At 38.5% G+C, this 71,433-nt stretch overlaps 12 protein-coding genes across 12 annotated transcripts in view; 6 read left to right on the forward strand and 6 right to left on the reverse strand.

The window, feature by feature from the left end:
• AK88_00892 (uncharacterized protein) overlaps window positions 1–840 on the reverse strand; it is a gene marked incomplete at both ends in the record, with an annotated part of 1,449 nt that extends 609 nt beyond the window's left edge. Inside the window, one exon of the mRNA XM_012478536.1 lies at window positions 1–840. This exon is cut by the window's left edge and continues 609 nt beyond it. Within this exon, the coding sequence (XP_012333959.1) occupies window positions 1–840 (840 nt within the window).
• A 1,823-nt stretch (window positions 841–2,663) lies between these two features.
• On the forward strand, window positions 2,664–4,298 carry AK88_00893 (uncharacterized protein; the record flags this gene model as incomplete). The annotated part of the gene is made up of 1 exon (XM_012478537.1): window positions 2,664–4,298. One exon carries the CDS (start codon window positions 2,664–2,666, stop codon window positions 4,296–4,298), a length of 1,635 nt encoding a protein of 544 aa, XP_012333960.1.
• A 918-nt stretch (window positions 4,299–5,216) lies between these two features.
• AK88_00894 (uncharacterized protein) lies at window positions 5,217–6,898 on the reverse strand (the record flags this gene model as incomplete). Its single annotated transcript, XM_012478538.1, has 7 exons — window positions 5,217–5,267; window positions 5,551–5,634; window positions 5,740–5,808; window positions 5,955–6,068; window positions 6,268–6,382; window positions 6,616–6,707; window positions 6,836–6,898. The coding sequence occupies 7 exons, from the start codon at window positions 6,896–6,898 to the stop codon at window positions 5,217–5,219; spliced, it is 588 nt and encodes a 195-aa protein (XP_012333961.1).
• Window positions 6,899–8,019: 1,121 nt separating this feature from the next.
• AK88_00895 (uncharacterized protein) lies at window positions 8,020–13,233 on the forward strand (the record flags this gene model as incomplete). The annotated part of the gene is made up of 2 exons (XM_012478539.1): window positions 8,020–10,445; window positions 10,575–13,233. The coding sequence occupies 2 exons, from the start codon at window positions 8,020–8,022 to the stop codon at window positions 13,231–13,233; spliced, it is 5,085 nt and encodes a 1,694-aa protein (XP_012333962.1).
• A 1,262-nt stretch (window positions 13,234–14,495) lies between these two features.
• Window positions 14,496–21,713, reverse strand: AK88_00896 (uncharacterized protein; the record flags this gene model as incomplete). Its single annotated transcript, XM_012478540.1, has 1 exon — window positions 14,496–21,713. The coding sequence occupies one exon, from the start codon at window positions 21,711–21,713 to the stop codon at window positions 14,496–14,498; it is 7,218 nt and encodes a 2,405-aa protein (XP_012333963.1).
• A 3,852-nt stretch (window positions 21,714–25,565) lies between these two features.
• AK88_00897 (uncharacterized protein) lies at window positions 25,566–28,571 on the forward strand (the record flags this gene model as incomplete). Its single annotated transcript, XM_012478541.1, has 1 exon — window positions 25,566–28,571. One exon carries the CDS (start codon window positions 25,566–25,568, stop codon window positions 28,569–28,571), a length of 3,006 nt encoding a protein of 1,001 aa, XP_012333964.1.
• Window positions 28,572–29,655: 1,084 nt separating this feature from the next.
• Window positions 29,656–34,023, reverse strand: AK88_00898 (uncharacterized protein; the record flags this gene model as incomplete). Its single annotated transcript, XM_012478542.1, has 3 exons — window positions 29,656–29,712; window positions 29,819–29,887; window positions 30,082–34,023. 3 exons carry the CDS (start codon window positions 34,021–34,023, stop codon window positions 29,656–29,658), a joined length of 4,068 nt encoding a protein of 1,355 aa, XP_012333965.1.
• A 3,466-nt stretch (window positions 34,024–37,489) lies between these two features.
• On the forward strand, window positions 37,490–40,050 carry AK88_00899 (uncharacterized protein; the record flags this gene model as incomplete). Its single annotated transcript, XM_012478543.1, has 12 exons — window positions 37,490–37,592; window positions 37,796–37,865; window positions 37,998–38,118; window positions 38,261–38,330; window positions 38,495–38,544; window positions 38,692–38,790; window positions 38,919–38,979; window positions 39,131–39,219; window positions 39,347–39,418; window positions 39,580–39,632; window positions 39,738–39,797; window positions 39,942–40,050. 12 exons carry the CDS (start codon window positions 37,490–37,492, stop codon window positions 40,048–40,050), a joined length of 957 nt encoding a protein of 318 aa, XP_012333966.1.
• Window positions 40,051–40,169: 119 nt separating this feature from the next.
• Window positions 40,170–43,690, reverse strand: AK88_00900 (uncharacterized protein; the record flags this gene model as incomplete). The annotated part of the gene is made up of 2 exons (XM_012478544.1): window positions 40,170–40,636; window positions 40,792–43,690. 2 exons carry the CDS (start codon window positions 43,688–43,690, stop codon window positions 40,170–40,172), a joined length of 3,366 nt encoding a protein of 1,121 aa, XP_012333967.1.
• A 1,749-nt stretch (window positions 43,691–45,439) lies between these two features.
• Window positions 45,440–46,153, reverse strand: AK88_00901 (uncharacterized protein; the record flags this gene model as incomplete). Its single annotated transcript, XM_012478545.1, has 1 exon — window positions 45,440–46,153. The coding sequence occupies one exon, from the start codon at window positions 46,151–46,153 to the stop codon at window positions 45,440–45,442; it is 714 nt and encodes a 237-aa protein (XP_012333968.1).
• Window positions 46,154–47,652: 1,499 nt separating this feature from the next.
• On the forward strand, window positions 47,653–53,807 carry AK88_00902 (uncharacterized protein; the record flags this gene model as incomplete). The annotated part of the gene is made up of 9 exons (XM_012478546.1): window positions 47,653–47,795; window positions 49,291–49,391; window positions 49,594–49,683; window positions 49,853–49,956; window positions 50,465–51,422; window positions 51,579–51,641; window positions 51,988–52,044; window positions 52,251–53,030; window positions 53,170–53,807. The coding sequence occupies 9 exons, from the start codon at window positions 47,653–47,655 to the stop codon at window positions 53,805–53,807; spliced, it is 2,934 nt and encodes a 977-aa protein (XP_012333969.1).
• Window positions 53,808–55,568: 1,761 nt separating this feature from the next.
• The window catches only part of AK88_00903 (uncharacterized protein), a gene marked incomplete at both ends in the record, with an annotated part of 17,322 nt that continues 1,457 nt past the window's right edge, over window positions 55,569–71,433 (forward strand). The window contains one exon of the mRNA XM_012478547.1: window positions 55,569–71,433. This exon is cut by the window's right edge and continues 1,457 nt beyond it. Coding sequence (XP_012333970.1) covers window positions 55,569–71,433 — 15,865 coding nt within the window.

The raw sequence follows: 71,433 nt of genomic DNA on the forward strand, positions 1-71,433 counted from the left end.
GAAGAAGTAGTCGCTCAGTGCGTTCATCGCGGCAGTTCCGTTGGTGGTGGCAATCCCGTTTGTCATGGCCTTTGCGTTTGTCAAGTCTCCCCCCGGCAGGTGAGCACAACTCGACGCATGCATATTGGACATGTAATTTGTCCTGTATCTATCGCACACATCGCACTGTTCGCTTTTTTCATCGTAGCACAGGAACAGTACGTTGTTCTGATGATCCCTTGTATTGTACACAATTGTATTTTCCCCCAGCAATTTCATGATTTTTATTTTGTCAAAGTGAGTACACCCCTCCGCAAGGCATTCTGCGAAAGTGAGGCCATCGGAATGCAGCTCCCCTTTCCCCTTATTTTTACCTTTCTCTTTGCTCTTCCCTTGCGCGTCTTTGTTAAGCTCATACGTTGGCAGCAGCTGTTCAGATGATATGGCCTTTCTTTCCGGATTATAGTGCGACAGGGGGTTGCTTGAAGATTCATCCCCATTTTGACAACCCGCATAACCATTACGTAAATTTAATTGTGTTCTCTCTATACCTTCGTGGGTGTCACTCTCATCGTTAGATTCGCTTACCTCGGACGTCTGACCGTTCGTGATGTGATCATACAACTGGTCATCTATTAAATTATTGATCTTGAGTATTTTATGTGTAACATTTTTATTGCATATGCGAGAAGACAAGTGGATAATAATGTCATCGTCAATTTCGAGTTCGAAGTCGTTAAATGAGTGTTTCCTTTTGCTTGCTTCTTTTTCCTTTGATGAGCATGTGCCATTGCTTAGGTCCTTCTTTTTGTTGGGGGAGCTGTGCATCAGCTTGCATTCCTCTCCGTTCGTCGTGCTCATTTTGTTTGGGTGTCTTCTGTTTTATTGAGGTTTGTCTTAGGTGTATATCTGAACGGTGGTCCTATGCAATACTTCTACGCCGCTTCCCCCGGCAGGTTTAATAGTTGAGCGCTTTTTGCCGATCACTGCAGCACACGTATTTGAGTCTTCAAAACGGACTTATGTCATCGTCACGCTAATTCAGGAGGGGAACCTGCATTCCTTTCTTGCATATATTGTTCATCCACAATTTTAGTAGTTTTTCTTGAATTTACAAAATTGTGAGTTTTGCTTTATTTTTATTTTATTTATTTATTTATTTATTTTTTCGAAATTAATTTGGAGCAAATGGGACTCCATGTGTGCAGGGGTATGCATACTTAGGATCGATTATTTATGCTGGCCACATGAGCTAGCATCGAAGGTGGATCATTAGGAGAGTCATTTAAACACGTTCCATGTAGAGGAAGTGGAAGAAGGATGTTTCCCTTTTTTGTAAATTTTTGGTGACAGTCTAAAATGACGTGAATAGGGGACCCTACAAAAAAAAAAAAAGAAGCTAACAATGAAGACATGCAGATGTAAGCTCTGAATTTTCTAAATCTCTGATGAGCCTTAAAAGGAGATGAACTGTGATATCTGCGTTGGGGCAGGAAGTAGGTAATCATCTCTACGTGTACATAATGGATTTTCGAAATTGAGTCTAACTCACTTTAACGGTTCATCGGAACGGTTTCAAAGAAAGGTCATGAGCGATATATGACTGGTTTTGGGAGGACGACAATGTGATGAAAAAATTAATATTTGTGAAGGTTTCCAGTTCTGCTTTAAGAAGCATTATGCTGGTGATATGTACACGTGTATGGCAAGGTTTGCCATGGGAAAAAAATATACATATATATATACCTTAAAATTATTTAGCGTGAATGTTTATATAACTTGTACGATGCGGCAAACATATTTAGGTTCCCGTGAGGCACTTTAAATGAGGCTCGCGCAAAAAGGGAAGAGAGGGACGTGTACCAGCTTTTTAAAGATTGTTTTAATTTCAGCATAGGAGAAATGATTAGGGGGCAGGGAAAATGCAACAGTCATATGGAACGATTTTTTTTTTTTTTTTTCTTTACTGTTATAAGACGCAGTTGTGAGGGTGCTCATCGGTTTGACCTTTTTCTGTGGGCGAAGGGAACGTGAAATTTCCTACAGTGCATGTGCTTGCCAAATGGGAAAAGGAATGACTTAGGGTGAGCGCGCTCCTTTTTGTTCAAATGTACATATGAGATTCTATGTACATAAACGTATACATGTCTTTGCAAACATATGACTGAAATGTTTTACGATTAGGGAACATTTGCTCCCATTCTTTGCAAGTCAAGCTCTAGATGTTCATTGCTACGTGAGGGGACTTGCTTGAGTCAACGCGGCCTCCGCTGCTTTCACACAGAAGTAGGAACAAAATAGATCGCTCTTAAAATGCTGCAAACTTTACATACACTCGTTGTGAAAGTGCCACCGTGTGAAGTGATCGTCCGAGAACAACGCTATGCGGGTGTATAAACGTGGCGTCGCTGATGAAGGGAATTCCTCACAAACATGATTCGTGCGTCATCACCCCCATGACGACATCCCTGCGTTCATGTTGTGCATGTGTATTTAGGAGGAACCATAGATGCGGCGCAAATTAGTGAGATTCATTTTGCAAATTGGCGCTGCATTATTGTATCATGTTTGATGTTCACCCATAGGTTTTCTTTTTTCTTTTTTTTTTCTTTTTTTGTTTGTTGACCCCTTTTTTTTTCCTGTACTCCACAACCGCTGCGACCCACTTGCGCACTCATACAATTATGAATTTGAAAATTCTGCCCCTGTTTATATTCCCATTTCTTCCACGTAATGAGGCAAAAAGGACAGAAAATGAAAAATTCTTTTTGAGTAAGAAGCAGGGGTTGTTATTTCCCCCCCAAAGTGTGTACAGGTCAGCGCAAAGGGGAAAACACGGACGCTACCTCTTTATAGGGAATAATAACAAGGAGAGCAGTGGTCCCCAAAATGTAAAAAAAAATGCACCCACAACTATTTGCACGTTAAAAAATGATGGTTCTCACGTGAAGGAGCAATTAGGTGGTGTAAGGAACCGGATAATTAATTTTTTCAGGAGAGAAAAAACCATGATCGATAAGATAAAAGATTTAAATGAGCAAGAGAGTCTTTGGTTTGTCACTGGGTATGCCAAAAATCTTTTTAGTGAAAATTCTTATTATCACATTATGGGTTTCGAGCACATAAAAGAGGTGGACTTGAAGACACTGACTCGTTTGAATATGGTTCCCCCTTTGGACAATTTGCTGCCTGGTGATGGTGCGCGGAAGGACAAATATGTGGTGTCCGCCGCCTACAGAGTGGACAAGCGCGTGGTGCTTTACAAAAATGGGCAGTCTTCGCCTACGGGGGGCACAGAGGACGCAACGGCCTCGTCCAGTGCTCCGCCCAACTCCATGTCGAGAAGCACTTCTGGAAGCTCCGGAAGAATTCCCACCGCCGATCCCTGCATGCACCAGAACTACATCCTCAGCTCTTACTCCTATTTCATATTCTACGTGTACGATAAAGAAGAGAAAAAATTTTACATATGCACAAGGGACATGAACGATGAGTGTTCCCTGTACGAAATGGACAATGTAGACACAGAAGACCTGCACCATTTTCTGTACAATTACACCTCAAGCAAAAAGGACCTAAAAAATTTGGACGTCGTCTCTTTGATTAAGAAGAACAGGACGGCTAAACGTGCAACAGAAGACTTGTCCACCGAGGAACTTTTAAATGTGCACAATTATACAAATAAATTTAATTCGTATTTGAAAAGGTTATTCAACGTGTGCTACAACTCAGACATCCTCTTGGAAAATAGAATGAACAGAAAATATGAACAGCCACACATTACCTTCATTTTTGGAAACATCAATTTTTTATTTAAAAATAAAACCTACATGGAATATTTAAAAAATTTTTTTCTTAAAAATGATCAAAAGAAAAGTCTGCTCGAACTTATATTTAAGGATAACAAGGGGTACAAGTTTTACGTCCAGAATGACGTCACAGATAGATCATCATACGTTCTGAGGTGCACCAAAATTAACAGGAAAAAATTCGACATGGTGTGCCAAAAATTGCGTACAATTTTTGAATATAAAAATTGTAATGCAAAGGGGAAGGAACAGGACGAAGTGGAGGATCCTTTTTTTGTTTACGCGAAAATTTTATTTGATAGTTATGCGAATGATTTGGCTAATAATGAAAGAAACAAAAATTTCCGTGGACACGAAAATTACGCCCACAGGAGTATTTACGTAAACATCGGCTCAAACGATTATTTTGTAAGCGGAGAAGACATCCCATTTAGCACCGCTGAAGAAGGTTTGTTATTCACCTTGACAAAGAATTTTGTGGACAGCTTAGTTTCCTGTATACATGTGTGACCCCTTGTTTTGTATGTGGCGCAGGCGTAGCACTGCGCCTAGTTGGTCCTCTTGCGCACGCTGTGCGTAAGCTTCGCCGCACTTTTAACCTCCACCTAGCGTTAATCCCAATTTGTGTTTTTCCTTATTCTTTTTTTCCCCATTTTTGGAAAAATATTTCCTGTTTTCCCTAGTTTGTCTAACACTTTATTATAGTACACTGTACTGTCATAAATTACGTTTTCTTTTTGTCCTCTCTTTTTTTTTTTTTTTTTTTTTTTCCCCCGTTTTTTTTTTTTTTTTTTTTTTTTTTTTGTGTACAATATGAATTGCGCATTCAGAATGTGTTTATGATTTACTCCCTTTTGAGGCCAAAAACAAAATATCATATTTGGAAGTGTGCGAGTTTTTTTTTTTTTTTTTTTTTTTCCTCAGGTCAGGCAAAAAAAAAAAAAAAAAAAAAAAAAAAAAAAAATGGCTGTATACTTTTCCTCGCACGGGTGTCCCCTTTTACGTATGAATAAAACAAAATTGTAGAGAAAAATTTAAGGCTACAATGTTAATAGACCCATAGTGGGTATATAAATTTTGTGTGTGCTATTTACACTAAACCAAATGTTGTCGAATGGAGGTAGAGTTACTTGGAGGTATATAAAAGTGTGCACACCTACGTTAACATGTAATCTATGATGTTGTTGGGCATACTTTTTTCCCTTTCGCGGAACAAAAACAAATGTGGGAGAGGACCACGGGGTTTGGGTCTGCTAAGTGTTCTTAAAAAATAAAAATTATATTAAGGAGGCGCAGTGGCACATACAAATATAAATAGATATACGTTCGTACTTTATTACAAATGTGTGTCTATGTGAACGCGGGAGGGGAATGTATAGGACATGACCAAAATGAACCTCCCTTATAATTTTTTTTTTTTCCCTTTTGTCATTTTAAATTTTTTATCCGTTCGCTCATGTTAGAAATTTCTTCCAAATGCTGCAAAAAATACAATAAAATAAGGGGGGGCGGGGGGAATTTAACATCCTTTTTTGTATACTCAACACCACTGATGGCCTATAGGCACTGGATTAATTAGGGATGCACAACACATGACACCATTATATGCGAAAAAAATTTCTTTAAAGATCTTTCTATGTCTTCACATATGTGTACATAACGCTCTACAGTTCTGTGTGTGCGTGTACATGATGCATTGCCTTGTGCTTATTTATGTCCCTTTTGCTTTTCCTTTTACAAATGACAAAAAATGCTGTTTTACCTTATTAATTGAATTTACGGGGCCAAGCTGTCCATCTAGCGTTATTGCATGCTCATCTGCTATTTTGGAGATCAATTCGTCAACCTGTGTGCACAAAAGCGGGAAAGAAAAACAAAAAAAAAATGTATAACATAACGAACTAGTGAAGCGATTTGCTTTCCTTCGCATATATGAATGGTCCTTTTTTACCTCCTCCGTGGGGGCGTTGATCGTAGAGGACGTCTGAACGGTATCGTTTATGAGGTCCGAGCTGATGCTCTGCGGGGGGGAACAAGCAGTGATGGTTTATATATATAAATGAACAAGTACATTTTTGGAGAATTCTCACGGAGCTATGCGCATTTGGACTTATAAATGCACTAAGGTGCTAAAGTGTCTCCCTTGCCTAATCCTGCACAACGTACAATTTCGTCAAAGATGTTTTCTAGTTTCATCACGTCATTCCCAATTTTGATGGCATTGGTCTCAGTGCTTATCTTCTGTATCAGCGGAATCATCATGCTTACGTCTTTAACTAGCTGCAAAGGATGGATGAGAGCGACGTGCACACACACACGTGTATGCATATATATATTCACATGTATGTGAATGTTGATATGCGCATATGTGCCATTATGATGGCTTATCCATCTCTGCCCATGTTTGGACGGGTGGTTTATATCCCACGGGGGCATCGTTCTGTTCGCCCGCTTCTCCTAACATCAACTACAAACTAACCGACGCTGACCTGTGAGCCCCCTCGAGCCTTGATACAAGGATATCCAATTTGTTACTCAAATTGAGGTAGTTAATTTTTTCGTTTTTTTTTCTTATGCATTTTTCTGCATAGAGCCTGTCGGCATGGGGGAAAGTGGAGACACGGTGGGTTAAGGCAGAGAAGGGTACAATGGAAGGCAACTCACAAGAAAAAGAAAAGTGTTTAAAAGAAAATAGACACACAAACAGAAACGGTGTATACTGCCATCGCAATTAGTGATTTTTCCCACTGGTGTAATTAAAAGGTTATATGCATTTATCACAACGTGTGCAAATGAATGCGGCACACCATTTCACAATGTGACCTACCTTGCTATGTCGATCTTCCCTGCCTGTATAGCCTTTTTGACATCGCCTACGAGCTTTTTCTCTTCTAATTCTGACCTGCTTGATAATTTTTCCTAAAAGGGTTGGCATTTGGGGGGGGAATGCAGTGGTGGTGATACAGTGTGGAAACAAAAAAAAAAAAGAAAAAGCGCGGTGTAGTAAGGCGCCAACTGTGTCCTGTATGTATTTTTTCTGTGTTTACTAGTTCCTTCGTTTTTAATTTCAATCGAAAGATGTGATCCTCCGTGGAAACTTGGTTACCCATCGTTTACTTTTAAAACATACAGATGGACGTGTGGGATGTGCACTTGCGGGTACCCCAATTTCAGGAATACATAAAAAAAAAGGGCAACACGGGTGGAAGTTAAATAGGAAAAGAAAACAAGCGAAGGCACTGAAAATTTGTCCAGTAGAGAGGGGCAGGGGAAAAAATAAAAGTGACAAAAGAAACATGTAAAATTTATCACCCAGGGAATTTTTTTTTTTTTTTGTTTCTTTTTACATGCAATAGTCTGTGCTAAGAAAAAGATTATGTCAACATTTAACACGTTTTAATTATGTGCATTGCCGTGGTGTATTGACAGAAATACACAACACTCGCTTAACGTGGGAGGATCATCATATGTGCCTTTATGCACGCAACACATGGGCAGAAAAAAAAAAAAATTCCGAAAAATGTACCCACTTGTATGTTTACGTGACTTGACTGCATTGCGGAAATTGTGTTCAAATGACCCTCGCACAGGAGGAAAAAATTTCACAAAGTGATATATAAAACGTTGTACTATGTTGTGGAAAGCGTTCAGGGAAAGGAATTCACCAATATCATCCATATATTGCCCCCAAAAAAAAAATAAAAAAAAATTGTAAAACCCTAGGACAGTCAAACACAAATTAGCGATTTTTAAAAGTCCTCAGAGAAAGTGACGTTTGCTGCAAAATGGAACAAAAAAAGGAATAAGCAGCATTTTAATTAAGGAAGAACAAAAAAGTAGCATTTCTATTTTTCCCTGCACTTTTCACTTTTTCCTCTTTAGTTTTTCTCCTAGGCGTGGTTTTCCTTCTATGTGCATTTGTAAGTATTGCGCCGCGTGAGCAGTGGAATGGTAAAGGCGTATTATTAAAAAAGGCGCCATTATATTTACCACTACGAGAAGGGAATAGTTTGACAAGTTGAGGAGATTACTCCTCTGTGTTGTTACCGTTGCCTTTTTTAAGGGACTTTCGCGCGCTTAACAATTGAAAGTGCACTCCAGCAGGAAGTTCCCCGAGGAAGGCAACAACACTTGACCCCACACCCCTGCGTGCTTGTACATGTATCTACATGTCAAACAAAATGGTATTACTTATACGAAACGGCGGTGTAAACGAGACAAAAAGTAGAACATGTTTTTTTTTACAAATGCTAGAAGATGTTGTTTTTACACCAAAATATATGAAAATATAAAAATTGTGAAGCGGGTTAAGTTGGAAGCGAGGGCCTCTCCTCCTGATAGATGTGGGGGTTGGAAGTTTGGGCCAACTGAGCCAGAACCGTCGTGTGCCGCGCGGCAGGAAGATACGAAAGAATGCAGTACCTCCTTGAAGGACATTAACAAGGATAAAGGTAAACAGTTTTACAAACATGTGTATCAAAAAATAAAACAGAAGAATGCTAAGTTGAGGGACTATGAGGAGGGGTTGTCAGATGATTTTATTCAGGGAGGAGAGGCAAGGGATGGTGCCCCCTTAGAGGAACACCCGCGGGAGGAAAGTGAAAAAGAAGTCCCTAAGAAAAACCATCCCCGGTTTAGTGAAACCCCACGTGAAGACAAAACAGGTGTATCGGACAAAGGGCCCCAAAGGGGAGACACAAATTTGAAAGAAAAAAAAGTAGCGGCACGATTAACCCTCCAAAGGGGCATTCAAAGTGGAAAAAGCAAAAGCATCAAGGGGAAAGAATATCTGAAGGTGAAAAATAACTATTTAAAAAGTAAGGATGTATATTTGAAGGTTAAGGATGGGCATATGAGTGGGTACATTAAAGGCGGTACGGATCGACAAGGGGAAAGTTCACCCGCAAAAAGGAGCGCACTTTTGGCACATCCTCCTCTGCGATCCAGGGGATATAAATCTAAGGGGGGAAAAAAGGAGGAAGGACCAGAAGGGAGAATGGACCATCAGTACCGAGACGGAGATTCAATGGACGGCATGCCAAACATAATAGAAGAAGGGATAGAAAGAGAAAGTGTTTGTAAGAATGACGAGGAAAATGGAAAGCATACAAATAAACAGTTGTTTTACCTCCCCTATAATGATAAAAATAAGTTACTCCAAGATTTACCAAATGGGAAAGACAATAAGGAAAACATTCCTGTTGATTCCAAATTGGAAAAGGCAAAAAATGTGAAGGGGCAATCCAAAGCAGATGTCGAAGTAGCGGAAAAAAATTACATCGATGTGGAGTATGAACAATATTGGGACAGCGAAAAGATAAACAAAGTTTTAGAGTTACAAAAAGATAAGGAGAAAAATTTTAAAAATAAATTATTCAAAGGAGTATTATGTGTATCCCCTTATGATACGAGCAAGTGTGTTGTGGTTAGTGAAGAAGATCCCTTGACTTTTTTGAAAAAGGACGTTTTTACCATTTATGGATATATCAGCCGCAACAGGGCACTGAACGAAGATGTTGTCTATGCCTATACGGCTAGAAGAAAAATTAAGCGATCTGGAGATTTAGAAAATGAAGAGGAAATTCTCGAGGCCAGTCGAGAGAGTACCATCTCGGTGAACGAAAAGGAGGAAGAAAAAAACGAACATTTTTGCAGAGTTGTTAATGTCGTTGAAAGGAGGAATGGCCCAATTGTGTGCACCTTGAATTATTTAAATATTAACAAAAGCATAAATAACACCTTTGGCAAGAAGGATGCACCACAGTTGAGAAGTGAAAAATTGTTGAGCAATCCTTCCAATGTAAAAACGCCCAACAGGGAAGGAAGTAACATGGTGTATGACAACAAGGATGAAGCATCTCCCCCCAGGATGACGGCCAAAAAAGGACATAGAGAAAACACCCCCTTGTTCGCCAAGGTACAACCTATTGACCCTAGATTACCCTGCTTCATATACGACGCGTCCAGTTCCATGTTAAACATGTTTTTGCACTATTTGAAGAGAAAGAAAATAAATTTGTACGTCCTGGTGAAATTTAAAACATGGGATACACATCAGATCAATCCATATGGAAGTATTACTACCATTTTAGGAAATGAAAAGAACTTTTTGGGAGTGATTTATTTTTTTATCCATTTTTACAAAATACATTTTCACTTTTATGAGAGGACTGATATGTCTTATTTGAGGAGCAAAATGCAGGTGAGCGACAAAGTCCTGGCAGCTTTGGCCGACCGCCATTGTGGTGCGTCAACAGGGCAGGATGGGGCAAGCGATGGAAAGGGGGAAGCAGCATCAGGGGTATTAGTAGACCGAGGAAAAGTATCTCCACCTATTCTCGAACATCAGCTCAAAATTGCCTACTTGAAAAACGTACAAGAAAATAATAAGCGTATCGAAAAGTACATGTTAAAAAGCTGCCTTAAAAATAGGGAAATTATTACCAACCTGGATATTTTTACAATAGACCCTCCGAGTGCAAAGGATCTGGATGATGCTCTGTCCATCGAATTTGTTGGCGGCGACACGAATGCTGCAAATGACTTTGAGTACAGAATAGGGGTGCACATTTCTGACGTATCTTTCTTCGTGACCCCTGACTCGTACTACGACAGGGTATCCTCCAAAGTGTGCAACACGATATACATGGACCTAATGTAAGTTGTGAAGCGGGATGTAAAACTCGTCTCGCGTGTGCTTATCATCTCAACGCTTTTCACCCCCAGTACCTTCTGTCCACCTGTTCTCCAATGCACTTTTCACTTGTTCATTCCACCACTTTGCAGGGTCATACACATGCTCCCCTCCATTTTGAGCGAAGAAATTTGTTCCCTGAACACAGAGGGAGAGAAGTTATCCTTTTCCGTCTTTTTCCGCCTGAGCAGTCGGTCGAATCCTTACGGCGTCTCGAAGGGGGAAATCAGGCAAAGTGACGAAAATGGCGAAAAGGGAGAAAATGGAAAAAAGGAAGAAAGGAGCGAAGGCGACAGAAGCGCAATGAAGGAAAAGGGCGTCGAATTTATGAAGAGTCTAATCAAGAGCAAGCGCAAACTGAACTATGATACGGTTGAGGATTTCCTGGACGAAGTGTACGCCAGCCTTCACCAGAGCAATAACAATATAAAGGAAATGGAAGAAGATATTTTAGTGAGGGGGAACCTCCCATTAAGCTGTTTCCCATTTGTTGCAAATTTTGAAGCAACGTGCAAAAGATATAATCTGAGCACCAAGTTGGGAAGCGATATTTTTCGATTATTCCTGTTGTCCAAAATGTTGAAGGAGAAGAGTGGACGGAAGAGCGTCAATTGCAAGCCGTCCTTGTTATTTTTGTTTAATGAGGCAGACACGGGAGGGTCCTGTGTGCGCGATAGAGGGGTGCCTGTCAGGGTGGAAGAACTGGAGGAGTGTTATTCGGAGGGAGGAGACAATCTTAGTGGCAACGCTAGTATCCATTTTAACGATGACGCGCTTAACGAGCGCATGGAGATCTTCTTGAAGAAGAAGAAAGTGCAAGCCTTGCTGGAAGAAATTGACGTGGAAAATATTAGCATGCAAAAAGTCGAGTACAAAGCAAAGAGTCACATGCTAATAGAAGAAATGATGATTTTAACAAATTTTTTAGTTGCTAATAAAATTAGTCAAAGTAAAAAATTGGGAATTCTAAGGATACATGAAAATACCTCCGAGGAGATAAAGAATAATCTGCTTCAAATTATTGACCATAACACGTACAGCAGAATAGACTCCATGATTGACATAAAGAAAAGCACCATTAACGATATTTTAAACATTTGCGAAAAAATTTTGGACACTAATCAACTGATGTGCATACAGTACAACATTTTGAAGCACTACAAGGAGGCCATATACATTCCTTACACAGAAGGGGACAAGAAGACGCATCACTTCGGCCTGGAACTGAGCAAATATATTCATTTCACCTCCCCCATAAGGAGATATATCGATATTATTACACACAGAATTTTAGGTACTATTTTGGAAAACGATGAGCAAGGGTTAAATTACAGCTATGAGGACTTGAAGAGAATTTGTGACCAGTGTAATGTTCAGAAAAAAAAAACAGACGAGGCTCAGATTCATTTGAAGAATGTCCTCCTTAATAGATACCTTGTATATTTGAACGAAGCCTACAAAGGAGAGAAGAGACTGGTGGGGAATGCACCCAACGCAGATGCCAATGATGCGGACAATCTCACATCGAAAGGTGTATCACAGTGTGTGCTTTACTCAGAGGAGGAAAGAACCCCCCATGATGACAATGCACAGTGCACCACCAGCTTTGAAAAAAAGAAGCACCCTGTTGATCAACCCCAGAGAAAAGAAACGAATCACCGTACACACGAAGCAAGTGAAATGGAGGAATCCGGTGAACCTATTAAGAAGTACTTCTACAGGAGAGATGGGCTTATATGTTTCCCAACAGAAGCCTACATTCAAGAATTAGTGATAACGAAAAGGGAAAAAGAGAACATTTGCCTGAATATACTATTTGAGAATTATATTGATGTGGAACAAATGGACGACCCTGGTGCGGAGTGTGAATGGAAGACAAATACGTACACGTCCTACATGTTGAGCTCCTTCAAGGGAAGTAACCCTATGAGTAGCTACTCGGTGGAAAAGAGCACTTTGATCACAGACCGCATGAAGCTCATAAATGAGGGAAGTGATGAAATTACAAGTGCCAATCACAATAGAGAAGAAAACGCCAAGTGTAAATTTAAAAAAAGCTCAATTGAAAATGGCAAATTGAAAAATGCAATTGTCTTTTATGTACCTTTGCTAGAAACTGAAAAGTCAATCAGTGACAGCTTGCTGAATCTAACTTTTGAATTTATTTCTTTATCATATGAGGAAAGTACCTATGTGTATGATTTATCGAGAGGGGTGCTGTACAGGGTGGTAGGAAATGCGAGTGGCATGAATGAGGCGAGCAGCAGTAGGGCTCTGGAGGGGGCCGCGAAAGAGGAAGAAGAGATTGAGGAGCACGCGGTGCAAAACAGAGCAACCCTGCATATTCCCAACATCCTAAAAAAAATAAACAACCCCCAATTTAGCGTCAAGTACGAAGTACTAAAACTGGATGAGAAAAAGGCCTTTCAAAAAATTTACGATGTTCTGTACATCCATGATGTTTTCTTCAATCGAGTTGAAGAAGGCAAATCGAGAGGAAGCCCCAGAGGAGGTCTGCACCAAGAGGGTTTTTCTACCGATGGACATAACAAACGAGATGTTGGTCCGATGGAGAACCCTGTTCGTTTAGGTGGAGAAAAAAGCGAAAGGAATAAAGCATCGAATGAAGATGCAAGAAGGGACTGCGTTGAAGAAGGACCTACCGAGGTGTATGAAACGATAAGCAGGTTTCAGAAGAAAGAAATTTTGATTGTCCCTGGATCGCAGGTGTGGACCTTGCGCTTGGCATGATATAGAGCATGTGTTGTGTGTTCATCTAGTTAGGGTCGGTCCATTGTTGCCACATGTCTTTTCCTCTTCACTCCTCTCATTTGAACGATGGCCCTGTAAAGTCAGAAGAAATGACCCCGCGTGGTAATACGTCGAGGAGTATTCGTACACGGTGTGTCTTTTTGCATTTCCAGCTCAGGACACGACCCTTATATGTTCCTTCATCATTGCTTCAGTTCTCTTTTTCATTTTTTCCTCCTCCCTTTTTTTAAGTGTTAAATATGTGCATCCGTTTGGCGTTAACTAATTGGAGTAAATTGTGAGCACAGAATTGCGACACCGCCAAGCCGCGAGCGTATATTTTCCCCTGCGCATTTACTTATGCCTACAATTGCGCTTCCCCACACAATTTGGGAAAGCGACAAATCGTGACGTCGCCATTTGTAACTTTTAAATCCTCCTTGCACACCCGTGTACTTCAAATGTTTGATTCACAAATTTGAAGACGTCGACTGCGAAGTTGCTTGTGCATTTTTTTTTTTCCCTCTAATTAACAATTTTGTCAACTTTGAGATTTACATTTTTGTTTCTTTTGAAGCATTTATAAGTGATTTACTTAAATAATTCAAAATGAAATATGCATATATGTGTAAAAAATAAGGTGTATGAGAGTTAGAGCACATGCACAAAAAACACCAGCATAGACACAGAGGTGGTTGAGTGGTCCTTACATGTGCACATATGTATATGCTAGTGTAAACTGTACAACTGTACAAAAAGGAATGTATTAAAGAGCATTTAAAAAAAAAAAGAAAAATGCACAATTTTCAAACTTAATAATATTTAATTTGAACCAATTGGCAGGTGCGATGGTCACCCGGTATATAGCATCAATGAAGCTACATAGAACATATTGCAAATGGGGTTTGCCAGAAAAATAAATATAAAATGAAAATAAATGAAGATGCTGGAATAATAAGAATCGCGAAACGAAGCGAATTAATGAGGTATAAATTAAATTTAATTAAACGCATATGGACCCCGCATACGACGGGATTGATTTATACGGGTGGGGACACATGGAGGGGGAGACCGAGAAAAAAAAAAAAAAAAAAAAAAAAAAAAAAACATCAAATGAACACTACATCTAACATATCATAGCATAAAATACGTGCTCGAAAAAGGCACAAGAATCAAGCACCTGAGCGCAACTGTTCATTTGAATGCCTCTACAAAGAAGAGGCGCAGCTTGCTAAGATGTCACGACATATATCACCCCCCCTCTAGCTGTTCCGAACAAACTTGTGATTCTTTTTTAGTCTCAAATCTATCTTAATAGCATAATGGTCAGACATTGTCACAAAATGAACATTCTTTATCTTCATACAAAAGGAGTAACAGCAATTGAAGTTTTTGTAATTCCTGTACGTGTGGACCATGACGGAGGGTTCGTTAAAAAGTATCTTGGCACTCTTAATATAGTAGTGCTTCAAAATTTTTAGGTCGTTATATTTTCTTAGATTGAGAGTTTCTTCGTATCGCTCCTCCGTTGCCTGGTGATCATCCTTTCTGTCCTTTCCATTGCGTGTCTCGGTGAAGATGTCATTCTGCGTGTTCCACACAGAATTGGAGCACTTCTGACTTTCGCAATTGGAACCAACTGGATCAAATGACATGTTCGATCGCTTTGTGGCTTTTCCCCGACCCATTGCAAGTTGCTCATCGTCACGCATTTTATTTATGTGTACACTTGACTGGGGCTTCACCGCACCCATCTTACATGACCCATCCTTTTCTGTTGCACTTGTGTTTCCCTTTTTTCTAACTTTCCCTTTTTCATTTGTGCTGTTCTTTCGCCCCCTGCTACCCTTTCCATTATTGTAACTGATGGGGGGAAAGAAAATATAATCGCACCTCAGTCCGTTACACCTGGAATGGGGGCCAATGACATTGAGCGGGTTTAGGGGATCCCATGTATATTCATCACTAGAAATGTTTTCTTCGCTTCTAATTTTAAAAAAGTTTTTATTTTTTATATTAAGGTTCATTTTGTTGTGCAAATGTTTCTGTTTGTGTTCTCCGCCTTCTACCCGACTGCATTCATGTGTACATTTTTTATTTTTAGAAGAAATTCGATTTGAATTGAAGCAATTGTGATCATGGAAGGGGACTCTTCCTTCACTGATATTGTCCATTGTGTGATGCCTATCCTGTTGCTCTTTTTTCCTTCTTCTAAAAATGAAATCTTTTTTTCTTTTTGGGTAATTTTCTGGACCCTCCATAGTTGGTGCCTTTCCACGATTATAATTTTTACACTTTTGCTTCCTTTCCTTTGTTGACAGCGGAGCACAGTCACACATTTTCATAAAATCCTCTGCCAGTTTTACGCTACTGAAGGATCTTGGAGGGTCCGAATTATTTTGGACAAAGGGGCATTTGTTGTGAATCCCTTGAGGTTCCCCTTTGTGTAATTTCCCCTTTAGCACAAATTTCTTTTCTTCACTTAAACTGCCCATTACATTTTTTGCACATGTACGAAATTTCTGCTTTAATTTGTTTGTCGTTTTAAATTTTAACTTTTTAATGAAATAGAAAATGTCTTTTTTCAGCGCTTTTTGAGTTCTATTATTGTGCCATTTTTTGGACAAGTGCAGGAATTTGTCGCTGTTATTTTTCCTTTTTTCATTTGTTATTTCTTTTTTTAGCGACTCGGCTACATCACTTATGGGTGAGTGATCTTCGGCTGGTGTTGCCTCTCCTTTGCAGTTGGTCACCTTCTCGGTGCACTCTCTTTCGTTCAGGGAACAAATACAATGATGATTTTTTTTGGCCTTTCGCTTGAAGTCTTCTGGAGTACGTGAGTTGCTCTCTTCTCTCTCGTGCTTCGTCTTTTGTGACTTGCCCTGCTTGCACTTCAAGGGCGTCCTCTCTTCAACCCCGCCATCATGGTGCCTCTCGTAATTCCTCAGAATGTTATAAAAGATTTTTTTTTTCATTTGTTTTATTTTTTTGGATAGCTTACTAATCTTTTTCTTCTTTTTGTTCGTATTGAAATGGGGGTTTTCTTCAGCGGGGTGTGTACTAGTGTATGGTAGGTTCTGCATCTTATCATGGCAACTGTTTTTATTTGCTCCATTCTTGCTCATATGATAAGTCACATTCCAGTCATTGTCGTCCCTTCTTGTACCCACATCACTCATGAGCGCGTCTTTCTCGTGGGTCTCTCCGCTCCCCGCTAATTCCTCTTTCAAAAAAGCACAACAAACATTTGGTGTCTTCAATTTGTCTTCACAATTTTCATCCACATGGTGCACTTTTTCCTTATGCCCATTTAACTGATTATTATGGAAAGTGATTATCCCTTTCATCGTGGAATCCTTTTCTCCGTGCATTTGAGAATGGGTCGAGGTGTCATCATCCTTCCCATTCGACATACTTATCTGGGAAGTGTCTTTAGGATGAAAGAGAGGAGTCTTCTCATCTCCACTGCATTCTTCTCGCATTTCTGGAGGTGGTACACAGTGTGTCATAATTTTGTCTTCTCGTTTTGTGCATTTTTTATCAGTCAGTTGGTTGTTTTCCGAAGTGTGAAGTTCTTTTTTTATCGTTTCTGTTGTCTTTCCCATTGTGTCTCCATTTGCGAATGCCTGTTCTGTCATGCAGTTGACCACCCGGCTGGGCTCTGCCTCGATTGGAACACTTATTTCAGTCATTTCGTGAAAGTCATTCCTTGACGCATTCGAACTTCGATCACTGAACCAGTTGGCCTCGTCCTCATCATCATACAGATCCGTATAAGAGTGGTTGCTCTCACTTGACATGTCACTGGAGAATATATTTTGGTCACTGTAATAATGGTGGTGTAAATCTGTTGTGGCCTGGTATTCCCCCTGGTCTTCCTCCATGTGGAGCATCAAATTTTCTCCATCGCTCTTGCTGCGTAGAGGGTATGTCGGGTTTACAATGGTATTGCTGATTTTGTCGTCCTTTTTGAACACATCACAGGTGGAGCAACTTTCTATATTGCTTTGTTTTTCCTTTTTCACCCCTTTAACTCCCTTATCTGCGCAGCAGTTGGGGTCATTTTGCTGCCCCATGGGGGGGTCTAAAAGGTCATCTTCTGCACTGTTCACGCGGAGGACACATTCAAACAGATGGCGGTCTCCTTCCTGATGATCTACCACATCATCTCCCTTACTACTCAGGTGGGACATTTGCCTATAATGCATTTCATCAGTGGGCATGTGTGTTTCTCCCTGTCGATCTGGAATTACATTCGGTGAGTTATCCTTGCGATTGGCACTGCTCGAATTGGAGATAATTCTACAGTAAGGAATGTTGGCACTTTGTGAAGGGCTCATATTGTAAACTGTTTCAATAAGCGTGTGCTTTTTGCCACTGGAAAGAATTCGCTTGACACAGGGCATATGCTCCTTGTGGTGACATCCTTTTGTGCGCCCTTTTCTATGATAAGGCTTTAGTCTCATGTAACTCGCGCGCAAAATATATCCTTTTCTTCTCCAGATCATTTTTGAAACTGTTTTTGCTACTTTCTTACTAGGAATGAGGAACCGTGTAGAGGGTATTGTCGTCACTACACATCTCCTGTACGCAGTGATCACATGGGGAACGGATCCGGAGTACCTTCTTTGAAGGCCGTTCCTAAATTGCATGTGTTTATATAGTGCCCTATTCATTTTGTCCATTTCGCTTGCGTGATTCTTCAAATTAGCGCACTTTAAACAAACTGATGGGTGGCATTCTACGGAGTTGTCATCCACATTCCATTTCTTCCTTTCGTTCGTGCACCCCTCATTATGATATATGCCATCATAAGATTCAACATTTTTGCAAAAGCTAGAGAGTGTTTTTCTTGAATTGGAGTAAACTATACTGTCGTTATTTTCCGAGCAGTTAAAACTGGGGAAAACACGCAAGGAACTGTTGCTACCCAGTTCATCATTTTTTGTGTCCACTTTATTATGCAAGGGTGGCCTCTCAAGGTAGATACTTTTTTGTGCATTCACCGAATGGTTAATGTATATATTATCCTTTTTGGTGATGCCGCTTATTGTATTCTGTTTATGATTATTTTTGTCCCCCTCTTGGTCATTATGACTAGTGTGATTTTGTTCTCTTCCTGCCCCTTGAACCTTTTTGGTGTCCTGTTTGGCCTCATCCGTGACCAAATTCTTGGGATTGCTTTCAACCCCGGGGAATAAATGACTGAACGAGTTGGAACTGGTGGGAGAACTTGTACGCGGCTTTTTTTTGTGTAGGTGTGGTAATGCCTTCGCTATGAGTTGTTTTGTTTTCTTCTTTTTGACATTCCTAGCATAAAGCCAAGCGTCTTTCCAACCCCTTTTAATGAAGGAGGAATAATTATTTGGACACAAATTGGGAGCAGCATTCAGATCTCCAATAATTATTGGGATGGTATTTCTTTTCTCAGCATTTCTAGCTATTTCCATAATTTGCTTAATTTCGAAATCACGAACCCGTTCGATATATTTAGATTCTGTGTCTGCGGCACCGCTAGCTAGATGCATATTGACCAAAGTTATATAACTAAAAAAAGGGACATCAATGACAACTTCTAAGAATCCTTTTGTACCGAATAAATATTCCAGGTAAGTTACGTGTTTGAATCCGTGAAAAAAGGAGTAGATAATGGGGTACTTACTAAATACGAGTAATCCGTGGTGGAGGGCAAAATATTTCTTTCTTTTGTTACGCGATTCCTTTTTGTTTCCTCCGTTTGGGTTGTTGGTGCTTGTTCTGGTTCGCTTGCCATTTTCGTAACTGTTAGATGTTTTTTTGCTTGAGCCGTTTCTGCCATCTTGGCGATTGCTCTCATCGAATTCGTCTTCCCGTGCGACAGTCACATGGCCAAATTTTTCCTTAAAGACGTCACTACAATAATTGTCCCTCGCACAGAATGGATATTTGGCCGACAGGTGGTTCTTTAAATACTCCACGTGTTTCTCATCATATACTTCCTGCAACGCTATGATGTCTGCATTGGTTTTTTTTAAAGCATAGGGAATGTGCAGCAATCGGTTGGAAATAAATGGTGGGTTCTGGTATATGCACACACCGCATATTTTGTATTCAAGCAACCCCGTGTTGAACGACATGAACGACAGATTTTTCAGCATGTTGTTCATGATTCGGAGGTCTTTTTCATCCTTTTCGTCTTTCCCGGTTTGGTCATTCCGTTGATCGCTACCTACACCATTGCCCCTGCACTTGCTGCTGATGTTGGCTTGTATGCTACCACTGCGGTCTTCTCCGGAGTTACTTTCTTCCTCATTGATGTCCTTTTTGATGTTATTTTGTTTTTCCTTGTTATTTAACCTCCCCACTTCGTTGCTCCTTCGTGCGGAAGTATGCGCAATGTTGATATTAGACCGATCCTCCCCTGCACTACTGTGACAATCTAACACGTTCTTGCCTTCCTGCACTGAGTCGACCTTGACTCCTTCACTCAGTTCTTTATTACCGCTTCCGTCTTCTGCATTTGAATCGCTCTGCATACCTGTAGCACCATTTTTAACATCATCCTCTTCCAATTTGATATCTTTTCCTTTTTTCTTCCCACATGCATCGTTTGCATCATTGTGCTCGCCCTTTTCTTCGTCACACTCTTCAGTGATAACGTCAGATGGCTCGGCCTCCCGTTCCCCCCCCTGACCACTTCCCTTACCATCCTCATCGTCTTGTTCTTCCTCTTCATCATCCTCTTCCTCCTTTTCATTATCATCCTCGTCATCCTCCTCCACTCCATCATCGTTTCTATCATTATTGTTGTTGTCATCGCTGTTGTGCCTATCCCCGTTGCTGCTACTTCTGCGGTTATCACCATTTCTGTTTCCGCTTCTCCTGCTGTGATTTTCCTCCTTGTTGCCATTATCGTTTTCGTTTTCTTTTTCGTTTTTCTCATGTTGGTAATTGCCCTCGTGGTTTCCGCACGTGCGACGGGGATTCTTCTGTTTATCCCTATTTTGGCTCATGTGCATTTTGTCTTCGCCCCTATTTGTGGAAGACGTTTCCTTAGCACTAGTTTTATCTACCAACTTTTCAACTGCTGCAGTTTTTTTTTTTTTATATGCGTTTATGTTAACCTTATGTGTTCTATCGGGGTGCTTTGGATATTCCTCCTGGAGTTCATCACATGGGTAATTAATGCTACTTTTGGTGAATCGTAATTTTGCGCCATCTCGTTTGTATCTCTCCTTCACCGTATTGGGATTATTTACACGTTCATTTTTTTCGTGATTTCCGTTTTTCTCCTGATTGTTAGTTTCTACTGAAGAGGGATCTTGGCTTCTTCCTTGACCATCCCGCAAACAACACAACTTAGAGAACAACGCGGACAGTCCGACTTCCCATGTATGTGCTATGTAGCTACATATACCATGGGCGTGTCTAGTTGTATACACATTTGCTAAAGGTAGATAACTTTCAAAAAATAAAAAAATCGAATCATTCACTTGAGCAAGAGAGGTATTCAAAAGGTAACAGAGGAAGAAGAAGATCTCTCCATCTATTAGGTAAAAAACGAGAGACTTCCTTTTATGAATAATTATTATGTGTAACATATCCCTTAATGATGGGAACTCTTTTAAGAACAAGCCTTTCCCTTTTGCTCTATGAATAAAATGACATTTATTCTGCACCATCCAATGGATATATAAATGTGGGTCGCTATTTTGTACATTTTTATAATGCGATGACATAATCTTATTTTTTAAAAATGCACTTATAACGGTTAGAGAATTTTCCAAATTTGTATCCTCGTTCCGCTTTATCCAAAAATGACGAGTGGGGTTAATTTTCTCTCGTTTGCGTATTTCTGCTTGTTGTGAACAAATAAGTCCGGAAGAATGATTTTTTTCTTGTCGAACGAGATTATACTTTTTATGGTCTCCTGTTATTTTATTCGCTCTGAGAGGGATGCATGCCCCACTGCTACAATCTTCACTGGTCAGTTTTTTTTTGTAAATGGGGGGAGGTTCATCTAAGGTGGGATGAATAATTCTGTCTTCGTCATCGTCATGGTCAAAACGTAGATTGCGTATATCTGTGGTGTTCGCAAAGTGAAGAAGCTTACAAAGACACAGTACATACGTTTTGATCCAATGGAGCAGTATGTTCCTCATGCGATTTTTTACTTCTGAGAGTGCGTGGAGGATGAGTTGACAAATCAGTCGCTCTATAAGCCAATCTAGCAGGACAAGGCGTAGTAACTGCTCTACTGATGTGTGATTTGTCTGCTCCTGTCGCAGGTGTTGTCGATTGTGCGTTTCATGAGGAGGATTGTTTTCCAATGACGTATCAAACAAGCTTTTTTGTCCCATGCCATTGTGTGGGGACAGATTAAAAAGGAAGACTTTCCCGCTGGTAGCAGCAGTGGATGTGATTTCCCCACCCCGTTTGGGATTCCCCTGGCGCGTGTAATCATACGTGCATGGCGAATGTTTTCGAACACAGACCTTCATAATTCGTGGGGGTATTTCTTTATTTTTCTCATCCCTTCTTGTGTCTACACATGTCAAGTGCTAAAATGCATGTGCGGTACATACACATGCATGCATATATTACTTCTCTCTTTGGTTCGACTATAGCTCGTTTCATTTTGTTACACTTCTCTTTATCATTTTTGTTTAACCGGCAATACAAGGCAATGCGCGTGCTATGCTGGATGGATAAGCCGCACAAACGCAGGGGATGAGCAAACACACAGAAATAAATGGACCGAAAATATACAACAAAAAAGGGGAGGGGATTTTATAATGGAAAATACGGAAAAAGTGCAAAAAAAGGGGAAGTAGAAACTCAAAAAAAAACAACAAAAAAAAAGACCCAAAATAGTCGTAAGTGTCACGTGTAAGCAAAATGGTAATGGGACATGCACTCGAAAACAAAAGGTAATAAATTAAAAAAAAGGAAAATCGCAGAAAGTTAATATTAACTCACTGCTCCCCTGCTATTGTACTGTATGTTTTTTTTTTTTTTTTTTTTCACATTTTGGTGACAAAAGAAAAAAAAAAAAAAAAAAAAAAAAAAAAAAGACCGGATTATGCTTCCATCCTATGTGTATACTTATAGGGGAAAACGTACTAAATTATTTCACTCCGTTTTGAATTCAGTTTGGAATGCATCAAGGTCTATGCGTTTTTGTTATATCTATACATGCGAAGGAACAAAATGTAGAAGGACTCAGGGGTCTAATTTGCTCATGGTGATAAACGTTCCTATTTTTGTAGCTGAAGAAAAGCATGAGAAAAAAATGGAATCCTTTTACATTACGTTTTTTTATTCTTCTCTTTCCATTTGTTCTTATATCTACACTTGCTCGTGTAGAAATTTATAACACAAGAATGTGCAAGGGCTTGGGGGCGAACAAATTAAAACCTGTTCAGGTAAATCTTGCTTAAACATATCGTCCACGTTTTTGTTAAAAGAAGTAAAATGAAGAGAAAGCGGCAATGGAATTTACGCACGCACATAAATACGTATGTATATGATAAAGGCATAGGGTACGGATGTGCGTTCATACTTGTGTGCCTCACACGAGTTCTCGCTGATGCTTCGTCAGCGAGAAAAGGTTTCATTTGTTTAATTCATTTATAGTTGGCTGTAATTACGGGAGGAATGAAAAACCCATTTTGAGTGTGCCGCGAGGGAAGTACTGTTGCGATGACATGTACGAGAATTATGTTCAAATTTTATGAAAATATATCACGCAGGCATTGATACTCGCCATTAGGCATCACACAAAAATAGCCTCCCGAGTAATGTGCTAGGTTATGAAAAAATCATGTCGTATTTTTTATGTGAAAAGGATAAAATGTGATACAAATTTGAGCATACATCACTAAACGCATTTCACAAAAAAAAAAAAAAAAAAAAAAAACTCGGAACAGATTTTTACTTCGCAGCTAACGGTTGTACTTTCTTGACCATTTGAAAAAAATTGCACCAATAGTGAAAAGGTTTTTGAGTGTTTTCATGTGTTCAACAAGGATACCGTGTGGTGAGAACAATGTGAGTAAAAACTCGTCGAAAAGGTCGAAAATGACGTAAACATTATGACAAACCCCATATTTAAGTGGCCCCTATTTGTGAAATGGTATTATAACAATGGCAAAAAAGGGGGTGATACATTCATGCAAACTTGCTACTATGTTATTTATTTACTATTACTCTTTTGTGTGTTCTTTTTTTTTTTTTTTTTTTTTTTCCAGTCCATGTTTTAAAGTTGCACGCGCCACAGCTACATGGCGAAATGAAGACCATAAATTGTTAGTGGTCGGTCTGGTTCCTTCGTTGAGAATAGGTTCACTGCAAAGGACCCACCACCTGGAACAATTTTGCTTAACACCTTATAATGGTAAAAAAAAAAAAAAAAAAGGACGACAGAGAAAGAAGAAGAGTGTGATTTTTCACACCTGACCTTATGATACGACCTCTTCAAATATGTTGACGTTTTAATTTTACGTTATAGATAATGGCAAGGGTAAGAGAGGATGGACTTGCGGCTAACTCTGCGCATAGTTTCCTTTTTGGGGGGAAGCACAAAACGGGCTGTGTGTGTGTGTGGCTCGTTGACGCTTCGCAAAAAAAAAAAAAAAAAGGGAAGGATCTTCTCACCGGTAAATCCATACGAACATAAGCATACATGGTAGCTTATTTGGGTTTACTTAACATTAGTATGCCATCCCTCGCGTCTGCGTATAAAGGGGCCAACGCTACCTCTGTGCCGATATGTGAAAAAAAGATACAGTGACCACGCAAATAATTGCACTAGTGGTACACTCAACGGAATGAATAACAACGAAAAAGGGACACCAGTGCTAAAGCATCAAAGTGATAAGGTTTCAACTTTTCTTCACTTTTCACAAAGCAGTTTTAGCCAACCCCGTTGCATGGACTGCTCTACCCCACATTTTTCTTTTCGTTTTTTTTTCTAATATATTCAGTGTTGCATAGCCCCTTTATTTTATTTCCCTTTATAAGGGGTCCTATGCGGAGAGTTCACCGTCGGCGTAATTTCAGAACGGAATAAAATGAGCCCCGCGAAAAGTATCATACGCTGCGCAAATCGGATGAACGCGCAATTCTTATTCCGCTGCGATGGCCCATACAGGAAAAGCTTTTCCTAGAATGCGACATTTGCGCAAAAAGGGCAACGGCGTGTATGTAAAATGGTAGCACTATAACTATTTGAAGCGGCGCAGAATAATTACGAAAGTGTTTGTGCACTTATGCGAGCGCGAATTGCGGCCGCCTCCTGTTGTGTGACAAGTTAAGGGACATGCGCATACGGTAAAATATATCCCTGATTTTAAAAATAGAAAAAAAAAAAAAAAAAAAAAGCACAAATGTTAAACTGAACTAATATGGAAATAAGAAAATGAAATAAAACAAAACGGAACGAAGCTAAGCGAAAGCAGGTTAATAATACCTTTAAAATGGCACGTGTACATGGTCATTTTGTAAAACATACGCAATGATTTGGTAACCCTCATTCCCCCAGTTTGTCATCCCTTTTTTTATGAGTAGCTGAATCCCATTTCTGCTTCACTTGCGCAGTTTGGATGGAATGTTACTCCAAAAGCGCAGCAGAGCATATTCATATTAATATATATATATGTATGTACGTACTTTCGTGAAGTACGCATGAGAGTACTACAAAGGCATACATGTTATGTGCGCAGGCGTGGTAGCCACAGTCCGGCGCATATTCTGCACGAGTGCTAACAGTACCAAGAGGTATTTTAATTTTATAAAATTCGATTTACCCTATATTGATGCGTGGCTTCTTCCCACCAGTGATTAACGTTTGCCTGAGTTACCGGCTCAGTGAAGAGATAAGCCAATCTGTTTGAAAAATTGAGTCATACAATTGTAAATATATACTGCCCCCTCTGTTGCCTACTCTTGTATGTGCAATTTGTGCACAGTTTTTTGTATGTTGGCCGTGCCACGGTTATGCTGTTGCAAGAAAGAAACAACTGCAAGAAGTGTGGGGACATTTATTAACCTGTTACCCGCCTTGTAGCCTTATTCGATTCGCTAGTCTGATAAGAATAGTGCAAAAAAAAAAAAAAGTCGCCACAGAAAGAGACATTGTTTATCTGTACAAACGTATGGCACTTTAAGAAACAACGCCCGGATTAAGAACAAAAAACTTCGTACCAGTTTGTCCCCACGTGTAGAACTCTTATTCGTGTGAAATTGTCAACACGTAGTTTATAGAAGAACGAAATTGTGATCAAGCATTCTGTGATAACTGTCACCAGACGGAAGCATTTTTTTTTTTGACCCGCACCCAAGCACCACATAATATGCCTCTCAACCTAGATATAAAAAAAAAGCTAAATTCCCGAATTGGTAAAGTAAAATGCGTTGACGTTCACGAGACGGAAACGTGGATACTGGCGGCGCTGTACAATGGGAAGTTAATAATTTTCGATTATGCAAATCAGAACACGATTAAAAATATAGAAGTGTCGGCGTTCCCCTTAAGGTGTGCAAAATTTATTGAGAAGAAACAATGGATTTTATGTGCGGGTGATGACATGACCCTTAGGGTCTACAACTACAACACATTTGAGAAAATAAAATCGTTCGAGGACCATACGGATTATATAAGATATATCGAAGTGCACCAGACTCTGCCATATGTATTGACGAGCTCAGATGACATGACGATAAAATTATATGATTATGAAAATAATTTCGAAAAATTATGCTCCTTTGAAAATCATATTCACTACGTAATGATGTGTAAATTTAATCCTAAGGATACGTACATTTTTGCCTCAGCTTCTTTAGATAAAACGATAAAAATATGGGGAGTGCAAAACAACACCCCCGTGGTTACGAAGCCCCATTTTACCTTAACGGGTCATACAAAAGGGGTGAATTGCATTGACTATTCGTGCAGTGGAGAAACATCTTACATAATAAGTGGAAGTGATGATAAAACGATACGCATATGGGACTATCACACGAAACAGTGCATACAGGTACTGAGTGGACATACGCAAAATGTGTCTTGCTTAATTTATCACAGTAATTTACCCATCATAGTATCCTCATCGGAGGACTATAATGTGAAGATATGGAACAGCTCAACGTTTAAATTGGAGAGTACATTAAATTATAATATGGATCGATGTTGGTCTTTGTGTGCAAAAAAAACGAAGAATGATTTGTGCATAGGATACGATGAAGGGTTAGTAGTTATTCAGATAGGATCAGACAAACCCATTTTTGCCATGTTTAAAAATAAAATAATTTACATAAAAAACACAGATATATATATTATCAATTTGCAGAATGTAAGTGAAAATGACGATTATAATGACGGGGATGTGTACAGAGTGAATAAAAAGGAGTTGGGTAATTGTGATTTCTACCCAACCAATGTTTCTTTTCATCCGAGTGGAAGATTTATATGTGTGAGTGGACACCACGAATTTAATATTTACACTTCTCAAGTTTTGAGGAATAAGGCTTATGGGAAAAGTGCGTTCTTTGTGTGGGCACATAATGGGGACTATGCGATAAAGGAAGAAGGCAATAAAATTAACATATACAAAGATTTTACTTCGTACCATTCGTTTCAAGCCCCCTTCGCAGTATCGCAGTTATTTGGGGGATACCTCCTAGGTGTTAAATCTAATAATTTCATTTGCTTTTATGATTGGAATGACTATAGCATGGTCCAAAAAATTGATATTAATGTGAAAAATGTGTACTGGAATGAGGCTGGCACGTGTGTAGCTCTCACTACGGAGGACAACATATACATTTTAAGTTACCTAAATGCAGAGGGCAGTAGGGGTGCCTTGAAGGAAGATAATGTATTATCGGCTTCACCATCAGGAGGTGATCACGACGCGAATAACAAGCATGGTGCACAAAATGAGGAAAATAACTTTGAACTGGAAAGTGAAATTAATGAAGCGATTGAAAGCGGAATATGGATATATGATAGCTTCTTATATGTTTCCAAAAATTTAAGATTGTACATTTATACAAAAAAATTTATCGACATTTATGCGTACACAGATAAGTATTTGTACATTTGTGGGTACGTATATGAGTACGATAGAATTTTTCTGCTGGACAAGAATTACAACTTCCACAGTTTTTTCCTTCCAATCACTTACCTGCAATATCAGAAGTATGTAATGAACAAGGATTTATCGTCAGCCGATTTGATATTAAAAAAAATTCCTGAATCTCTGTACAACAAATTGAGCCTGTTTTTAGAAAAAATGGGTTACAAAAATGAAGCATTAAATATATGTACAGATTTGGAAAAGAAATTTGAGTTGTCCTTGTCCATTGGAAATTTGCAACAATGTGTAGATATAATAAAAGATTTGGAACAGAAGGAAAATAACGCATTTATTCATAATAAGTATAAAGCCCTTGGGGACACTGCACTAGTGTATAATGACATACCGATGGCCATTTATTGTTACAAGAAGACAAATGACTTTTCCTCTTTGCTAATAATTTTGTCCACATTGGGTGATAAACTAGGGTTGGAGGAATTAGGAACCATGTGTATAAATAACCACAAGTTTAACATAGCCTTTATATGCTTCTTCCTCCTTCATAAAGTAAACAAATGTGTAAATATCCTTCTAAGTGACAATAACTTTGCCTACGCCGCGTTCTTTGCGAGAGTTTATAAGCCATCCCTGCTACCCACAATATTGCTGAAGTGGAAGGAACACCTAAATAAGGTGTATACAAACGCGCCCGTTTTGATTCTAACGCCGGAAGAAAATCCGGAGTACTTTCCAGAGTATGAGGAAGCCGTGAAATGTGAATCCATTTTTGACAATGTAAAAACTGTGGGAAGAACCCAAAATTATAATTCTTTAAAAAAGTTAATCGATTTGAACATCCTCGAAGAAATTAAAGAAATTGGACATGAAAAAGTGGAGAACATTTTCCTAAAGCAATTTAATGAAGAAATGGAAAAGGATGTCCAAAATTTCGACATTCTTAAGTCATTTGGCAGTATTCAGAAAAATGAAGAAGCTAGTCAGGCGATGCAAAATAATATAAAGGGGGAAAACAAGGCGGGGCAGAAATCCAACAAAAAGAAAAAAGAAGGAGAAAGTATCTCGAACAAAGCAAAAGAATTTGCAAAAAATCAGAGCCATGTAAATGAATCTGGTCATAACGACTTTTCCAAGATGGAAGATACAGATTTTTTAAATAACAGCGATATTATCGATTTGGATAACAAGGATGATGTACCAGATGTGGATTCGAGTGCGGGTGACAACAAGGTGGCCAATCATATTACGGAACCTTCCCAATAGGGAAGCGGAACCACTGATTAGAAGGGGGTAGTAACAACGTATTGGGAAAAATAGAACACTCACGAGACAGAACCATTTGGAAAGGGATTCCCAGCTCGTATGAAGCATTTTGTGTTAAGCGTGTTGGAAGGCTCACCAAATGGGATTGATGCAAAATGAACGAGCGCCGCACAAAAAAAAAAAATTCGCGTGGCACGAATTTTTGTGGCTACCCTTGTTTTAAGGCTCGAAACTTGTTGTTCGCCAATTTTGGCTGAAGGGGCGACCCATACGTGCACACAAATATGTTTATACGACTGTGTGCAAATGTGTAGGCATGCAGTTATGTGTGCTTGCACGGAGAGAGGGTGATGTGTTTTTTTCTACCTGTACAATGACCACTTTTTTACCTATCGAAAGTTAATTTTTTGTAAATTTTTCCTTTCTTGTTTTTTTTGTCCTCTTAAAAATGCTTACACCAACCCATCATGGTTCCTTACCCATTCCTCGTGCACAGTAGCAGAGTAGAATACAGTGGTAAGAGAATTACGTCCAAAGGCGCATGCACAATTTTGGAAAAGGGGAGAATATACACCTTATAAACGCTTCCCATTTTGTAAACATTTCTTTTTATAAAGATTTAATTCATGGTGCTCATTTGGCAACGAATTGCGAAATTAAGTTGTAGACGTGGGGTGAAGCAGATGAAGTGGCGCACAAAGGGAGGCACGCTGAATTAAAAACAAAAATGCCATACGAGTGAAAATTTGGAGAGAGACGCGTTTTTAGCAGCCAAGCAACACTCGAGAAGGGCAAGCGAAAAAAAAAAAAAGCGCTACGTTGATGTGTATATATTGTTTAATTACAAAAAAAGTAATAATTAAAGATTGTGGGAAATAAAAAGGTGTGCTAAAGTGTATTGCGCTTTAGACAGGTGTACATTCACAAGAAACGTTCAAATGATAATATGAAATGGGAACATGAAGTGATAGCACACCTTGGCTTCCTGCTCCTGGGACATGGCGGAGAGCTAGCAAAGCTGACCAACATAAAAAAAGAAGTCCACCCGGGCCGGAGGTTCCTTCGCTCTAGTCTCCCGTGATACTCAGTTGGATGACCGGTTCCAACTTTTAAGCTCCTCTTCCAACGAACACAAAGCTTCCTGGAAAGAAGAAAAGGGGGGAAAGGCAAAACCAAATGATGTGGTTACAAGAATGGAGATAGCCCAGCTACATGTTTCATGTGACACACTGCACAGGAAAACTTACGTTAATGTACTTGGGGCCTTTGAGCATCTGCTTCACGACATCGGGTTTGCTCATGAGTAATTTGGCCAGCTGCAGGGAAAAAGGCAATGGGAGGAAAAGGTCCCCGGTAAATGTATCACTGTGAAAGATCGTTTCTTTTTTTTTTTTTTTTTTGGGGAGGGGCACACCATTTGGTGCTCCCACGACTCGCTCGCTTGTGGTGCGAGCTAGCCATTTTTATAACATAGCACCACGTGGGTGGCACCTATTTCTCCGCCGCTTACGTCAGTATTTTTGAGCAGAATGTTCCGAATATCCTCGTCAAAAATGTTTAAGAAATCGTCGAACGATTTGTACAGTTTGCCACCGTCGGTGGAGTTGCCACTGAGGTCATTTTGGGTGAGTTCGTGCGGCAGACGGTTCGTGCCTTCGGGCAGTTCATTAAACGGACCAGAATTATGGGGAAACATAATCGGAGGGATAATATTTTGCGATGAAGGAAGCCCAGGTATGATCGGGATGGGGGGGAGTTTGAGGTTGTTTAAATTTGGAGGGGGAAACAACTCTGGTAATGGCAGCAAGTTAAATTCTTCAGGAAGGACATTTGCCGCGTTGTTACTACTCCTATCCATCTTAGCTTCGTATCTGTTTGGTGTGTTTCCAGACGTTAAGTATATAGGAATTTTCTCCAAAGAGTCATATTTAAATTTAATAATGATGTCATTTTTGAGGACTTCGGTGTCTTCATATATTTTTGGAGGGTAGTGGTTTCCTTTTATGGCAACTTGGTAATTTATTTTTACATTTTCAAAAGTTTTGTAATTCTTAAAGATTTCGTTTAGTGAAGCTTGAAGCATTTCTTTCATATGTGATGTACTACCAAAAGTGGTTTCGAAAAAATCAGCATGTTTTTTCCCTTGATGATAGACGTCAAAGTTGACTTGCCTATGGTTGGTGAGATTATGTTCCTCCATTTTATTCCCTGCACATTTTAGTAAAACAGAGTTAAGTAAAATTAAGACGTTATTTTGGTTACCAGTGCACGAGGTGCCATGAAGGAATGGAAATGTGTTTCGTTCCGCACCTTCCGCGAGTTTGTTCCCATATTGGGATACATTTTTAAAGGTTGATAAATTCATGAATGTGTTTGTGAAGGAACCCAAAAGGGTGTCCTCTCCCTCTGGACTACCCACATGGTGGACAGCATCGTCATCCCTATTTTTAAACCATATGGTATTGGTATTATGAAAAATCTTACCGTTTCTTCCTTGTTCTGATTTGGCCGATCTTTCCATTTGTCCTTGGTTCCGATCCCTCGGGTTATAGGTAACTCCAGAATAAAATTCAAATGGGTCTTTAACCTCAGAGTGGACATCACTCATTCTGTTTTTAATTTCTCCTCCTTTACTTCGATCCAATCTGTGTGCATTATGCGAATACACGTTTGGATTTTCATCAGAAAAATGGACCGTTTTATGACCACCATTTCTTCCTCTATAAGAATGGTCATACATGTGGTGGTCATCTGGGTAATATTCAGCCCCTTTGGACCCTCGATAGTTTGTGGAGCTTATATCTGGGTTATTCCTAGGGGAGACGTTTCTTCTCCTTTTCTGTGGTATATTATCCAACTCATCATCTTCCATATGGTTAAAGTATGAGTTAATGTTACTATCTGATGGATGCACTTCTTTATGATGTGGTTTGTAGGTGGATGATTCTCTATACATTTCATCATTTGCATAACTAGCGTTGTTGCCATATCGCTCGGACGGGAAGCCACGTTTGTTTTTTAAAAAGCTGAAATCTTTATTCATGATATTGGTGGGGGAATGATCAAATAAGTTTTCATTCTCTGCAAACTGTTGACTCGCAATGTTCCTACCATCGTGGGTACCGTTGTACTTGTCCATGTATGCAGATTTATTTTCCGTTGGATGAGTGGTCCTGTTGTGTAAGTTTTGATTTCTACTAACAATGTTACTAGTGTTGTAGGGTTCTTCTTCCTGTAGGTATGCATTCCCGTGTTGTGTTCTTGAAAAGTCCAAAGGGTACTTTTGGTTTCCTCTGTTAAACCTATCATTTGGTGGGGGAGATGCACTCATCATCCTTGCACTTTTGTTCATTGTATAGTTGGAGCTCTGCGTATAATTATTCATAACGCTGGTACTAGTTTGTGGGAAATTTTTGCTCATGTGATGATGCTGGGGCAGTGCGTTGGGTGGAGGAAAATCACCTAGTAGAAGTTTTTTACTTAAGGAACTATCCAGATGGGGTTTACGAATATTCGCAATATCGGGGAGGAGAATTTCACTATTGGGATTTTCAGAAGTATTTTTTAAAGAACTAAACTTTTTGATTTTTCCTTCAATTTTTGCTTTTTTATATTCTTGATGTCTTTTTTTTTTCTTTTCGTACTCTTCATTCAGTGTGTCTATTATTTCTAGCATAATATTTTTGCTTTCGTTGGACCTGTTTGTTTTTTTTTTATCATTACTTTTGGCATGTGGGCTTACACTTTTCGGCTCCAGATGGACGAAATTGGGACTTCCTTTCGTTTCTTCTTGGTTTCTCTTTTCATCGTTTTTAAGGTTCATAGATTTCGCATTTCTGATAACGCGATCGCTTGGGCTCTGCTCCCTGGGGAGCGCGTCCATGGTTTTACTTTTGGTTGAGAAACCCGCTTGGGTGTCCTCATCTTCCGCGGGGGGTATTGTACTGTCCAGCTTGTTTTCTGTGGCATTTTCTAGCGAATTTTCCCGTTTCCTTTCTACTGCGTTTTCAGTTTTGTTTTCTTCTGCTTCTTCCAGTTTTCTTTCGCTGTTTTTCTCCCCCATAGATTGGCCACCCCGATCGGCGCCCACGCCAGTTAAGGCTTTATCCCGTATAAGTTTCCACTCGTCGATTAACTCCCTGGCCATGTTCTGAACCTGTTCGTTGTCCGTGGTATAGTTGAGGCCATTTTTTTCATCGACTTTATTTCTAGCTATAAAATTGATGGGGACTCCGATCAAGGTGCACTTTAAATGATCGAGAGTGATGTTTAAATTTTTTAAAACCTTTAGAACATGAATTAACAAAGTGGAGCATTTTTTCATGCGTTTTTTTTTGGCTATATTTTGCAACATCTGTTTTATGCACGATAGTCCATCTTCCTCCAGGAACACGTCAAGCATGTCAATGCAGTTATTTGCGAGAAAGTCGAAATGATACCTTAAATTGATAAAACTGTTTTCGTCCTTTACAAGTTCAATTATCTTTTTCATGTATTCCTGTTGCTTTAAATTTTGTAAATCGTTGTTTAGTATGTCCATAATTTTACCTTTGCACTGTTCTTGTCTGTCAATCCCTTCATCCTTACATGAGTCCTTCTTGTCCTCATCACTGTCATCCACCTTTTCCCCGTTTCCCTTCTTCAACGACTTTTCATATTTCGCCTTGATAAATTTTAGGTAGATGATTATTTTCCCTTTTTTATTTTTAAATGCGGGTTCGATATAGTACAGCGCATTTAGTAAGTTCGAATTTAGCGGTTTGTCTTCAAACAAGCAGGGGATAATTTTTAACTTGTTGGCAAAATACCATGTGTCTAGGATTTTTATTTCATTTGTACTTAGCCCGTCAATTTTTTTAATTTCGTTCGAACTATCCACAATGTTTAGTGTATTTTTTAGTTCTAGGATTATTTGTTTTGTGTCTTTTGTTGGCTGTTTGTTAATGGTGTCAATTTGTTCTTCCAAGGTGTCGGCGTTGACATTTATTGGATTGTTTTTTTTTTCTTTCAAGTCTTTTTTTATTTTTCGTGCTTGCTGTAATTTTGCTTTTTGTTCTGCAGTCGTTTCTACATTTGTGACTTCATCCGGTTGTTCCTTCTCATCGAGACTTTCCTTTTGGTCTTTTTTTTTTTTTCCTGTTAACTTTTTCTTTCTGCTTTGTTGATTCATGGACTCCACATTATTTTCTCCATCGCCGTTGTTTGAAACCTCATTGTGCTGCTGGTCCACTTTTTTTAGTCTATGTTTTTTTACTTTACTTTTGGTTGTGATATCATTCTCATCCGTGTTGGTCCCACTTGGATAAGACGGAGGGGGCTCCACTGGCATGTCGCTCGTTTCGTTTGAGTTTATATTGGTTAAGTTTGCTTTAGCTTTTTTTATGCTCATATATTTTTTTCGTTTCTTAAATGCAACTTCGTTGGCATCGATAGGGTTGGGAGTGAGTTCCATTTGAGAAAGTTCTTAACGCAGCATTTGACATGCCTTATTTTGACTCACCTATGGCGTTATTTATTAAAAATTTTTTTTTTTTTTACGTTTCAATTTATGCACGCTCGCTTTTGCGCATAAATTCTTATGGGTGCATTTGCTGTTGTCTTGTTCTGTTTACCAAATGGGCACGATTTTGCGAAAAAAAAAATAACAAAAACAAGATAAAAAAAGGTCGTTTATCAAAAAATTTATTCTGTTTTTTTTTTTTTTTTTTTTGTATTTATACAAGTACAAAGGTTCAAGATAAAAATTAAACTAAAAAAAAGGGTGCATTGTTCGACATAGCTTACGTTGCACAAGTCGATACATGCTTCATGAGATGGGGGGGGGGGACAAAGTAGCACTTACGTGAATACACGTGGTCGTGTTTATGTACGTGTGTCCATAAATATATAGGTAAATTTACATATATATATACACACACGTTTGCAGATAATACTTCAAAAAAATGGCATGCGCCTTAAAAAATGGTTGCACATGAACAGCCAAATAGGAGGATGCCTTTTACTCATTCTACCATTTTTCCCACGTGGGTATTGGTTTAAGTGATACGAATATTTTCATTAAATTTAAAAACATACATGTGTTGGTTCTGGTGCACCGGTATGTAAATGCACACACGCGTGTACAAACTCTATAGCACGATGGTGTCTGTCCATGCAAAGTCGTTTATACAAACAAAAATTGTAAATATATGCCCATAGTTAGTCTGTGCACAAACGAGCGCATACGCTTATAGGCTGGACCGTTTTTTCCTGTTAGCCAATGTTCTGGCACGTTGAATATGGGTAAGCAAACATTTGTATATGCGAATTTGTACACACATATCCAATGTGCTGCTTTTTCTTCTGTGTTTGATTATACTGTAGAACAAAGTTGCCCTTTACAGAGAAAACACGAGCGGACGCAAAAAAAAAAAAAAAAAAAAGGTTACGACTTCTTCATGTGGTTTAGGTAAATTATGCTTCTGCCCTTTTTGTTCTTTCGCGTTTTACAAGTTATTCCGCACTTATTGAAAACGTCCGTCAAGAGGCACAGGCATGTATGTATATATGTGCATATACATAAGCCATGCATACACAGTGTTATGTACGCGCAGGCATGTATGCCTATGCGCTCTGTACACTGGTACATGCGCCTTTAGTACATTTATTTAATCATATGCGTCCAACGCGTCATAACGTAGCACGTGCCTTCACCGTCACTTCACAATTTAGCATTTTCCTAATGCGTTGTTTTATTCTGTTCCCTCTTGAGTTCTTTTGCCTGCGCATACCACTGCCACGTTCTTCCCCTGCAACTAAGTTCAGTTAAAATAGCTCAAGTTCACACTATTCTGGGGCTATTTTTGTTTAGCTTAATCTTCCTTTACCGCGCATCCTCTTAAAGGAAGCGATTTCGTAATTTAAAAAAATATATATATGTATATATCAAATGGCAATGTTGGTACGGCTTGGGAAAAGTCAACATAAGTATTTTTTTTTCACATCATATTTAAAAAAATATACTTATTGTGCGTAAAAAAAAAAAAAAAAACAAAAAGCGACCTCATCACGTACAATTGAATTGTTACGAATTACGTTGGCAAATGATGCCAGCTGCTCGGAGTACATAAAATGGGCATATTCAAATAAGGTGAATAATTTATACATGTACATAAATATGCATTATTGCATCCTTTGAGGGGTACAAACGGCGCCACAGGGATTTGCCAACTTGAAAGCTATTTGGGACGTGCTTCGTCAAAAATAATTTCATGTCCGCCTTTTTTTAAGGGGGATTCTGCCTTGGAACGTTTTTTTTTTTTTTTTTGTTTTGCTTCAATTCAATGTTGCGGACGGCCCTTCTGTTTTTATTCACCTTTCCGGTGCGCAGAAAAAGAGAGGTATGACGCTCACACAGTGAAAAAAACAAAACAAAACAAAAATAAATTACAAATGTGCGTCAATCAGTAAATAAACGCAACACGCATACGCATATATGTATATAGTGCGCCCTGCGATGCCCTGATTTGGCGAAAGGTAATGCATTCACAAGGGGAGATGTGCCTACGCCAACGAATTGAAGTAGGACTAGGAAAAATCAAATGAAAGGGCGCAGCGTACATATATAAGATATATTGTTCCCTAAAGAATGAAAAGGAATACATGCGTAACACGGCGTAATGGCACCAAAATGTGGACACTACAATTTTCTAAAAGAGTAGGATAGGAACGGGCCACGCAAAAGGGCACGAAAAAATATTTCAAATGATATGCTTTCAAAGAATGCACATGTATGCTGAAAAGTGAGTTTTTTTGTATTTTTTTTTTAAATTTGTAACTATAACACAGAATATCATTTCGCTGTTCCATTTTTATTATGGGTGAAGCGCTGCCTTCATCGCAACAATCACCAAAGTAATGCCACACTGAATTGTAATAACACTGCGCTTGGGTTTTTTCATGCTACTTAAGTGACGTAGGCGTGTCATCCATGCTCCATATGTAAGCTACGCAAATGGTTAAGAAGTCACAAAGCACCCGTGCGATGTGTAATGCTAACATACACATTCATGGAGGACATACACAGTTTTATATTTTAGTGTATATGTGTGGTCTTGCGGATCAGCTGGGACATTTAGGGTAAACTCCCTGCGCATGCTTCTGTTGAAGTGTCGCTCTTCATGGAGTTCAATAAAGGGAACCAAAGGAAGGAGCTGAAAAAAGGAATTGAAAAAAAGTGATCGGGCAAGCGTGCTAGGACATTGCACACACGTTTTGAGCATTCCATTTTAAGTCGCCATCCCATTTGCAATTTCCCATTTTGAAATTACCCCTTTAAACGGTGTTCGTTCTTGGACGATTTATGAGTCCCTTTTTGTAACTCGCCTGAAATAAGAATATAAGTTCAGATACGTCGCATAAAATAATTTCGTAAAAATCGTCATTCATGTCGGGCACATTGCATTTCGTTACAAAAACGTAGCAACTGTCATATACTGTCATAAAAAAGTAACACACGCAACGTTGTAAACATTTTTAGCCACATTCAAAGCGTATTAGCAACAGAATCTTGTTTTTCTTTTGTTTTTTTTTAAGACCAATTAAGGGGGGAATAAGAATGCTCTAAAAACAGCAGGTATAAAAATTTGCCATGCGTGGCTCGATTTTTTCACCTGATCGTGCACTTTTATGGCATGAAATTGAGCGTCCCGATCAGGGATTGTCAAAACAGCGCAGAACAGGGGGGAGAGCAAAATAGCTACATCACAATTTTGCTGGAAAAAAAATCCCATCCTGTTGTCTCCCTTTAATTTGCCTTTCACGTTCTCGCCAATGTGATGTCATGTTGCGCCTGTTCTCGTTTTTCCCTCCTCAGGGGCTTTAGTGCGAAGGGCCACTTTACACACAGACCACATTTTTTTTAAACCAACCATCCTGGAATGAGCGAACCAATAAATGTAAAGCATAAAATAGGAGATACATATCGAAAGGTGTACTCATATTTTAAGCCAATCACATACTCGTCTTCATTTGTTAAAAATGGTATGCCTTGCCTTGGGTCTGTTGGATTTGTGAACAGTCATAGAGTGATGTCGTGCCGAGGGGCCATCACTTCATCTTAAAGGCGACATGGATAGTATGAACTTTAAAGCGAGACAAAAAAAAAAAAAAAAAATGCGCCAAAGGGGGTACTTCTTTCACTTGAGGCCATTTTTTTTCACTCCCCACCTGCAACCTATTTTTAGGGACACTGACCCCAGCGGAGTTTGTGGACGCGGGGGATTTTCTTGTGTACAAGTTTAGAACATGGGAATGGTAAAAAAAAAAAAAAAATTTACATGAAAAACCGAAGTGATTGGAACAGCCAACACTACTTCCCAGCAGCAGCGAAAAGGGCGAAGTACGTTAATCCGACGTTCCATCTTTGCCCACTTTTTTTTTTTATAGGCAAGACGCAGATAAAGATCGCAGAGTTCCCTATCTTCCTGAGGGGAAACAATTCCTCTTAACGAAAAATGTGGCTTGCAAGCAAAGAATTAAGGACTTGAGTTATATCATGCGCGATGTGGTAATTTGGGAGTTATAAAAAGATAAACCTGCACGTGTGTGTGTGTGTGCTTTGGATTAATCTTGCACAATCAGTTAATGTGATTTTTCCTTTTCCTTGCAAATGAACTACATGTCCTTATACTTCAATCGCCTTTTTTAAGAAAACTGTTGAAGACGATTGGCTGCTTCCAAGTTACGAAGAGGAGAACAACGCCACTGACATAGATGAGTGTAACGAATGAAGATAGAGAGGGGGAAAAAAAAAAAAAAAAAATAGACACGTATGTACATGTTGCGTCTCTTCAGTGATTACTGAAGTGGAGGAACAGCACCGAGTTTTAGACATCATTCCTACATCCCCGCGACGAACAAATTTTATTCCTCACTTTTTTCAGACATGCGTCACTTGGAGCCCCCGCCCAAAAGTGTGTCCCTGCAGGAAAAGGTAAGAATCGAAAAAAGGAAAAGCGGCAGATGAGCAGAAGAGTAACAGTGTAGTATATAATGGTCCACGACACTATGGACAAAAAAAAAAGAATCCCAATGTACACACTCCCTTCCCGCCTGCAACTTTTTTCTCCAACCTGGCCAGGCGCATAACCACCAGGATGACTCGGTGGAAGAGGACGACGAAGCCATTGACATACATAACTTTGACGCACACTTTGACCCAAACTATGACCTCATTAAGGTTACTCATATGAGATAGTGGATAGGGCAAATATATATATCCATTTTGTTGCTTACTCCCTTTGGGAAAAACTTCATTTGTGTCTTGCCAAACCTCGTAGCTCTGCATTTTTTTTTCTGTGCCCACAGGAAGATGACCCAGCCGCGCTGGACCACGCAGGTCTTTATTCGTACGGTGGACAGAATGAAAGTAATATGAAAAAGATTCACTTAGAAATAAATCCGTGTGTGTGTGTCTACATAATGGCGCGGAAAATGTGGCAAGGAATAAGTGCCCCCCAGTGTGAATCACACCCGTGTGCACCAACCCGTTTCCTCACTCCAACCCCTCCACAACGCAGACGTTATGAAAATACGCACGTACGATGTCAGCATAACATACGACAAGTATTATGAAACTCCTCGCATATGGCTGTTTGGATATGACGAAGTAAGTGGGCGGCTACTTTTCAGCTGCCATTTTTCCCCATTCCACTTTTTTGTTATGCATTTGTTTTTACGCATTTTTTGCGGTAATGCTCCCCGAACTTGCCGCTCCCCCCCTTCGTCCATCGCAGAATGGGCACCCGCTCAAATCGGAGGAAATTTTTGAAGACATCTCTGCAGAGTACAGTTACGAAACCGTTACTGTTAGTGGAAAAGACGAATACATAAACAGATATTTGGACATAATTATTTATGTTACTCGAAATGGGAAACCTCATATTTTTTTGTTCACCTTTTTTCATCTTGGTATACGTGCTATATATATGTGCATTGGGACCATTTTTTTAAATTCCTTTGTTCGTAGTATGACCCCCATCCGTGCACAGGTGTAATGACTGCATCTATCCATCCGTGCAGGTATGTTGGGAAGTCCCAAAAAATGATTTACCTTTTGTCGTCACCCCCCTTTTATTTTGTGTGTTTATCCTTTGGACAATATTTTTGCACTCCTCACTTTTGCAGACACGCCGAAGCAATGTTAAACATTGTAAAAAATTGGATGAGCGAGGGCAAGGAACCGAGGTAAGTATACCCCGCCCGCACTCCCTTCATGTGTGCATTCCTGTAGTGTAACAATTGAAATGCATGTATATATATATGTACACATATAAACAAGTGAGAGATTATTAAAAATGCAGCAACTGTTCCCCTCCCTCTTTTTCGAAGGCATGATCTGTATCTCCTATTTCTTTTGAAGTTTGTCTCTGGCGTGATACCAACGATCGAGTATGACTTTACAACGGATATAGAGCTCCCAAGGGATGATACGCAGTAGATGTGAAAGGGGCCGGTGGGTAGAAGCAATCCCCCCCCAAAAAGCACACACACACATATATATATGTATACCAAATATGTGCTTGAGCATATCCTATTTTTAGAGGCCCAGTAGATGACCTACTGGAGTAAGTTCTTCAACAAATCTAAGTCGAATATGTCGGCTCCGTCGAGGAACTCCTCACTTTTTGTAAAAATTTGAAAAATTCTTTGGAACTCATTTTGGTCCATGGTTTCTCCGTGATTTTCTAGCATCTCAAAAAAATCACTGCAAGAAATTTTTTTCTTTTTATTACTCTCTTTGTAATAATTTCCTATGTTTTGTATTACTTGGTCCAAATTTGTTTCGTCCTCCGTAGCGAAATTGAAGTAGGTGTAAATAAAGGCATTGATGTTGAAGTATATATGTTCGCAGTCCTTTGTGATGTCCCCCTCGAGGGTGTTGTCAGTACCACAAGGATTTGTTTCGCTTTGGTTATCTTCGTCGTTTTTGTCTCCCTCTTTGTTATCTCTTCTTTTTTCTTGACTGGAATTGATGTCTGCGCAACTTTCGCTGAGAAGCTCTTTGTCGGAATGTGTATGGGTATCTGCGAGGGGGGGAATTGGGTCGGTAAGAACGTTTTGCTCATGCAGTTTTTTGGATGCGCGTGCGAGATATGGACTGCTACACCTGTATACATTACTACGCGACATACAAATGGTGTGCGATGTGCGCTGCTATCCCAGCTACGATCTGCCTTACCCGTACACCCCGGAGGTCTCACAAAAAAGACATTTTGGAGCAAGAGGTCGTCGTCCGACTTATAATTCACCAGGGTTACACCGTCCGCCATGGAAAGGGATTCACTGACTATAGCCCCTCCCTGAATCAGAAGTGGAAGTACGTACTTATAGTAAAAGTGATACTCCTGTATTATGTTTTGTATTTCAAATTTGGATAGGAACACATTGATAGAGGCGAAGATGTACTCAATAGACAAAATATTGAGGAGTTTCTTAATATCATGTTTTTCTTTTTTTTGTTGAAATTTTTTTTTTTGAATTTCACAGTAGTAAAAGGAGTCCATAATTTGTTTGAACATGTTGCTGGTCTTGCCTCCAATTTGTTCGATAAAATTTTCGAGAGTGTTACTTTGGACCTCTATGTTTTTTTTTAATACATTAGCGTTAATACGATAATAAAAGATTTTGTTGTTACTGAGTATAAAAATGTTTTGATTCTTCGAAATGACATTTTGTATGGCGCCACTGGACACGATGACCCCGATGTACCTGAAGCAGTTTGCGTCTATCGGGGTTTGCGTGAACACGATCATTTTTTCGTTGAGCACAAAAAGGAAGATGTTGTTTTTGTCCAGGTTGTGTTTAGCTGGTTCGGTGGATTTGTTTTTTCCGCTAGTGGTTGCAGTACCGTTTTCCCCATAATCCATGAGGGGCAAAAATCTGTTAACGTTTTTATCTCGAAATGGGAGTTGAACAGTTTTTACAATTTTCTTTGTCTCCAAGTCGAAGAAACGTATTTTGGAGGCTTCATTACAGATGCATAACACTTGTCTATCGTAAAAGTATAGATTTTGCGAGAGGCACGTTGGGGCGTAAATCTGTTCTATGGGCAAGTACGAGATGGTGATATTATTTTCAACCAAGTTGTAATGATGGAAGATGATGTACCTGTTGTTGGTTATGCCTACAATGATGTAATAATTTTTTTTGTGAACCTCTTTTACGATTTTCAAATCAGTGAATGTGATATTATTATTGTTAACAACTCTGTAGGCAAACTTCCAGTCGAAGGGATTAGAACAATCTTCATTTTTATAAATGATCATATTAGCATTTCGAGAAGAAGAAATGAGTATCTTATCATCCTCACTGAAGTACAGGTATGTCACTTGGTATTTCATATCTCTGCTTGAGAAAAATATTTCCAATGTGTCCGCATTAATCAACTGAATGAATCCGCACTTGCATCCCACACAAAGTATATTTCCACTGTTGCTGAAAATCATAGATACGATTTCTTTTGATGTCAAACATATTGAGTGGACTTTTACGTTTTTGTCAAAATCGAAGATTTCGATTAGCCCATTTTCATTTCCGATGTATATGACGTTTTTTTCGCTAGTTGGGTTGGTGCATATGCAGCTGATGCAGGAGCTGTCGAAGTGAAGCAGCGTTTTATTCTCTGCCTGGGTTTTCTGATCCAGTGAGTTTTTAGGATCATTTGGTATGGCGTGTGCTTGTTTAAGTCTCCCTTTTGTGACCTCGCCCTGGGTGCGTTTTCCCCCTGTTACAAGCTGATCATCGTGTGTGTCGTCCCACTGAATACCACTCCCTCTGTCGTTAAAACTGGAGGGGTGTATTTGTTTAATAATGTTTTTTTCCGTGCATAAGATGAAAGAGTTCCATGCAAAGAAGTCGTCCTCAAAATTAGACAGCTCAAAAGATATCGATTTAATTTGCCCCACATGGATATTTTCAAACCATGCGTAACATTTGAGGTCTGTATCAAACACCTGAACGCTGCCATCACTGAGCCCTAAAATGACATAGTTCCCATAACTCTGTACAATGTTTATTGGAATGTCTTTTCTTATTTCTAAGTACTTTTGATATTCCCTTTGTTTAACGGTCTGTTTTGTTTTGCTCAAGAAAATGGAACTGTAGTCCCAGACAATGAGGTAGCCATTTGTCGTTCCTGTCAAGAGCATTGTGGAGTTATCCACAAATGACGTCTCGGTAAATATAAAACGCTCATTTATTATGTTACTCTTGTATAAGGAAGGACTGTAATGGGTAATCGTTCTATGTTTCTTTACAAAATTGTAAATGTATAACTTGGATTTGCTGTTGGAGATAATTTCGTACTTTTTATTCAATCGAATTTTTTCTTGGGTTTCCTTCCCATATATTTTGTCTCTGCACACGATGTTGTGCTCCCCTCCGTTGGTGTCGAAAATGACAATCTCTTGGTAAAAAACGGCATTCGTGCTGCTCCTTTCGCTACCCTTAGCGTAGAGCTGCTTCTCCGTGAGTGCGCATATGTACCTGTTGTCAAAACTTATGTCCACGCACTCGAATCCTACGTTCTCTGCTTGGCTGTGGTTGGCATATCCACTGCTCACTCCGTCCTTGGTTCCTGCACTTGGGCTGTTCACCGAGCGTGGGATGTTCACACCATGTGGAATTTTCGCCGTACGTGGACTGTTCACCGCACGTGGACTGCTGTTCTTGTGGCATGCCTCCCCACCGATGCTCTCCTTTGGCTCAACTTTCCCCGAGGGCTCATGCGAACTGTGATAAAAAAACTTCTTAACCGGAACTAAGCATTTCTGGTTTAGTCTCCACAAAATGATGAAAGAGTCCCTCCCTTTGTCGCAAGAAACGATAAATTCATTGTTACAACTTTTGATCAATTTTGAAATTTTGTTAACATGTCCCCTAAAGAGCAGCTGCTCCTTTTGATCCACTATAACGATATTGTTATCCGAGCTGTAGACAATGAGGGGATCTCCATGTTCCCCCGTGGTGTCTCCTTCCTGTTCTTGCTTCCTTATCACGTGCACACTGCTAAGCGACTCATTAATTCCGTAGCAGAATTTTAACGTTATAGGTTCGTCCAACGTGTGTTCGTTTTGCATGGTTCTCTCCTTTGTTTGTTTGAGGGGCACGTTGTGAATAATTTTCTGCGTCAATTTTTTTTTTTTGTTGTTTTTTTTGTCCAATATTCAAGCCTGTGGCAATAGAGACGAGCGTAGTTTGGGTCTGCGTAGGATTAACGCGCGGTTTACAGATCCATATACGGCAGATCCGAGTATGTGTATATTACGCTTGTAAAGAGGGGTTAACACAAGACAGAAAAGGGGGAAGACTCCCCCAAAAAAGAAAAACAAAAGGCACTTTGTTTACGATTACAAATGTATGTCTCTTCAGTGTTGTGCATATGTAGTAAGACCTTAATCGAGTGCGATAATATCAAATTAAGATTGACCAGACAGCAGGACAAATTTGCGCTGTAGGGGAGGTGCAGTAGTGCACGTATGTCTATATATATGCCTACCTATGCGCATAACTATACATTTGAACACGTGTGTAGGACATCATGAGTGCTTATTATGCCTCATTATAGCTGAGAATCGAAACAAGCAAAACATAGTGGCCGTTAGAAGGGGAACTTGGAGAAGCGTTTTTCATACATGTACAAAATGGAGAAAGGAAGAAAGAAACGGAGCATCTTTTAAGACTCTCTCTAAACTGCAATTTTTTTTTTTTTTTTTTTTTTTTTGTCTATATATACGGCAAAAAATAACTCCATGGCAATATGCGCAATTGATGTTCTTTTTTTTTTTTTTTTTTTTTTTCTCCATTTTGTAAGGGGTGCGATTATTCTAGCAGTACAAATATAGGGATACAGGAAAAAAGCAAAAAATGGCTCATGGAACATTTAAACAGTTCGGATAGTAGACTTTTATATGGGTGAATAAAATTTCTACACATGTATGTATTTTGAATCATCGGCAGATGCAGACCGCTGTACCTTTTGCCCTGTGATTAGCTGTTAGGCGGAATTTTCGTAAATGCGTTGTGTGCTTCTTGGCAGAGGAACCTTTATGTTGACTTTTACTCTTAGGGGCAGGGAGCGAAAAGGGGCAGCAATCTCTTCCTTCTGTTCCACTGCAACGCTTCTCCCCCTGTGGGATGAGCAATTTCACGATTACTCTTTTTTGCAAAGAAAAAAACTAGATCGCTTTTTCCCCTTTAATTAGGGAGACTGTCCCCCACACAGTGGAGTGTTGATTTGGAAAGGCTGCTCACGCGTTAGAACGTTTTTTTCAAAATTATACTTTTAAATATGAAGATATTTTAAACAAAAATTAAAAGAAAGCTAAAGATGTGTTAGTGATGTGCAAGAGTAGGGAAAGGTTTGTTCGACATAATAATAATAAGGCAAGTGTGTGCAGAAGGAAGCACGTCACTGCTGAGGTGTCAATGTCCAGGGGACGGCAGCACAGTGGGTGCACGAATACACACGCGGTTATACATGTTTGCAGTAATATACATTGTGTGCAAAATGGAAGTGGAGACGGACGCATTTAATGGTTGCTCCTGTCTATACACGTGCGTGGTGGTTATATAAGACGGATAAACGAAAACAAGTGGACGAAGGTCAGAAGGGGCAACATTTAACACACGGGTGATGGAAACATTTTAGAGGTGAAGAAGCAAAAGGGACAGAAATGGACACATAAGTATGGAACGCATACGTATGGGACGCACATGAAAAAAAAGAGGGGGTTAATTTTAGCATGTGTTGAGGGAATGTACTTAAGGAGGAAGTAGTCCATGTAGGCACAAATAAGTGCAGCTCCCAAATTACGGGGGAGGGGGTACTAATTTTTCTCCAAGAAGTCTGATATTCGGTATGGTTGTCCAATGAAGGGAATAAATTCACTCTGTGTGGTAGGAGGGCTTTTACTATTCTCTTCATGGAAGGTACCATAATGGTATTTGCTTAACAATAAATCATTTTGATTATAATTTAATGTGTACTTGTAGAGTTGCCAACTGATATATGATCCAATAAAATACAAGAAAATGCCAACCACGATAATAAATAACTCTAAGTAAATTTTCCATGCATATGTTTTTTTCTGGACTGGTAATAATTTAAAGAAGTTTTTAATATACTCATGTTTCTTGTGCACATTTTGAGTAGAGTCATCCGTTTTTTTCTCTTCAAACATGTAGTGTAGCGCAGTTGAGAAGAACTCCAAAAAGAGGTTGTCGACATTGATTATCTTCCAGTAGTGCTGTGGGTCTAACCACTTAAACCGATTTTTGCCTATACACTTAAATAGTAGCCATATGAAGTCAGTAATCCCGAATATCATATTTACAACTGTGAAGCAGAAGTACCTCAACGTTAAGTAGGAGCAGAAGCAGTCGATCCCAATGACAACCACCAACAAGTGGGACACAAACAGGAAAGATCGGGGCGTAAGTAACTGCAGCCCAGCTAGGAGCACGTGTAAAATTATGCACACTCTATATTTCTTTATGCATTTTTTCACATCAAATTTGTGTTTATTTCCTAGGTCATACATTATAATATTTTTTTGTTCTCGTGAAAATTTAGAAGTTTGGGACGGGGACGCGGACGTCAGACCGGGCACCGAGGAATAAATGGGTTGACGAGGGAGTACTGCGCGGTGGGATACTATGGTTATACTCTACTATTCTCGGTTGCACATGTATGTATGCTTGCGTGCTAGTGTATTTTTTGTCCTTTTTTTTGTACTCCTCAGCTGAGTTTCCTCCTCGTTTTGTTTTTTTTTTTTTAACGCTAATTCACAGGAAACGCAAAACGGCTACTCGCAAAAAGGCATAAGTGTCTTCCTATTTTATATGATAACTACGTAGCAGATATATAAAACAAAAAGATTTGCGAGTAATTAATGAGGTTATTCTTTCGTCCAGCGCGCGCATACTAAATACACCTACTCAGGCATTGTTGGTGTGTAAAAAAAAAAAAAAAAAACAAAAAAAAATGCGCACTGGAATTAGCATGCGTTAAAAATTAGTGTTGCCAATCTCATCATCGTAAAAATGAACAAAAAAATACATGCATACGTGTGTATGTATACATATACATACGCTCATACTAACTGAAGCAGGCTAATTAGATAATTAATTAATTCAGCCTAAAGCGAATTCAAAGAATATTAAAAGGGTTGTACGAACATGGGTTGCATGTGTATTACAAGATTAATGCTTGTTTTTTTTTTTTTTTTTAATGGGACAAAAGGCGCGAAGCATGCATAAAAAAAAAAAAGAAAAAAGGTGCGTTCACCTTTTTGCAACATGCGCAAATGCGCGAATACGCAATATTAGCGCAAATGAAATCGTATGAAAAGGCAATAAAGAAAAAGGAAACTAATAAATGATAAACAGGAATAGTGGCATTAACAAAATTAAGGGCATTTTTTTCGCGAAAAGAGAATGTTAATTAGCAAAATGGAGAAAAGGACAAGTGCTGCGCGCGGAACATATGTAACATGGGAGGAGTTGTTAAAAGCACACAAAAATGGGTAAGCGCAGTTCGATGGCCCTCAGTGAACATATGCAGGACGTTGTTTTTTTTTTTTGCTATTCTTAAGCAGGAGGGGCACGGAGCACTGTACGGTAAAGGCAACAGCGTAGCAGCGCAGGACAGGGGAAGACGAACATGAATAAACTTGTCGAAATGAAAAATGACGAAGGAAAGGTGTGTTAAAAAAAAAGGAGGTAAAAATTAATTAAAGTTTGCAAAACGGAAGAGTGTATACAACTAGCACATGTTCACTCTTTCGAATAAAAAGAAAATCGTAAAAAGGGGAACATGCATGTGTGTACAATACACATGGTGGCTGAATCGCATTAAGAACAATTTTAATTATAAATGAACAACATTTATATGTGGTCTTGTTAAATTAAATAGATGAGTGGGGGGAATTTACAAATGTTACAATTGAATTTCGTTAATTATGGGATAAAAAGAGGGGTAGGCGCGTGCCTCAATTGTTGCAAACGTGTTGCTTTATTTTGTCTTTTTTTTGTGACTCTAATGCTGGGAGGTTTAGCATTGAGTGAGGTGAAGCAAAATGGGATGAAGCCAAATGAGGTAAAATTAAATAAGGTAAAATTAAATAAGGTAAAATTAAATAAGGTAAAATTAAATAAGGTAAAATTAAATAACGTAAAAATGAGGTAAAAATAAGTAAAATGGAAATAAAGTCCAATCGGGGGTGCGGCGACGCGGTGACTGTGTGTTGTGTGTCTTTCTACAAAATTGGCCACACGGACACAATGAACAAGTGTAAACGGCGTAAGTGACGAATAGCAACGCAAGTAATTTTCTCTTAAGTGCTGGTTCGAATTAATTGATTCCTATGAAAAACAGAAAATGCAAATTTTGGCAACTCTTGCGTCCGTGACACACAAAATGGTGTACACGCGTTGCACAAAAGATCGTGCACGTTTTTTCTTTTTTCTTTTTTTGAATAAAGGCAGTTTTTTTTCAACCGTTCGACCTGCCAATTTGTTAGCCCCGCACAATCTAGCAATGGGTCAGTGCCACTTGCCATCCTTGAGGCACTTTACATAATTCCCCCGTAATGAGTTGTAAGCACAAAAACAGTTACGCGCTTAAAGGAAGACGCCTGTTATTGAATAGCCGCGCAAACGGTTACACATATAAATCAGTGTATAATACACATATGTACAAAACAACCCGTTTACACTTTAATTTTTTTTGTGGGGGGGGCAAGCGTTCTATTAGTTATTGCACATTACACAAGGGTGCATAATGGTGCATTATAAATTATTATGTAATTTTTTTCTTTTTGTTACAATATTTCAATATGATATGGGTAATTACGAAAACAAGTGGGCATTTTTAACGCATTAAACTAAACAATGAATTTTTTTTAATAGCTCTCATTTTGAACAAACATTACAAGATTGCCATATGCATATGGTACACTGTACATATGTGCATGGTGCACATATATTGCATACGTTGCCTGTTGAAGCGGCAATGTAATTTTTAATGTGGCTGTCTTACAGGTATGCGCATATACCCGCATCAATTTAGGAAAGGCCAAACAAAAAAAAAAAAAAAAGCGAAGTTCACTGAAATAATCTAAACAAAAACAAAAAACAAAAATAACATGGTTTAGCGATACATTTGCGCCACGTATATTTTTGGAAATATCCACGAAAAGCTTAACGTTCCTAAAAAAAAAAAAATCAAATTAAAAAAAAATATTAGTAAAATTACATTATGACAATATGACCATGTAGCACAAAATAATGTTCACAGTGCGCAATGGCAGGAAAAATGGACATATGCGTTTACACTTTTAGGTTTTAAGATTTGAATTTTTATTTTCACACAATAAAACAATAGTTAAAAAATACATACTATACTTTCGTGTGCACTTTTTGCTTTAAAAGAGTCCACTCGGAAACAATATGCAAAGGATTTGCCCCTTTAGCGAATTTTTTTAAGTAGTATATTGTATGTATGTGGACATATACGTGTACACATTTTTTTTTCTTTTACATTTTTGGTTATAATGTGAAACTGCTTTAGTAATATGAATGCTTTAATTTTTTAATAATTGATATTTTTTTTAGTTTTAAAACAAAAAGTAAAACCACACGAAATAGCATAGCAAGTTTTAATATTTCGCACAGTCAGCACCGCAGGTGCAAAGAGTTGTAAAGAAACACAGATTGGAAAAAAGTATTTAGAACAAAAAAAAAAAAATAGCACACAAAATAAGGAGAGCAAAAACCAAAGTTAGAGAATTTGGTAACGCGCGTTATGCATTAAAAATATTACCAAATAATTAAATTAGGTAAATGCATATGGGCCTTTTTGTTTATGTAGCCTGCATTGCTCTGTTACTTTGCTGTTATACGCTCCTGTCCTTCTTTCATTTATGCACTTTATTATCCTTATTATTATCATTTATTATTATATTTTTTCTTTTTTTTCCAGGATGCAATAAAAAAAAAAAGAGAAATATGCGAAGCAAGCTCTTTGTTACACTTTTTACAACTTGTCTGGTAACGCTTTCATCTGTTCAGGGTAAAGCACACGAATTTGAGAGATCAGCAGAGCAACATTTTAGACAATGCGTGCGCGCGCTTGAATATATGCACGCATAGGCTCAGAGTTTCTCATGCTCTGATCGGCTAATACATAATTCTGCCACGTACAACATGCTCCTTTTTTTTTTTTTCCCCCCAAGTGTTAGGGCGAGAATATTTCAGCGGATTTGTGAACAAAAAATTAAAGAATCTTTTACAATGCAACCTGGTGGCGTATTACAACCTCAGAGATCATGGACCCGATCCAAATGTAAGCAAAACAAATTTGCAACAGAAATGAGTGACACGGAAATAGTCACACTAATGTAGGCACTTTCTCGTGAATACAACACACTGCAGTAGTATCTGCTTGAGAACGTACAGTGTGTAGAAAGAGTGTCCACACAGTGTGCAGAGACGCACATTTAGAGAAGGCCTTGTGACTTCATACCCAGATGAAAGGGGCTTCGCTGTGGAGAGGCGAAGGTGCAAATTTACCTTCTACACAACGTGGACACTTGGCGGCATGTGTACTCAGCGTGTTGAAGAAATATTAGCTAAAGTATCTACCCCTTGTAAAAACATTTTTCGAGTGATTCCTTCATTACATGCGCACACATGGCCCTGCAGAGAGTTCATACCATGCATGCACCTGTTCGTGCACACACAAATGCGCGAGTATGTTCTCATGCGTACTCACCTTTGCATATTCACTTTTTCAATAACACACAATTTTTACTTGCTTTTTTTCCCCCTCATCTCCACCCTCGGTGCACCAGTCCTTCCTCGACTTTCTCGGGGAGCCCGAGCAGTTCTACTGGTTCGTAGAGCATTACCTATCAGTGCCATTCACTATCCCGAGTCATTTGAAAGATAAAAAGGAGCACAACTTTTCGTCATGCTCCAACAGATCGTGGGTATCGGAGTTCTTAAGGAAATATGAAGAGCCAGATATAAAGGAATTGATGACATATTTAGATAAAGAACAGAAGGTGTTTTTTTCCTACAACTTTGAAAATCAGGAACCTGTTGCAAAGTACACATCCTTTACTATAAAGGAATTTCACAAGTACTGTATCTTGCCCCCTCTGATAGAAACAAACATTAAGCTGAAGGACAAGAACGGGTTGCTCTCATTTCAGTTAAACCGACAGGAATATAAAGTATTTTTAACTTCCATCGGAACACCAATATCTGCTTTAAAAAAATTATATCAAAGCATGGAAGATGGAGAGAGAAAAAACATCGTGAAAAATATTCTGGAAAATGAACGAACAAGTAAAGTATTTGTGAACTGCCCAGTTTATACCATAAAATTACATTACACTAAAGAGTGTGATTCTCAGCCGAATGTTTTAAAATGTCTTGATAATTACATAAAAAAATTATGTGACAACAGATTTGCAGGCAAGGAAAAGGGTACATTCTGTGATGATTTATTGTTCCTTTTTGATGCTTTACAACAACCCTATGTTGACTATTTTAAGAAATTTTTAAGCAGAGATGACGTACATTTAGTAAAACCACAATCCGTTTGGGGATTTCCTATGTTTACTAAATACAAGCCTAGAGATTTAAAGAATCCCAATAATAATATTCCTCTGGATGTTTTTAAAGTGTTGAGCAACAAGAACAAATTGTTTTTATCTTTCTTCGATGAAATACCTAAGAGTCCCTACTACATTGACGAGAATCCTGGGTTAATCAGACTGAGTGAATTCGCCTCCAGCATTTTTGGTTAGTACATTCATACCAGTGTACACATTGGACTCGTTCCACATTTGTTTAGAACAGGGTCTCTCATTAGTGGCAAAGTCGTATATGAGGATTTTTTTATATGTATTTCTACACCCACTTTTTTTTTTCTCTCTCTCTCTCTCTCTCATTCCGCAGACAAGCTTAATAGATTCTTTTACGCTTTCAAGAAAAAGGGACATCGAATCAGTCCTGTTTCTGGTAAACAAGAGGGGACTTGCGTGAATATGTGTGTCCACGTCAGAGTATTTTTCTGATATATCAACCCCGAGATTGCAAAATGTTCCGAGGAGATAGCTCTACGAGTTTCCCCATGCGATGACAATTGCGCAAAGAAGGGCCTTCCTCCAACTTTCGCTTCCGATTGCATGTTATTTTTATTTTATTTATTATTTATTTTTTTTTTTTTTTTGCTGCTTTCATGTTAGTAAAACAAGCTTTATTCACCATTGTTATTGTCTTATCTGTGCTTTTATACGATGATCCACGATCTCCACCCCACCCATACAACCGTACGCCCACACACCCTTTACTTCCTACAATGTAGTCAAGGAATTAAGCCACAACATCAGCGATTATAGCTTTAAACATGACACCAGTAACAGTAAGTGCAGAAAACAACGGGCAAATATTTTACTTTTTTGTGTGTATGCTTTTGTGAATGTAATTGTGCACGTAGTGCTTCCATTTGTGATTGCATATTTGTTTGTTAATAGGAAAGGTTCGTATTGTATGGAGAATCCTATGACTCAATGGTTCATTCCTGTTTTTTCTTCCCCCCCCCCCCTTCCACTCTCTTTTTTACCCAAGTCGAATGTAAAAACGTGAAGAAGAGTTTGAACCTGGACCTTGAAACCGAAGTTGCAAAGGCCATGGCTGTACAGCAAATTTGCAAAACCATTGAAAATTTGATCATGACGAGGGGGAATACTGACAATCTCTTAAAAACAGATACTGCCTTTGTACATAAAGGATTTCGTATGCAATGCATTTTAATAGCAACTCATGTAGAGGCATACAACATTACAAGGCAACTTTTAAATATGGAAAGCATGCTATCCTTAACAAGATATACCTCTTTATATCTACACAAATTTTTTAAAAGTGTAACACACCTGAAAGGAAACTTTTTGTATGAACATCCAACTGCAATAAGGCATGCTCGTATATGTGGTAGAGCCGTTTTGCATGTACCGGCAGTTCTGTACAGACGAAACATATATATAGCGGAGACATTTCTGTCATTATATTTAGGTCTCTCGAATTTAGTTTCTTCCAATCCAAGTAGTCCTTTTTTTGAATATTCAATCATTGAATTTTTAATTTCTTACTTCAATAAAGACCCCGAGAAATTCATTCTTTACCTATTTTCTATCGTTTCTGTTTTGCACATTAACGTCTACTACTATGAACAGTTGTATTGCCACCACAAACAGCAGTTTGAGATTTTAAGGTCCAAGATGATTCACCCAAATATCGCAAATCGCATTTTAGAAAATCTTAAATCGTTGTTGAAGAGCACGAGGTACATGAGGATGCGTTCCTTTTACATGAAGATTGAGAATGAGGATTTGTTTGACAAGAGGAAAGGTATAATTGGAGAGGAGCGCAACAATGAGCACATGTGCACATTATAGCTTTTTTTTTGTATGTTTTTTGTGAATTGGTATACATAAACCCTTTCCTATAATCCTATGTGCACACTTGTCCTTTTTCCTCCCCTTTGCAGTTTTCGACGTGCTGTACGCCTACGACGAATTCCTAAGCAGCGCAGAGGCTCAGCAGAAGGCGACAGTAGAGGACATGTCAGATGAGCCAGTCGATTTAGAGACCACGAATGATGGAATTGGGTTCAGAAAAGAAGATATCATTTTCGAGGCAGACCAAGGTTCCTTGGAGTCTATAGAAGAAGAGTTGGAGGGAGGTTCGGAAGGAATTGATGCAGACCAAGGGAAGAAAGCAGTTGAGTATTTGAAAATGGTGCCAGATGAGGAAAAAGCAAATCTGGCGGATAGGAATAAGGAGTTAGAATTAGATTTGTATAAATATATAGGAACTATAAACCAGAGTACTGCAGAGGTTGGAACTGTTTCTAGGCATACCCCCACGCCTCCTCCTTCGACGGGAGATAATACCAGCGAAGGCAAACCTGCTAAAGCGGCGTCCAAAGGCATAAATTTTAGACTAGGACAAATAGGAAAACACTTTAAAAAATTCAAAACAAAGGATTCTTCGAAACTTAAAAAAGGAGCCGATTTCTACGAATCAACGTTTGCTCTTAACGAAACACCTGAAGAATCTACCTCTGAGGCAACTGGTTCTAATTCTAATGCGTCATTGAAGGTGATCCCCGAGGGTGAAGAATGAGGGCAATTCCAGAAGGAATAGCAAGGTATATACATGACAGATGTGACGCGCGTGATGTATGCGATGTATTACATGTGTATATAACCGCCTTGTCCAATCTAGGAGCGCTGTGCGCAGCGTTTCCTTACGTTCGCAGATTTTCATGAAAAAAATGTACCAAGCGTTAGAAACAAATTATATTATTACTGATTTGTAGGACGCGCACACAGCTGTTTTTTCGACGTGCCTCACTCGGCGCACGGTTATGTATACATATATATATTTGTGTACAAATATGTGTGTATTCCCGTTTGAATTTTTTTTTTTTTCAGTGCCCCTCTCTAGCCATTATATGTAATACCATCGTAAGTGTTAGAATAACTTAAAAGCGGAGGGCGAAACGAACACACAAGGTACACGGAGAACCAGCCAAGGTGTATTGTCCCCCTTCTGGGGGATCACGCAGCACAAAAACGGAGACGCAAAGAATCCGGGGGGAACATTTCACATGCGCGGGATGTATTACTTTTTTTTTTTTTTTTTTTTTTTCCTATCCCTAGAAAATGCTATATATGTTTTCACATATATATGAATTTTTTTTTTTTTTTTTTGTGAATATGTTCACTTGGACGATTCCTATGGAGTTGGCATTAAGCTTTAATTTTTGTCGTTTTTAAAATTGTACATGTAATATTTTTTTTTTTTTTTTTTTTTCTCCTCCTTTTCTCCTTTTTGTCTGCTTGCAAGTGGATGTGTTAGTGTCCGCATTGTCAATTTTTCGTTCGTAAAAATTGAACACGTTAATTGCATTTTAAATTATTATCTACATTTTTCTTTAATAAAATCGAAAGAGAGTATTTAAAAAAAAAAAAAAAAAAAAAAAAAAAAAAGTGTGTACACTTGGCATGAATTAACGAAACTTTTGTCTTTCCTAAGACACGTGTAGGCAGTGTGTGTACGTGTTTGCAAAGTTTGTGTATGAAATATGTTTATGTAAAAGCGTCTACATGGCTGTGTTTGTACCATATGTGTCCACAGATAGGTAAAGCACGTACATACATCATGTACGCCTTGCTGTGCATGCAGAGGTACACGCATACGCATGCGCAATATTGTTTACATAATAACACCTACACAGATGCATATGTAAATATAGTTTTGTGCCTATTTTTATATTTACATATATAAGTACACGTAAGGACCATATGAAGCTTGCGCGAATAGGAACACACTGAATGTGCTATAATTTGAAAACCTGTAATTCGTTTTTTGCGAATGCACTCTAATTAGTGCAGCCTCCCATTTGGTGTAGCCTACAGACTGGGAGAAAGCGGGGCTCTTTTGTCGCGCACATGCACATGCGACCTTGTTAATGTTAAGCAGAAAAGAGAGAAAACCGCACAAAAAATAGGTACAAACTCATAAATGTTATTTTAGTGGGGAAAAAAAAAAAAAAAAAAAACAGTCCAAATGAACACTTAAAACGAAGCGCATGCAACGTTACTCGTTTCTTGCATGTAGGACAAAAAGTGTGTAGGGTAATACTTACGCGGTGGTGGTTACTCATGCGCGCGAGGGGCGGAGATAACTACGCACATGCGGTATGCTTTGGAAATCCCCTCTCGCATGATCGGAATCTGTACGCGTGAGTAGCGCCTCATCTACACGTTTTTCCCCCCCACGGGTTAGCACACACGTGTGTGCAGCCTATATTTTGACACAACACTTTTGCGCATCACACATATTGCACATGCATGCAGGCATTCCTAGAAGGCGAACAGGATGGAGCGACGAAGCGATGAGTCACAGACGTACGGGGCGCACAAATGGGTTCTGAACAAGCTGAAATTTGCTTATAAAGAAGAGTACAATGTGGACTACTTGCTAGAGAGAAACGCAGATGAACGGAAGGAAGTAGTCGACAATTTTCTGGGCAAGGAGAAAAATGATTTGCTGCTCTTCGGAGTGGAAAAAAACCAAATGATGGTAGCAAAAGAGGAAAATATAAAATTTGATAAAAAAATTGTTTATTTCTATAAGTGCCTAAATGGCGACCTGAAGGACGACAGGAGCATACTCTATGGAATTTTGTCTCCAAATATTTTAGACACCCTAAAGGTGATGCTGAACAAGGTTATTTACCCCCTCTTTTTAAATAACAAAATGATACACGCAAATATTTGCACAGACGAAGTGAAAAAGTTTCGAATGGAATTTGACACGTATGTAAAGGAGCTGGATGAATTTATTCTTATTTTAGAACATATAAAAAAGGTGAAATTGAAGATGATGCAGGACCAGCATGAAATGGTTTGCGTGGAGCCAAACGATGGGTTGGAAGCAAGCGAATCGGAAAATAAAATGCTGAAGAAAAAAAATGAAACCGCACACTTGACCAAATATTTAAACATTTTAGAAAACTTGTTCAATGATATGCAAGAAAAAATTCAAGAGTACAAAAAATCAAATGTAGACGTGGGACCATTTATCGAGATTCAGTACTGGAGGTACAAACATAGATATCTACTTTTTATTATGGAAGAACTGAGAAGCAAAGAAATTAAAAATATAATAAATAACATAAACATAAATAGTGCAAATAATGAAGAGCAAAAATATACGTACACATTTGACATACTTAACAAGTGGAGGGAATTAGAGACGAAGATTGAAAATGAGTTCAATGAGAGTAAGGACAACATTAAATACTTGGAAAGCATCGAGCAGTTTATCCTTTCCCTTTATCTATGCAACGTAGAGAATATTATTGATAATCTTCCTTCTCTTTTGAATTCTATTAAGATGATTTACCTTGTTGCTCGATTTTACAATACACCCAACAAGCTGAACAACCTGTTCATTAAGATCACCAACCAGCTTGTGATTAAATGCAAGGAGGAAATATTTTGCGCTAAAAAGAAGAAGCGGAAGAGGCGAGGCACAAATAATACACGAGGTAGGAAGGGTGGTAGAGCAGTTGGAAGCGAATATGGCGATGCCAAGTCAGATAAAAATTTGGAAAACGGGGGTCGTGATGAGGGTGATAATTACGGCCATGAAGACGATCAGAATGGGGGGCACACTGATGAACACAATAGAATGCAGGGTTCAGGGGGGAAAAAAGGGGGAAATTCAAATTTTACAAAGGACCCAGAAGATGGGAATGACCAAGAGGAAGACTACGATGGGACAGATCCAAATGAAGAAAGCGAACGGGGGTACCTGGATGATGAAAATGGAGTTTGCGCATGGGATGACCAGAGTGACGAATCTGAAGACGAACAGGATAATGAAGACATGGAAGAAAACGTGGATAACAAATTAAATGAAGCAGAAGAACAGGATTACTCAAATGAGAAGGACAGTGAAAGTAGAAAAATAGAACAACTAAAGAGGAGACAGAATCTATGGCTATTAGATCCAGATGATTTAATCGACAAATTTGAGTTATGCTTTAAATTACATGAGAAGTACAAGGAAGAATTTGAAAGTATAAAAACTTTTTTCGAAGAGAATTCTAAAAATAAATCAATTGATTTGAACACCAAAGTGATATTTTGTAAGATAGAAATATTCTGTAGGCGTCTGAAAAAGTTGGTGGATTTGTTCCTATGCATAAAACAGTTTAAGTCTCTCAGAAGGGTAAAATTTGAGAGCATACAAAATATAACTGCTTCGTTCAATAAGTACATAAAGGATTTCAAAATGAAGCACACGGAAGATATGCTAAATTACACGGATAACTACTTCGATAGGGATTTTGTAGAATTGCGCGTATATATATCTGAACTGGAGAGCGACTTGCAAGACAGCATCGTCAGCTTGTTGAACAACAGTTCCAATATTATGTTCTCCTTTTTTATCTTTTTCAAATTTAAGGAGCATTTCATAAGAGGTTATTTGATCCATTTCCTACATACAAAATATGATATACTGTTGTCGCAATTTTTAGAAATTCTAAATGGTATAAATAACGACTTGGAAAATTACAAAAGTAGCTTAAACTCTAGTAAGAGCTTAAATTATTTGAAAAATATTTTTTGGATCCTCAGCATTAACTACAAGATCAATCATATCATTCAGATTTTTCTAGATGAAAATAATTCGACACTCGTCGATAAGGATAACCTGTCTTCCTATTTCGAGTTGCCTCATTTGAATAACGACTTGTCCGCTATGAAGGGCAAGACCAATATGGATAAGAGGAGAGAAGCTCGTCCGGTCGAGGGTGATGCGGCCAATGGGGCTCTACGTATAGCGGATAACGAAAATGGGGGCAGCACCAGTGCAGACATTTTTTACAGCATAAACGAGCAAGTTACGAAGTTGTTGGAAGATCATGAAAGGAAGAAGGACGGATTAGTATCGAAAGGCACTGGTGTAGGAAATGCCAAAGGGGAAGGTAAAGACGGTGAGGAAGAAGGAAAAAAGGAGTTTTTATCGAGCGCAGAAACCATGGCGAGGACACTCGAAAAAGAGAAAACAAAAATAAAAAACGTGCTGTTCAAAAATGCCAACGGCAAGGAGGTACTAAAATTATACTTGAAAATCTCAAAGTTCATCGAAGAGTACAAAATTAAGCTATTTAAACATTGGCTGAGCTTTATAAAAAGTGTGAACAGCCTAAACGTTACCGTATTTGTGAAGCACCCGAAGACGAAAAATGTGATAGTAAATTTTGACAACAGAATAAAGAGAATAATAAGAGAGGCCAAAATTTTTCTGTCTTTCAATTTCGAAATCCCAGAGGAAGTAAAAAATATGATTTCGCAGGAATCCAAAATATACAGCTTTTACTACAAACTTCATAACATACTCATATTGATAAAGAAAATGAAAAATAACAAAAAAAAAGACATCGAGTTTACATTAAAGCGCTTTTTTATTTACATTGACCAACTGTTGCTCCCTTTTCTAGTCAAATACACATGGAGTAATTATGCACTAGAAGATTCTATAACGAACTTGCACAAAGAGTTAACAGAATTTGAAGATGCAATTAACTCTTTGTACGATATTATTGACGACCATATTAACTATAACACTAAGATAATCTATCGAATCCTGAAACATAAGAATGAAAAACTCGGTATCAACAAGCACAAGAAAAAATTCCACAATAAAATTATGCTCTGCAATTCCATATCCAAGAAAATACAAATCGCCATTTTCGACCTCCTCAGCAATATACAATATGTTTATGAAAATAAGCTGAAGACTGAAATTACAAAGGAAGAAATTTTGAACACGAGAAAATTTTACTATGATATATTTTTGGGTGTGCTGAAGAAAATTTACCTAAAAAATATCAAGAGCCTTATTAATACATGGTCTAATTTGGAAGAGGATAGAACAAAACAGAAGAACCAAGTTGCGAAGATAAATGAAATTGAAATTTTGCTCCTCGTTCACGAAAATGACATTGTGATTAACCCTTCCATTAGTAGCATAAAGGAGAATATCAAAAAGATCATAAACGTTTCAATTAACAATTTGATTTATATAGACAACTGGATAAGTGGGGATGATTTAGTAAAGCAGTTTTTCCTTAACGATCTGGGGGGAACCCAGAAATGTGGTGGTGCCTCTACGGGGAAGGAGCAGGACAGTGGGGCAATGGGGAAGTCTTCTGCAAAAAAAGGCCACAATGAAGAGGGTCCAGGGTGCAAACAGAAGAGCACATTTGAGGAGCTCCTGGACTATTCCTACTTTAATAGGAAGAATGCAAAGGAGTCCTTCAAACATGTCGCAGAGGAGCTTAATATGGAAAAAGAAAACTGCGTGCGCAACTTGAAACACGATTTCGATTTTTATGAGAAAATCAGGGAAGACAAGAACATAGAAAAGGAGCTGGTCAAGCTAAATGAAAAGCTGGGCGTGTTCCAGGGCATCGTCGACGAGTTCATCAGCAAGTTTGACAAGTACAAATATATAATTCGCGATTTCGAGTCGGAGAAACTGAAGGACGCTTCGAGGGAGGCATCAAAGGGGGCCGTAAAGGATACGCATAACGAGGACAAGCATCCCAACATTGTGCCAGGTGGAGAAAACTTTACCAACTTGCAGATAGCGGGAGAGGACAAAGAGAGCAATGCGCTGTATTTCAGCGCAAAAAATGGGGAAAACGAAGTAGATCCTACAAATGCGAACACAAAGGGAGAAGAACACATCAACAATGAACATGACACGAAAGAGGAGAGCCCCACCAGCGGATCCGACACGGAAAGGGAAGAAGAAGACGAAATAAAAATATACCAAGAAGAAGAAAAGATAAAAAAATTCATAAACATAAAAAAGGAAATCAACAATATAGACAGCTACTACTCACTTAACATTTTCAAGTTCAACTTGGAGAGCTTCAAAATGTACCTGATAAATATAATTGAAAATGAAGCTCTACAGTGTGCAAATAAAGTCATACAACCGGTTAAGAGAAAAAGCGACATGCTCATAAAAAAAATGAGTGAATATAAGACAAAGCTTAAAAAAAACATTGTAGATGTAGATTCCCTGTACTACGTCATCAATGTTATAAAAAAAATACACGTCTTCGAGTCAACCATAGATATTGCGCTAAATCCTATAAACCAAATGATAGACGTGCTGGAATTTTACATGAACAATTTTTTGAAGAAACATGTAGAATCGATGAGGAATTCTGGTCATTACGATGAAGAAGAAAATTATCCACAGAAATTTATTAGCAATCTTGATAAGAGGAAATCCTCGAGCGAGATGTACGAAATGGACGAGTCTTATAATAGGAACCTCCTACAAACATTTAACAAACTAAACGTGATGAAAAAGAAATTTATCTCCTTGTACAAATCTGAGGTGGAGAAAAAAAATGTAATTTTGAACAAGTTTAACGAGCTCATATGTTTCACAAGAAATGTAGAAGAAGAAATACAAGAGAAAAAAAGCATCATGAAAAATGAGTTAATGAATAACATTTATAACTTTAAGGAAGACATAAAAATGTTTCGACAGAATTTCCTAAAAATGAATTTCAAAAGTGAACACATAAAGCCGCTGAATGCATTCGAACTGTTAAAGAGATACAAGGAAGAAATCTCCATGCTAAAAAAAAAGTACAATAGCTACTATAAGGGAGAGTCCATATTCGGTTTAAAGCACCAAGAGCATGATGATCTTTTTTTGAGCACAACGGAGATAAATAATTTTTACTCACTGTACGATTTGTACGTGCAACTGAAGGAGAAGCTGAACGAGTGGAAAAACTTAAAGTGGAATGAGGGAATTGTAAAAATGAAGGAGTTGAAAAATGATATTCTGTCTTTCGAGAAGAAGTGCTCTCAGCTCCCCAAGAATTTAAAGATGATCGTTATTTACAAGAACTTGGTGAAGGAAATTTTTTACTTTAAAGAGATCACACCCATTGTGGAGGAGCTGGAGAAGAAGACCATTTTGAAACGCCACTGGGTGGAGATTGTCGGTGTGCTGAAAGAGAAGAAGAAGGAGAGCACGGCGAAGGAGAAGAAGGGGAAGAAGATCAGCTGCGATGATAAGGGGGCAGTGTCTGGGGCGGAAGACGCGGCTGTTACGGCTATTGTGGAGGGTGTCGATGGGGAAAGTGTGCAAGCCGCTGAAGGTGCTGACCAATCCCCCCCGAAGGAGAAAAGCCTTGAAGGTGGCATGCTCATCGAAAGCGCCTGCGTCGACGAGGAGGAATACATAGACAATTTAAATAAGCTGGACTTGGATAACATGGACTTTTTCATCAAAGATATAATAAATAACAATTTGCTACAAAAGAAGGATGATATTCTGGACATATGCGACAGCGCGGAGAAGGAGGCCAGCATTGAGGAAAAGATCAACGAGCAGTATAAAATATGGAACGAAACATGTTTCCAATTTAGCAAATGGAAGAATAGGGACTATGCGTGCATTCTTGTAGGAAGCAAAGTGACAGAAATACAAGAGAGTTTAGAAGAAAGTCAAATTTTACTAAACAATATAAATTCGACAAAGTATAGCAAACCATTTAAGAGTAAACTGCTATTGTTATTGAATAAATTATCTGACTGTAGTGATATTGTGGAGCGATGGATAAAAGTGCAGATGCTGTGGTGCTCCATGGAGAGCGTTTTTACCAGTGGGGACATAGCAAGACAAATGCCAATCGAGTCTAAGAGGTTTCATCAAATTGACAAAGACTGGATTAACATAATCAACATTGCGAACGAATCCTCCATCGTTATAGAATGTTGCCAAAGCAGTATGCTAAAGGAATTGTTGCCGAATATGCAGAAGGGTTTGGAGAGCTGTCAGAAGTCTTTAGAATCGTACTTGGAAGGGAAGAGGAGCAAATTTCCCCGTTTTTACTTTGTGTCCAATCTGGTGTTACTAAAAATACTATCTCAAGGATCTGACATTAACATAATTCAATCCGAGTTAATAAAACTGTTTGATGCTATAAACTACCTTACTATAAAGACCATACAGAACAAGAAAAGAATCATTTGTATAAATAATAAAGAAAAGGATGATATTGAAACGGTGCAGTTGGTCAACCATGTAACGATAGATGGGAATATAGAAAATTGGTTAATATTGCTCGAAAAGGAAATGCAAAAGGCGGTGAAAAAGGAGTGCAAGCTAGGGGTAGCCAGTTCAGCGCAGCTATTCAAGACAGTGAATTTAAAAGAATTCTGTGACAAAAACATTGCTCAGGTTGCTCTCATATGCTTACAAGTCATGTGGACAAATGATATAGAAAAATGTATCCATAAGTATCATTCGGAGAAAAATATATTAAAAGTAACCAACAAGAAAATCAATTATATAATGTCAGAGTTGGTTAACATATGTCTTTCCGATTTGGGAACCAAACTGAACAGAACTAAATATGAAACGCTGGTTACTATACATGTTCACCAGAGAGATTTGTTCAACGAAATTTCAACAAAGATAAAGGAATATAAAATAAAAACATGCACCGATTTTGACTGGCTAAAACAGACGAGGATTTATTACAAAGTGGAGAAAAATGTTATTTTGATTAGCATTTCGGATGTCGATTTTGTATACTCTTATGAATATCTAGGTATTAAGGAAAGGCTGTGTATAACTCCGCTAACGGATAGGTGCTATTTGACTTGCGCGCAGGCACTAGGACTATGCTATGGTGGTGCTCCAGCAGGACCTGCTGGAACCGGGAAAACAGAAACGGTCAAGGATTTGGGAAGAACGTTAGGGATCTACGTCATTGTGACAAACTGCTCTAATCAGCATAAGTATAAAGATATGGCAAAAATATTTAAAGGGTTGTGTAGAAGTGGTTTATGGGGATGCTTCGACGAATTTAACAGAATTAATTTGGACGTTTTGTCTGTGGTGGCTATGCAGATCGAGTCCATCGTAACGGCGAAGAAGCAGTCCTTAAAATCTTTTCTCTTTCCAGGTGACTCCAAAGCGATTAATTTGAATCCATCCTCCGCTTATTTTATCACTATGAATCCAGGGTATGCTGGAAGACAATTGTTGCCAGAGAATTTAAAAATATTTTTTCGGTTCATTTCGATGATGGTACCAGATAGGCAAATTATTATAAAGGTAAAGTTAGCATCTGTGGGGTATTTAGATATAGACAATTTGAGCAACAAATTTAAGTCTCTGTACGGTTTGTGTGAAGAGCAGCTGTCGAAGCAGAAGCACTACGATTTTGGGTTGAGGAATATATTATCTGTCCTGCGTACCGCTGGAGATACGAAAAGAGCTGCAGGGGCGAATGAAAACGATGAAGAAATGCTTTTAATGAGAACCTTAAGGGATATGAATTTGTCCAAGTTAATTTACGACGACGTGTTGTTATTTTTGTCTCTACTGAATGATGTTTTTCCAAAATTTCACAACATCACAAAGAAGAGTTACCAATTGATTGAAGAAAATGTGCACCAAATTATTAATAAAAAAAAGCTGTGCGCAAAGAGTAAGTGGATTTTGAAAATATTACAGCTCTACGAAACTTCGCTAGTTCGTCATGGGTTCATGTTAGTAGGAAATACCCTCACAGGAAAGACAGAAATATTAAACATATTGACTTCTGCACTAAGTAATATAGGAAATGTGACAAAAATTATTACACTAAACCCTAAGGCTATAACGTCTGAGCATATGTACGGGGTGAAGGATAATTTGAGTGAAGAATGGACTCCAGGTATTTTCGCAAATATATGGGAAAAATATAACAACAATAATTTGAAGTACAATACTTGGATTGTGTGTGATGGACCCGTGGACGCTATTTGGATCGAAAACTTAAACACAGTTTTGGATGACAATAAGATATTAACTTTAGCTAATAATGATAGAATTCCTATGACTGACAATACTAAGATAGCCTTCGAGGTGGAAAATTTGAATAATGCTTCTCCCGCCACTGTTAGTAGGGCTGGTATTGTCTACATATCGGACAGCGATTTGGGTTATAAGCCATTCATTTATAGCTGGTTGCAAAAATTGAAGGATGTGCATACCTATGGAGCTACTTTATTCCCCATTTTTAACAAACTGTTTATTTTTTATTTGGACAAAATTCAAGTTTTAAATTTCGTCAAGGAGAACTGCAAATTTGTGATGGAAGTCACCGACTCGATTTTAATTTCTCAGACCATCAATTTGTTGAATACGCAGCTGATTCAATATGTGAATGCCATTAATAACTTTATGTACAATGAGGAAGATTTGAACAAGATATTTTTTTGCGACTCCAATGAGAAGAAATTGCTACACCATAGTGATAAGTTTGAGAAGAAGCACCATGTGGAGGGATCCGATGGGGCGACTGCTCTCCATGAGAAGACTGACAGTAATGTTGTGTTGTCCTCTTCCGCTATGAAAGGAAAAAAAGGCAAGGAAGCGGAGATGCTGAAAGGAAAGGAAATGGTATCTATGACTAGCGATAAGAGTAAAATTGGTACAAAAATTGGCGACGCAAGGGGAGGAAGCGCATCTAAGGAGAACTCCAAGGGGCAGCTCGTAAATGTTGGAGGTGCTAAGCAGGACTTGCCTGGAAAGGACAAGAAAGGAGGGGAAGATGGCGGAAATGGCGACGAATTAAGCAAAAATGGTCTATCCATCACTACCGCAGTGTTGGCTGTAGGAGGAGCAAAGGACGCGAACGAGGAGGAAGAGGAAGAAGAAGATGATGACAAGATGGACACCGTGAACAATTTCAGCTTAACATCTGGAACCAAATACGAACAGGTCAAAGCAGAAGAGTGCGAACAAATAATGCTGTACGCCGTATTGTGGGGATTGTGTGGTTTGCTGGAACACAGAGACAGACTAAAGGTGCACAACTTTTTAGTAAAAAACGTGCCATTTGTTAAAGTTCTTTTAAAGGAAGGAGATAATTCGAACCATGGAAGGAAAAACGTGGATTCCAAAATGGGAGGTGGCGAAAAAGTCCCTCCAGGAAACGACAAGAATGATGCAGAGGACGAATTCGAAAAAGAAACATGCCTTATTTATGACTACTACTTTGACATGAAGCTAAGGAAGTTGACCAAGTGGAATGTAGCCCCTTTTAAAATGCCAAAGAATATGAACTCCATTTCATCAATATTGATACCAACCATAGAAACGAGCAAAGTAGAACATATAATAAAATTAATTTCTAATATACCTATTAAGTGCCACAATTTCCATACGTACAAAAGCACACTGCTGTTGGGCTCTACCGGTTCTGCAAAGACATCCATAGCATTGTTGTATACATCTAAGCAGGACAAGAACACCAAGAGGTTCAATTTTTCAAGTGTGACGACTCCGGAGAAATTTCAACTCTTTATCGAATCAGAACTGGAAAGGAAAAGTGGAAAGACGTATGGGCCAATCGGAAATACAAAATCTATTATCTTCATAGACGATATGTCTATGCCTAAGATTAATGAATGGGGAGATCAAAGCACCTTGGAGCTGTTGAGACAGCTAATCGAATTTCAGGGATTTTACTTTTTAGATAAAGATAAAAGGGGAAACTTTAAAAAAATAATTGACTTAGAGTACATAGGGTGCATTAACCACCCAGGGTGTGGAAACAACGACATTCCAAAAAGGCTAAAGTCGAAATGGTTCAACGTAAATATACCTCCTTACAATTTGAATTCGATAAACACAATTTATGGCACTGTGTTGAGAACCAAATTTAATAAGAAGAAGAGCTTCTCCGACGACATTGTAGATAATATAGACAAAATAATTTTGTGCACCATTAACTTGTTTAGCAGATTGAAAAAGCATCTTTTGCCAGTTCCTTCTCGTTTTCATTATTTATATACAACGAGAGATTTGGCCAAAATATTTTACTCCATGTTACTATGCCCTTTTGAAACTATAGATAACAACTTGCACAATTTCTTATGCTTGTGGAAGCACGAGTGTGAGAGGGTCCTAATTGATAAGCTTTCTCGAATGGAAGATAAAAACTTCTCTCTAGATCAACTGAAGCAAGTGTTTAAGATGTACTACCCATCTCACAAGGAAGTAGCGGAGAAGAGCATATACTTTAGCTATTTCTACGTGTCAGAAAAGGAGCAGACTGAGTACATGATCGAAAATGACCTTATTGAAACTGTGGACCAGACGAAAAAGGTCAAAGGAGACAGTCCGATTGGAGGTGCAAATGGCTCGAATGGTAGCGCCACAGGGGTTGCTTCAAAAGGGAGAGTAAGCAACAGCCCATCTAGGTTCTTAAATAAGGAAAATATAAACGATGGACAGAGTAACAACTTAAACATGATTGACACGAATAGGATACAAAGGGGAAGTCCCTCCGCATCTGCCAGGAATAATCCTAATGTAGAAATGGTAAAAGCGGAAAACGACGCAGAAGAAAATCTCAACAACTTTTCCTTCTCTTGGATGAAAAAAGACTACAAAATTGTTGCAGACTTTGAAAGGCTAAGATATATTGCATACGAATATATGAAGGAGTACAATATGAACAATGTGAAAAAGCTAGATTTAGTATTCTTTGATGACTCGCTAAAACATTTGCTTATCATTAACCGAGTTATGGAAACACCCATGGGGTCTAGCATGCTGGTAGGTGTCGGTGGGTCTGGCAAAAGGTCACTAACCAAACTTAGCGTTTTTATCAGCGAACAAGTGCTTTTTCAGTTAAATATAACCAAGACGTATACGAAAAATTTATTTTTTGAGGACCTAAAAAGTTTGTATATATCTGCGGGACAAATGAACAAGAAGACAACGTTTCTGTTAAGCGATAGCGATATAGAGAAGAACGACTTCATACTGGAGCATGTGAATTCGATTCTGTCCACTGGGCTGGTATATGGACTGTTTATTAAGGATGAGAAGGAGGCCATATGCGCTGAAATGAAGGAGTCTTATTTGAAAGAAATGAACAAACTGAACCAGTGGTCCAAAATGAGAGGTGCGGGAGGAAAGACAAAAAATAAAAAGAATGACTACAATATGGATGACATGGATATGGAAGAGGACTCCAAAGATTCACAGTTTAGAAGTGACACATCCTCGAGGAGCAGTGACGACAACGACAGCGATTATATGAGCAATGAGAAAGACACTAGGAAGAAAAAAGACGAAAAAGTAATAAACGATTTTAACGTATCGTCAAATGTCATTTTTGATTATTTGTTAGACAATTTTAGAAACAATCTTCATATCTTTTTGTGCTTCTCTCCTATCCACAAAGAGTTTGCTTTACGGTACCAACAATTTCCATGCATATACAATTGTGTCACCATAAACTGGTTTTTAAAATGGCCCCTAGAAGCCCTTGTAAATGTGTCAACAGCATACCTTAACAATTTCAACATCGACATTGAGGAGAAACTCAGAGATGACTTTTTCAACCTATTTGCTATTGTCCATAAGAAAGTATCAGATACGTGTGAAACATACAAAGAGAGAATGAGGAGAAATACATACGTGACGCCCAAATCCTATTTATCCTTCATAGATTTGTATAAACAAATGTACGTAAAAAAGTATGAAGAAATTCAAATTTTGAAAGAAAGTGTAGATATAGGGTTAAAAAAACTGAACGAGGCAGCCATGGATGTTCAGAAAATGAGAGAAAGTCTGACAAATGAGGAAGAAAAATTAAAAGAGTCAGATGAGCAAACCAATGTGCTTTTAGAAAAGGTAAAGAAGGAATCTCTGAAGGCAGAAAAACAAAGCATCGAAGTGTCCAAATTTAGAGATAAGTGCATAAAGGAAAAGGACATTATTTTGAAGGAACAAGAGGAGGCAGATAAGGATCTAAAAGCAGCATTGCCATATTTGCATGAAGCGGAGGAAGCCATCAAAAGTATCACTGCCAAGGATATAACCGAATTGAAGAGTATGAAAACGCCATCGGATATCATTCGCATCGTTTTTGATGGGGTGTTGATATTACTGCAGGGGAAGTTAAAGGAACCCAAAATTAGTGTAAAGTATGTAAATAAACAACATGTAGAGTTTATCCAAGATTCTTTTGACGAATATGCCAAGCCTTTAATGGCTGACATTCGTTTCTTAAATCTTTTGTTTGATTTTTCTAAAAATGAAAAGGATAATATTAATGAAGAAACTATTGAGTTGTTAAAACCGTACATTGAGTCTTCTTTTTTCAAGACACAAATTGCAAAGAAGGCTTCCGTGGCTGCAGAGGGACTGTGCAAATGGGTTGGAGCCATGGCTATGTATAACCAAGCATCCAAAATTGTAAAACCGAAGATGAGTTACTTGAAGATACAAACAGGGAGACTGGAAGATGCTCTGAAACAGCTAGCAGCAGCGGAAGACTCGCTGCTAAAAGCGCAACTATTTGTTGACAATCTGAAATTAGATATTGAAAATATGTTTAAGAAAAAAAAAACTCTAGAAGAAACAGCTTTGAAAACGAAACAAAGAATTGAACAAGCCAACAAATTAATTAACGGCTTGGGTAGCGAAAAGGCAAGATGGACAGAAGATTCTAACAACTTTTCCAACATCAAAAAGAAAATCGTTGGAGATGTATTTATCTGCGCTTCCTTCATTTCGTACTGCGGTATGTTCAACACAGAGTTCAGAAATTATTTGATGAATGAAGTTTTCTATCACTACACGAAAAATATAAAAAACATCCCCGTGTCGGACAACATCGATGTGATAAAATATGTGCTGTCCTCAGATGACACCAAAATTTGCGACTGGAGTGTTCAGAAATTACCTAATGATAGACTTAGCATTGAGAATGCGCTGATTAGCGAAAACAGCAACAAGTACGTCCTTCTAATCGATCCTCAGTGCCAAGCCAGCAACTGGATAAAGAATAAGGAATTTCAAAACGATTTATCCAATCATAGATGTATTACTACATTTAACAGTAGCAAGTTTAAGGACAATTTGGAATTCTGTCTTAGTGAGGGAAAAACATTACTTATAGAAAATGTTGAAGAGTATATCGATCCTATATTGGACTCTGTCCTGGAGAAGCAAATCATTAAAAAGGGAAAAAAAAATTACATACTAATAGAAAACAACTTAATAAATTTTGACGAGAACTTTAACCTATTCATGACTACCAATTTGCCCAACCCTAATTATAGCCCAGAAATTTATGCCAAATGTTGTGTTATTGATTTTACCGTTACGGTTAAGGGGTTGGAAGATCAGTTGTTGGGTAGGGTTTTAACTGAAGAACAAAAACATTTGGAAGTGTCGTTAAAAAATATTATGATAGAACTTAAGGATAACACGAAATCGTTGCAGGACCTTGATAAGCAGCTGTTGTACAAGCTGAACACAAGTAGCTCCAATCTGATAGAAGACGAGGAATTAATAGAAGTTTTGAACAACACCAAGTTGCTATCCAAAGAGCTAGAAACGAAATTAAAGGATAGTAATGAGAAGAAGAAAGAAATTAATGAGAAGAGAGAGCAATATAGGAGTGTGGCATTGAGGGGAAGTATCCTATACTTCTGCATCGTCGACATTACCAATGTGAATTATATATATAACACATCATTGCATCAATTTCTGGAGCAGTTTGACTTATCTATAAAGAGAGCGGAGAAGGGACAGCACATTAAGAAAAGAGTTGAATCCATCCTGTCTACTCTAACCAATCTGATAATTTGTTACATGGAAAGGTGTCTATTTGATCAGCATAAAATTATCTTTAAATTGTTAATATCTTTGAAGATTCTCCTTTACGATAATGTCATTAGTAATAAGGACATTAGCTTTTTCCTAAATCCCCTTTCGCATTACAGTCCTTCGAATGATATTAGTAGCGAACTTCTAAGTAATAATTTGCTGGGAGAAAATGCGGATGCGGCGAAGGGGAAAAAGAAGGAGAACGCCGCCAGTGGTGTCATGGACGGAACCTCGGATGTTTATCTGAGCTCAAGCGATAAGGGAAGAGGAATCGATAATGATAAAAGTGACAAAAGCGCAAGTGGAAACAGTGGTGCGGTAAATGGTACTACTGCAGGGGATTGTAACATTGGTAGTGGAAACAGCGCAGGTATTCCTAGCACAGACAAGTGCGCGAATAAGAACAAAATGGAGGCTTCAAGAAAGGGGGGAAAGAACAAAATAAGTTCCACCAAGTGGTTATTAAAGAATGAAAAATTATATAAAAATATTATTTCTCTATCGAACCACTCCTTTGGTAATGACAAAAACAATCGCTTCTTTTATGATATCGTGAATGTAGTGCAGCTGAACGAAAACATATGGAAGAATTATTATGATGTGCTAGATATAGAAAATAAAAATATTCCATACTATAACGAAAGGTTAGATGTGAATAGCAAAATAAGCTCATTTATTAAGCTCTGCCTTATTCGTTGCCTGAGGGAAGACAGGACCATTCTGTGTGCAAATAAATTTGTGGACGAAGTGCTAAACAGAAATAGTGACACCATAAAACATGAGACTCTAGAAAATATATTTGCTGAATCCAGTAATAGGAAGCCCTTTTTATTTTTGTTATCCTTGGCTAGCGATCCCACGAACATGATAGACGATTTCGCAAAGAAGTTTAAGAAATATCCTACGGACAAAATTTCCATGGGAGAAGGACAAGAAATAATTGCAAAGGAAAAGTTAAAAAATGCACTCATCAGTGGAAACTGGCTAATTTTACAAAACTGCCATTTAAATAAAAATTTCATCATCGAAGTTTATAATATGCTAAAAAAGTTGAACGATATTGAGGAAGACTTCCGATTATTTCTAACATCCGAGCCAGATGATGAATTTCCTATTTGCATCCTGCACGGAAGTATTAAAATATCTACATCGCTGAGTAGTGGTATAAAAAATAACATGAGGAAAATATATAAGGATATTGTAAAGGAAGATATATTGGAAAAAATAGACGATGAAAAGTATAGGAAAATTATATATTCCTTATCGTACCTTCACTGCGTTTTATGCGAAAGAAAGAAGTTTGGGCCAATGGGATGGTGTGTCCCGTACGAATTTAGCATCACAGATTTGTTTGCTTCTTTTCTGTTTATTGAAAAGCATCTCTATTCTACTCTGCTAGTGAACCGACCCATAGACTGGGAATCTATTCATTACATGTTGGCAGAAGTGCAATACGGAGGGAAGGTAACAGATGACTTGGACAGGGAATTACTCCTAACCTACG

This window comes from Plasmodium fragile (assembly GCF_000956335.1).
Source record: "Plasmodium fragile strain nilgiri unplaced genomic scaffold supercont1.7, whole genome shotgun sequence".
NCBI lineage: Eukaryota > Apicomplexa > Aconoidasida > Haemosporida > Plasmodiidae > Plasmodium > Plasmodium fragile.